This window comes from Ambystoma mexicanum, chromosome 9 (assembly GCF_040938575.1).
Source record: "Ambystoma mexicanum isolate Mex_15411 chromosome 9, UKY_AmexF1_1, whole genome shotgun sequence".
Taxonomy (NCBI): Eukaryota; Metazoa; Chordata; class Amphibia; order Caudata; family Ambystomatidae; genus Ambystoma; species Ambystoma mexicanum.
The window spans coordinates 1,045,310,037-1,045,381,791 of NC_090931.1; positions in this window are offsets into that span (position 1 = coordinate 1,045,310,037).

Genomic DNA, 71,755 nt, shown 5'->3' on the forward strand with positions numbered 1-71,755 from the left:
CTGAGTTAGAGTGCCCCTCTGTGCAGCCAGGTTGTCCCTCTGTTTTTTAAATGCACTATATTTCTGGCGCTCCTCATCAAATTCCTCTTGAGAATGGATGTCTTTAATAATAAATGTATTGTTTTCCTCTTTTAATTTGTCTATCTGGTCCTGTATGATGACCAATTGTTCTGCACAAACTCTATTAAAAGTTAATTGTTGCGCCAGCTTTTGGTGGCACTGTTGTAAAGAGTCCAAACTTTCCTGACACTCTTTTTGCAGTGTCTGTATTTGGGTATTTTGTTCTGCATTCTCTTGCTGTAAGAGAGCCAGATCTTCTTGGAGTTTGGTGATATACTGCTTATCCTCTGTTTCTGATTCTTTGCTATCCTGGAGCCTTTGCTCTGCAGAGTCCAGAGTTCTCTGCATTTTTTGCAGTGCTTCCCCTTGCCTCTTTGTGAAATCTATATGGTCTGCATGCTTTTCTTGTATAACTCTGTCCCGATTCCTGCCCCCAGCCCCCCGGCATATCAGGCTGGAGCCAGGTCACGGCCACCTAGTCGACCCCTAAGGGCCTCTCAATCTCCCCAGACACCTACTTGGACTCAGACTTGGCGCTTTTGGCACCAAGCTCACACACAGTCCTGAGATCCACTGAGATCCACTTAGTATTGGACTTGCAATGTATTATGGGGCAATGGATGCCCCCATGTAATTCAGTTCCTTGAACTGGATGAGCGGTCTAGTCTTTCGGGTGTGGCTCAGCTCAGGGATACCTGGGATACCTACAGACTATTTAAACCACACCCGGCCTGAGAAACATGCTTTGCGTTTCTCTGCACCTGCAGCGTGACACTCACCGTGATCGGATCTCCTGAAGAGGCCCACTTCTTTCTTCAGAGCCAGCGCACCTGCAAGAATAAGAACTTCGTTGCCAATACTCACCTCGAAGAGCATCCGACTACTGTCCAGCTCTTCCCAATCTTGCGGATTCCTATGGCAGAGTCATCTCCATCTCGGCACGCCGCTCCCGACCCAAGGGGAGAAGAATAGAAGAAAAGACGTTAGTAAGCATTCTGCAATACTTCAAAGTGGTCGGAAGTCCAGACCGACTGAGTGGCGTCCCCTTGGATATCAGGGGAGCATTACAAACTCCTATGTGGAGGTACAGGTAGGTCGCTATTTTGGCAATTCTACACTGCTCCTCTTTTATTTTGGGGTCATGTATAGTTCGCTAAGCGCTTGATGTAATGGACCAATTTCCTGCCAGGTATCAAGGTCGATTTCAGTGATTTGTTGTTTTATTCCCCACAGCCATACCTGTTCGTCCTGTTCTGGCCATTCACCCCTGACAAACAATTTGTGCAGGTGGTGTCCCCTAACAATATTAATTTCTACTGGGGTCGCCATTCTGGAAATATTAATTTCCTTCTGACTTATCTCAGGGTTACTTCACTTTTGCAAACAGGCCCAATTCCTTTGAGTATTTCTTTTGAGGGGTGCTTGTACAGTGTAGCACAGTATGCCAACCCAGCAAGGTGTATGTACCCTGTCAGCTAGTATGCTGTGTTAGGCTGTCACGAGTGGTATGTCAAATTCAGTATCCCGAACCCGAGCCCCCAACCTGTAAGTGATTTCAATCTGGCACACACCCAAGTCTCGCCCAGCATGTAGTGCGCAAATGAAACCCGTATTTATTTTTATCTATAAGTTCAATATTCTGAACGATATACCACTCATATCAAACCCTTCTCCTGAGACCCCCCCCGGTCACACTGAATCAGGAATCAGGCTAGTCTGTAAAGGTAAATATTTATTTATGTATTTAGAATTTAAATCACAATATATTTTAATAGGTAACAACAATCACTAATGAGGTGACAGAACACTGAATAATATCTTTAATGCACTAGGAATCAAGTAATGAGCACCAAAAACAATGCAGCAAAGCAAAGAATACTTTTGGACTTGTTTAGAACAGATAGCAATTATGGTTAGGGGTTCCCCCTGCAACACCACTCAACTCACCAATAGGCAATTTAACTAGATGTGAGGAGAGAGCAGGTACTCAGGAATAACACAGATCAAACAGAATATCACTCCCCCCTTCCCCCTTTAGACACAAGAGAAACACGGAATTGACTTTTCACTGTCAGAATGGCTTTGCAATTGGCTGAGCAAAAACTCCAAATGTGGTCAAAAATGCTTAAATTATTAGACATTTCTACGGGAGCCGCTTTGGGCAGATGCGAGCAAACACCAGCAATGATTTAATCAAAAGGAAACAGTTGGAATCTCAAAGTCAAAGCGGGAAATAATTTAAAACTAATTCACACGTGTAAAACTTTTCAAAATGTCAATTTGCGGCAAATCTTTGCTTATGCGATTTTCAATGTAACGGGTCAATCGCACCGTTTCGCACTGCATTTTTGGGTTATTGTGATAGCTAAGGGTTTTAGGTACAAGTGGGAGTTAAAATTTCGTTTCCATCTTTAAAACTGAAGGAGTTATAGAGGTTTTCATGAGAGGCGTCTTTGCAAAATAGGCTCGAAAATGGAAAACAGAAATTCACGGCCGATCATAACTCTATTCATACGTGATACTCTAGTTTCCGTTTGGATTGGGAATTACTTTTCTTAATCAAATCACTAAGGATGTATGGTTTAGTAACATAGATGAGAGAAAAGTCAGCGCAAGGATAGTTCTAACAATGCTATGGTTCTGAGCTAAAGATGGGATGGGTTTGAGATTGGGATCATACAATTCAGATATATTGTGGTCAATGTCCTTCCTATTCATACTTACAGTCCTTTGTAATTAAATTGGACTGTCAGTTCTGGTCATTGGATTGGGCAGGTCTACCGGCAAACAGGCACCTCTGGAGGGATTTGGATCAGCGGCACAGTTCTGGTAAAGTTTGGACTGCACCTCAGACTGGATTTGGAAGGGCCCCTTCTGGTTACTGAACACAGTAGATAGCCGGATGCAAGTTTTCAGCGGGCAAGACTAATGGTAGTCCCTTCAAGTTTGGGATTTTTGCAATGGGGTCAGGCTAGCAATAATTTTGCAATGCTAGAATCTGGATTCTGAAAAGAAATCTGGATCTTTCAAAGAATTCTGGAGTCAGCTACAAAATTAAGAGTAGTACCACTACTAAGCTTACTCTCTCCTATACACCACCATTCAACTAGAACACAGCAGTACTATGACACATTCGGTAAAGCTGGTCTCATACTAACATTACCCATCAAACCACCCATCATCCTAATAAAACACAGCTAGCTAGCACACACCAGCTATCTTAGGGGTCTCCTCAGGCCTAACGCAGCCTTAACTCAGTCTGGTTATCAACCCTCCAGACTGACTACATTCAACTGATCTCCTCAGCACCACACATACTGCTAAGAAGCAGCTAGCATGCAACAACCACACTGGCTGCACACATACCTGGTGCGCCCAGGCACTTTACGACTCTCTCTCTCTCAACTGACTTGAACTGCGGTTCCCGAGGGCGTTCAACTTACCAGCGCCTTGAGATCATACCAATGGTACATAAGGCTCTATTTAAAATGCAAAATAACATAACATAACTTGTCTACTTATTTTGGCTGTCATGTTAAATGTCATAAAGTTCTGAGGAAAAACAAGTAATTTACATTCAAAATCCAGTCCAGGTTTTTTTCTTGTTTCCAAAGTCAGCAGATGGCCAGTCCTTTGAAGTTCACTGAGAAACCTCCCTCACATCCTGCTCCTCCTTGCAGAGGCCAATTCTCACCATGTCCTTTGATCTTTGGTCAGCCCGCAGACGAATGTCTAATGCAGCCCCATTGAGTGGCTTGCTGGGATTATGCGTGAACCATTAACAGCCATTAGCCTTCCTGTTCTCAAGGGAGTGTCAACGGAGATGTCAGTTTTCCCAGGTCAGGCCCTGTCAGATCAGAGTTCACATGTGGATTGGCTTCAGACTGGATTCCTGTACATTAAAATCTTTTCAGTTCACATATAAAATATAAGCCCAGTGTATGAAGGGTTTAAACCTTTTAAAAGAATCAGCCCTTCACCAACATGCTTGAAATAGTGGATTTTGCAATTTTTCAGGACAAAGAAAATACATTTAAGCTAAGTTTTATAGCCAATTTCTTTAGGCAGCTGTCAGGCTGTGATGCCTGGATTCCTCTGACTGCCTGGAGGATCCATGATTCCAGCACACTTTCCTTTAAATAATTCACTGGGGAAAATAACTGAACTTAGTGCCAAAGCAGCACTTTGAAGATTGCCATTGATTAGGAAACTGTTTAGGGGCATTTTTGGATTTAAGCCATTCTGTGGGCTTGTTTCCAGTGACAGATGACGGCAGTGATGACAGATGACAGCAGTGATGACAGATCACAGATGACGGCAGTGAGTCCTGCTTTTACACCACTTTGCCGGTGTATGTGGCATGGCGTGCAGCTCTTTTGATGGGTTATGAACTCTGCGCAATTTTGCAGACTTAGTGCGCAGAGGGGTTATTGCCTCCATTCTTGGCAATTTCCTTTCCCCTTTGGCAAAGGGGTGCAGTGTGGTGCAGTGGTGTGGATAAGAATACTCCACAGGTGATCCAATGCAGAGGCAGGCCGCAGTCCCATAACCATCCCCGGGGCACATCTGGGATGACCTGCTGTTGGAGCAAGACTTGCCTCACTGCCAGCTACATCGGTATCCAGGACCTCACTGGAGGTGAAGAACTCATGTAGGTATTTGCCAGCCTCCCCCTTCTTTGGGAGAACCAGATCAATGACCTATCTTGCATCCGAGCCTCTGTATTGGGACTCACAGCTCCCTGGGAGCCAAGATAGCCATGTCCCCAGTGTTTTCACTGTCAAACCGCTACGAGCTGTGTTTTGAGCACCATTTAACATATTTGAACCACCAGGACCCGCTGGAGCTAGTTTTGGCCCTTCTACCTTTCTCAACGCCGCTGTACTACAATCTCAAACTAGTTTGCCACTGAACTGTGCCAGCTGAGCACATATTTTCCTCGCTCGAACAAGGAGGTCATCGCTGCAACCGCCTTGCTCAAACCGCCTCTCGAACTGCTGGCTTCTTCGTCGCTGATCTACATCAACAGTCGAACCGACCTTGGTGGCTTTATCAAACTGAGGCCTTCAAACGCTGCATCAAATAGCCCATTCAGTCATCAGAGTATGTGCTATTGAACCCTCCGTCGACTCCGAACTCACCCTGGTTTTCCACACAATCTACATTATTCAAGTCCCACTTCAATCCACAGTGAACTCCAGTTTGACCCTAGCTTGACACTGCTTCCTGTCTGGAAACCGTGACTGCCACATTTCAGCCTGGTTCGAGCTGCTAGCATAGTGCAAAGAAGTCTGGGTCGACAGGTTGAATCAGCAGCGAGAAGGAACTATTGACTCCTACCTGCCTCCGGTCCAACCTTGGGCCCTAGAAACTAGTTAGGCCACATTTAATTCATTTTCTTGTACCAGAACATATCCTTTTACAAACAATGTGGTTATTGATTGCCTTTCACCTCTGTTTCAGTGCTGCATCTTTGCATATTCGATGTACTTTCCACCGGGGGGGGGGGTTGTATTGTATTCTATTTAGTTATTTTTGCATATGGTTTGTTTGATTAAAGTATATATATTATTTATAGAACCTTGATTGAACATTCCTTTATTTTGGACTGTTGTACTTTGCTGGTTGGGTTGCTACTGTTTCACATGCAACCCTCTTGAGAGTATAGCCTTCCCCCGGCCCACATTACCACAAAAGGTGCAGGCGGTTCATCTCTTAACTGTGCCTGTTTTACTTTTATGAATGGGATCCCTCTTGTTTTTAGAAACGTGAGGACTGAGCATATTGTTTAGCCGCTACTCATCCTTGTACTCCTGTGGGGCAGAGGTCAGAGCAAACCATTTTACCATGTCAGTCTTTATGTACATGTGTTACACAATGCACACAACTTAACATGTAACTAATCTTGACAGCCGTCAAGACGAGAGAGGCATAGCCTGCATCAGGCATGCAGGCTGAGGGAATGTGCAAATGATGCTTTGTTTGTTTATTTATTTATATACCGTGCCTAACCCAAAGGTATTTAGGCATCTCACAAGGTTACTTAGGATTTTACACAATGGCAGATAAAAAAAACCCAATTATTTACAAGATAGATCACAAACATGTGACTGATTTACCAGTACATTACATGATTAAAGCAGACAGTATAAAAAACATTTTCCAATAATCAATAAAAGTCAGGCAGAATGAAAGGTGGTTGTGGTCATATTTATAGATCAAGGGATAAAAGCCATGTTTTGGTTTCAATCCTAAATTAGTAATGCGAGGGGGCTGCTCTTAAGGTTGCTGTCATAAAGTTCCAGAGTTGGGCTGCCATGACTGGGAAGCTGCTACCCCTTGTACTGATGAATACCTAATATTGTAAGTAAATGATGATTTATTAACGCAAACACCTTGTGCAAAGTGTTAGATTTGAACAAATAATCAATATAAGGATCATTTATGTAATTTTCACTCTCATTATCTGTATGATTTGCTATATTAGTACACTTCTATTAACGGGTTGTTTGACCAATATTTGTGTCTGGGTATTCCGGAATGGTTTCTTTTTTAAATAGAGTAGTAACAGTAACACTTTTTTTGTTATAAGTAGAGGAGCACCGCTCACGCCCACTTCGACCACTGCGAATATGCAATGGTTTGTGAGGGTATTGTGAAGCTGCAGGCAGAAGGAGGTAAACACAAAGAACTGAACTGTGGGAAGTAACATTGCTAAATCAACACCAAGGGTCAGTATTCACAATACAAAGCAATCACGAGGGGGCAGAACAGATCTGCAGAAGGTCAAATGGAAGGGCTTAGGCGGATGCTGGGACATTTATAAAAAAAATAGATCTACTATAGTTTGATTGGAAATGAGGCCAGGCGAGGTACTCATGAAGGAAATTATGAGGGATGCCCAGATTTCCATAGATTGATTAACTTGGAGCTTTGGTAGTCAGCCTGGACAGTGACTGCACAATATTCTAGAAACTGCAGATCAGAATTACTGCAGTCACTGCATAAAGTCATTCAAACAGTGAAAATGTGCTATTGCTTATTTCCGGAATCAGTGGAAAAAGCATGACGTCCTTCTTGACAAATCTCTGGATAAAGAAATGTTGCCAGAAGTCTATCAAGAATATGAACAAACACGTGCTGCCCTCCTAACTAACAGACGAGCAATATATATATATATATGTATCCCCCTAAAAGTAGCAATGGACAGCTGCAGATGGTATTTATATTTTTTGTAAAAATGCATATTATGATATTGATGTTTTGTACCAAGCCTTATTGCTAATCACATTGCCTCAAAGAGATACATGTGGGAAGAGCGTGCAGCTTGATTTAGGGGTGGGGAAGGGAAAGAGTGTCTAATTATGTGATGTTTATTTCTGTTGTAAAACATTCTAGGTGACAACTAGACGTGCACCCCCTTTGGGGGTGCACGTCTAGTTGTCTGATTGTTTCTGGTCGGACTTTCGGCTCCAATCTAGAAAAACTGCTGGTGTAAATTGGTCCCAGTGCTAGTATGCCATTTTGCAATCTTGTGAATATTCAGTTTTTCGGGGGTTTTCTGTGGGTAGGTGAGGGGATAATGGAGGTTAGGCGTCACCCTGGCTGTGGATCAGACAGTTCAGGTTTTGCACAAGAAGAGCTTGGTTTGGAACAACAAATGTCCTCAGGTGGGGGAGCTCTGGCGACTGTTTTGCCGTTGGTCTTGGTCATCATGCACTGAGACCGTGTGATCCTTATGTATCTTGTGGCCCCACGGGGCCGAACTAGTTTGGGCTACATGCTTGGCTCCTAAGGGGCCCTAGAAATAAAGACAGACATCATGGCTGAATAAAATATACTTTATTAAATGTAGTGTGTGTTTCTTTTGCTGTCTGTGTATGTGCTCCTAAAGCGGAATAGTACATCCAGCTGCCATGATGCTGGATGGAATGTTTAAGAAAGAAAAGAAGGAAAACAAATGTACAGAACTCCCCTGACCAAGAATGGGCTGGACAAGGGAGAGAAGAATCCTAAGGGATTCGAAATAAAACAACAGTTAATAAAGGAGAAGCAAAGAAAAGGAGAAGAGAGGGAGGACAGAGCGAAAGGAAAAAGACTTACCTGGCAGCTGCTGTCTCGAGGAGCCCCCCTGGAACCTGCCTGCCAGCAGCATGTGTAGGGAGCCCCCACTGAGTGAACCGTGAGGCCATGCTGCTTGGCAGAGGCAGCTCGGCCACCCGCAGCACCTTGGCAGCTGTCAACCCACCTGGGGCCAGTCCAGATGAGTCCAGGACTATTCCAGGGCCTGGACAGCATGCGTGGGGATGCCCACTCCAAAAAAAGGAACATCTGAGCCTGGGTCATGTGAGCGGGGCAGCCCGAACCAGGCTTCCTGGCTGCACGCCTGTGTGTCAGGCAACCTGGGAGGTGAAGAGCGGGAAGTCCGCGCCTCCCTCGGAGCAGTTAAGAAAAGTTCTGGGCTGGCTTGCTGGCCAACTCCGTGGAAGAGCAGGACACAGGAAGTCCCGAGCTGCTCTGTCAGCCAGCTGAAGAAAATCCCAGGCTGCACAGCAAAGCAGCCTGGGTGAAGATACGGTGGCCCGTCCCCTGCGTCTCCACAATGCATTGCAGAGGGGGCAAGCCTGGACCAGAAGAAGGCCATGGGCGCACGGCAGTGGCTATGGCAACATCCCCATGGCAACAGTGATGCCAAAATGGCACCGAGTGCAGCGCTGAGTGCGGCGGTGTCCCCATGGCACAGGGGACGATTCCTGAAGTCACGATGGCGCCTGGGGGTGAACAGTGATGATGCAGGTGGCACCTATGCCAACAGGGCCCCCCAGAAGATTTTAAAAAGGCTGTGGTGTGGTGGTGAGCATGGCTCACCTATTCTGATGGTGAGCCCCCACTCATGTAGGGAGCCCCTGACAGACAATCTTGAAGGCGCGGCCCACGCACAGTGAGACAGTTGGCCTCATGTGATGGGCGGGTCCACCAAGAAGCAAGAAAACATGGAGCCAGGCCCCATACGTCATCAATGAACTTCCCCCCAATGATAGTGGGTGACTGACTGCAGCAGTCACCCCATTGTGCAATAATGTTTACAGTGTGATATATATGTTTATATATAGTAAGTCTCAGTTTGTCTTTATGTATATTACATAAATGTTAAGTAGGGGATAAAAGTGTGGGGAATTATATAGAGGGAATGTTATGCAGGTTAAAAGTTCGGTATGTGTAGGATTTTAACGAGATATAGGGGTTAGAGGGGGATACCCTGGTGTGAGGAAGTGGGGCGACATGGTGACCTGCCTGAGGCACCCAGGGCGATGGGATGACCTATAGACACCATCTTCTGGCCACACACTCCATGTGGGTGGTAACCGAAGTTAGTGAGGGTGCCTGTTGCATCAGACTCCCCCTATGGGACCCTAGGACTCCTCCAAGGAAGGTTGGCCTGACACAGCAGATTCCTACTCAGAGGGAGCTCACGGCAGGGGAACGTTAGAAAGGGGATTGGAAATGTTTTAAAAGGAATAAGTATTTTTATAAATAAAGAGGGGTTGCTGTTGGGATCCCTATACAATCTCCTCTGGTGCCTGTGTCCATTTAGTAAGTTAGCACCTCAGGGTGTAGCCCTTCTCCTGTTTACAGTGATTTTATTTTCAGGTGCAGCACCCCTCCCTATCTGGCTGGCCTGGGGCGTGGGGGTGGTTGTTCCCATGAGCACTGGCTCTGCTCTGGGGAAGGGAAGAGTACATTCTTCCACAGACCAGAGCTGGAAAACAGGGGCTACACTTACATTTTCCCATTCTAAATATACCAGCACACTGGAATCTTCATTCCTCCTCTCTTCAGAAGCACTGAAATGAAGAAGGGCCCTCCGATCTAAGCTACTCTCCTCCCACCCGCTGTGTTAATTTCTTTTTGGCAACGTTGGTAGGACTAACAATATTGTAGGACAGAATTCACATTTCCAGCTCACCATCTTTCACCACCATGCAAGGGGTCATTGAAATATTTCTTCCTGCACATGGTTCCTCATGGTTGGTCATCTCTTCTGAAATAACCATAAAATGCTGTTTATGCCCTCAAGACAGCAAATAGTTCCTTCCCTTCTAGAAAGTCAGTCTCTTTTTTTTAGTTATGTTATTGCTTAAAGCGCAGACCTAGCTCGAGAGCAGCAAAGCGATATACGGGGTGTGGGTAGCCTGCTTTTGGGCTGGCATCTTTTAACAGTAGCTGAGTACTGTGAGTTGAGGTCTGTGGTTCTGTGCCAGGTGTTGCTGAAAAAGTCACGTTTTGAGAAATGTTATTCAAAGTAGGAGGCATTTTGAGTGGTATGCTCTTTTCGTAAGCTGTAGCTAAAGAAGAAAATGTAACGTGGGTTGTATCTGTGCCTGACCTCAATCCTGTATGCACTGCAATGACAATGGTAAAGGCTTCCCATATGTGCCATTTCTTGTGCACTTAGCTCATCTAAGCGGTAGCTTATTGTGTACTGCCATCTACTGGATAAACTAAATTTTACATTCACTAGGGTCCCAAAGCAGATTCTCAAAGAAACATACAAGTAACAAAAATGCAGGTGGTACGCTTTTTTAGTTGTTCGATTTTAAGAATTGTGTTTTTCCTCTGGGGATGTGCACCAACGCAAATGATGTGCTCGCCAGCCTTTTTCTATACATTATTGTGTTGGCACGCTAAGAAATACATATTTATTGTGCATTGTGCAAGTGAGTCAATTTCTGGGTGTGCCAGCAAAAGGAGGGCATTGTTGGAGGAAGTGGAGTCTTTTCTGAGAAAGGATTCCATCGTGCCAGTGCCAGTGGAGGACAGGCGTTGGGGTTGTTATTCAATCCTCCTTCTGCCTTCCAAGGCCAGAGGAGTATTAACGTTGGCCCTGAGTCTCAAGTGTTGTGTGTTGGTCTAGCACCGGCCATCCTGGTGCCAATGCTCATCGCCTCCACCCCTTCAGGAGGAGTCACCATCTGTGGCGGAGGCCGCCGAACAAAGAACTGCCGGCAGGACCGCGTGTCAGGGCCCCGGCCCAGGACAAAGGAAGGGGGCAGAGCCTATGTAGGTCCGTGCCTGCGAGGAGTCGCTGCGTGAGCCTGGTGAGGCAGCCGCTGTTGTAACCCTGCCACCAGTCCTCGATGCGGCAGCCAAGGAGCCAGCGGCCCATGAACACCTGGGCTGCCGTGGAAAAAATCGAAATTTGCTGTGTGAGCTCCGGGCTCTGACCGCAGTGTGGCCGACAGGGGGCGTGCCCTCCACTTGGGAGGACTGCCAAACCAAGGAAAGGGGGCGGGGCCATCTCTTCGCCTCTCCCGCAGAGGAGGGGAAGCAGATTTCAACACCCGGGCCTCAGCGGTGAATAGCCTGGCCACCAGGAAAGGAAGGCCCATCGACATCCGGGCCCAAGAAGAAAAAAATACACATCATTTTTCAAAAGAGGGGGTCTTGAGGCTCACCAAGCGGCCCAGAAAAGGGGTGTAGCATACCTCACCCAGCAGCAGTCAGAAACAAATAAAAGGAGAAAACTGTCCATTGGGGGGAGGGGCTGGGAAACGGAACATTAACCCCTTCCGCAGGCCACATCTGTGCCATCCGCACTACCATATTACCCCATTCCAAGGGTAGCGGCTCCCCACGGAGTGCTCGTGCACCCTCCAAGACATCCGGAAAGGGATAGGCACCCCAAGACCTACCTCAGGCAGCCACAGAGTGTGCCCGACCAGTGGTCATCATGGCGGAGGACGACAATGAGGGCAGCTTGCGCTGCTGCATCACTTTGACACAATGGACTCGCCTGCCAGTCTGGGACCCCGGTGGACAGCCTGGGTAGAGAACCTGGAGCTGTACTTTGAGGAAATGGATATCAAGGATGCAGCCAAACGTCCAACACTCCTGTACTCTGCCAGATTGGCTGTCCAGAGGCTATTCAAAACACTAAGGCCCAGAGATCAGTCGTACGGTGCAGCCATCGCAGCCCAGAATGAGTACTTTCGACCCATGGTCAACAGGGACGATGAACGGTTTAGGATGAGGTGTGCGAGGCAGGAGGTAGGGGAGAGCCTCGATGCATTCCATGGGAAGCTGCGTAGCATTGTACTGTCCTGCGACCTGGGGAACATCGAGGGGGATGTGATCAGAGCGCAGATCATCTACGGCTGCAGCTCCTCGAAGCTACACAAACAAGTCCTGAGGGACCCGAAGCTTACCCTCGATTGAATGCTAGACCTCGGCCGGGCTCAGGAACTGGCAGAGGTGCGGGCCCCAGTGATGGACTCCTCCAGACACCACCTCAAGTTGGAGGCCCCCATGCAGCGAGTAAAGCTCGAGGAGGTGGCAGCTGTCGGCAAGTGACAAGGAGGAAAACCGATGAGGAGGGGGGACTGGCCAAGGAGAGACCCCAATGCCACAATACGTCATCAGTGCAGGTGGGATCTTCCGGCTAAAGGACACATCTGTGGAAGGTGCGGGAAAGGAGATCACTTTGCACGCGTGTGCCTCGCCCCAACTCCAGCCAGCATGGCGGGGACATCGGGGGGGAACGAGTCGAAGGGGAGAAAGACCCCCAGAGTGGCAGAGGGTCCAGGTGGCGGAGGGTCCCAGAGGAATACAGTATGACATGGGAGAGGCGGAAGATGAAGAAAATGTCTTTTATTTGTCCAGCAGCAGCACCAGTGGCCAATTTGATCCCAGGATCTTCTGAGTTCAAAGAGTCCATTGCCGGGCATCGTAGTGTGCGGACTGGAACACACCTATTTGTCTGCAGTGTTAAATGCTTAAGTTTTCAGTAGTTATTAGGTGGTGCTCGGACTGGAAAGCACCCAAGGTTTGTTGTGATGATGTAGGGGCACAGTGGGTGCGCGGACTAGAATGCACCAAGTGTAACCCAGTAGAAGGTTCCGTTTGCAGTGGGGTGATTTTTGTTTGTTTATAATAAAGGAGGGATGTTGTGTGTTGGTCTAGTTCCTTTTGTCAGAGAGCGTCATGACCTCGTCATGACGCCTCTGTAATAAAAGGGGCTTTGCTGGCATGCACAAGGGAGTGCAGCAGAGCCCCAGGAAGCGGCAACTCGTGTCTCCGTGTTTCTTCGAGCTGCACCGCACTACGTGAACGTGGCCAGTGCCGGAGGTCTTGGCCTGGGTGCTCCCTCGCCGAGGCTGATCCCAGCCAGGTGACCCCAGCTTGAATATACTGGTCCAGTGATCCGGACGGGATAGAGTGTTCCCTATCTGCTATCCGCTGCATGCCCGAAAGCCGTGTCAGGTGCCCCGACACTCTTTGTGGCCCACCCCGGGGACCGGAGGCGAGTCACTAACATCAAGGCACTGCACTTCCTTGTGCAAAAGATTTCCTTCAAGAACAAGACACATCATAGGGTCGAATCACTGATTTCCTATGGAGACTGGATGGCGTATCTGGATTTGTTGGATGTGTGTCGCCGTGTCGTGATCTAAAGAGAGCATCATCGGTTTCTCTGCTTTGCAGTGTGGACGGATCCTTATCAATGTGTGGTACTGTTTGGCCTGCAATGAGCTTCACCGGTAGTTACGAAGGTACCAGCATGTTTGGTCAGTCACCTCCATCAGAGAGGGTGTCAGCATTTCCTTAATTCCTTTATCTTGATGATTGGGTGGGTGACGGATGAGGGGGTGTCTATCAGCAGACAAAGTACGGGATAAAGCTTGTAGCAAAGTTCGGCACTATGATGGCCTCCTGTTGAACCTGATCTGGATCTGACCCAGGAATTCCAGTTTACAGGGGTTTTTTCACACTAAAGAAGAGGCGGTTCAGCTACCAGAGGATTGCCACCAGATCTTGCTGAAGGAGGTATCAGATCTGAGCGAGAGGCCAGCGGCATCCGGTGGGGTCTGGTTAAGGGTACAGGGCTTCATGGCAGCAGCAGTGTTTGTAACTCCTTGGGCCCGGGTGCATCTTCGACCCTTGCTGTTCCACCTACATCGTCACTGGGACCCCACAGGAGTGCAAAAGAAAGGAAAGGATGTTGGTGAAACTCAAGTTGAAGTTCCACTTGTGACAGATGTCACAACATGTTCTAAAAGCTTTTCCAGTGGCTCTGCATCCTCCAGCGATGGACATCACCGTGTATAGCAGCACCCCTTCCTGAGTGCTAAGGTAACCCAGGGCAGCGCTGGTCAATGGGCCGGCTCTTGCCAGGTCCGAGATCTGGCATCAGATGTCTGGCCGGATCTTGGACCCGGCGTGCCTCAGCCCTGGCAAGTCTTTACCGAGCCCCCTCAGGTTTGCCGAGGGAAGCTGTGGGCTCGGTGATTTAATCTACTCTGTACTCCTTTCCAAAGTAATTGGCGTGTTTTTAGGCTTATTTACTTAGGCTGTTTTTTTCTTCCGACCTGAAAGGAACCCCGTGTGAATCAATGGGCCATGACTATCAGTGGGGTGGAGGCCATCACTGTTAAAAGCAAGCAAGTTCCAAAGCACATGGGGGAATTTCTGTCTGTCCCCGCCTCCAGCTCAGGTGGCTCCCAGAGGCAATGCTCCTCCCAGTGTCTTCCAAGAAGAAGCCATTTACGACCCCTGATTTAGCATTTTCCTGGAGCAAGGGGAAGTTCATTGTTCTGTTTCCCTGCTCCCAGGTGCTCCTCCCCTGATTCAATCAGAGAGGTGGAATCTCCTTTTGGTGGGAACAGCAGAAGGCAGGCAGGCCTGTGAATGCAGTTGCTGGGCAAGTTTCAACTCCTGTCGGGGGTAGTTGCCGGGCAGAATTCAATCTCTTCAAGCCAGGCTTCAGCTAAATGTGTAACGCTCACCTGATTCTCGCAGAGGCGCCGGTCTTGACTGGGCGACTACCGTCTCTTCAAAGGTGATGTGTAGCACCCGGTTGGCTCTTTGGGCTGGACCTCTGTGCACTGTATGCCTGACTTCAAGAGTAAGATGTCTGCAGACAGAAAATATGGGATTAATGAACTGGGGTTATTGGGGTGTCCCTATCTCTTCCCTTTTTTGCTCTCCTGTAGACCCCCAAAGGTTAACGCTCTCACCTTAGGTAAGTGAATGCCGAGCTCTCCATCTGCCTCGGGGCAGGGTGCTGTAACCAGTTTCTTCACTGGATCGGTAGCGCAGGCCTCTTGACTTCAGAGGACTGCTGTCCGTCGTTTACTGCACGAACGGTAAGTTTCGAGTAATTCTATTGTCTTTAAAGTCTTTAGCAATGATGTCTCTTGTTTTGCAGGTTCCGGCGATGGCGGATGACGGGCTGAAGTGAGTTGAAGATGGAGTCCGTATGATGAATAGAAGCGCCTGGAAGCACGTAAGTAAGCGCTTGTTGCCTGCTTCACGATGCGCTCTGTCTTTTATTTTGCAGGTACGAGTTCGGAGCGGCTGCAGGGTGCCGGAATACCCACTGGGGTTGATGTGGAAAGGAGTAATGGCACGTGAGTATTAAAGTTCCCCAATGTCTTTAAACGCACCTTGTTTTGTCTTTCAGATGCAGGATGCAGCGCCGAAGGCCTCCGGAGCGTGTGAAGAGTCGGTAAGCTTTTGTCTTTCAGATGCCGGAATGCAGTGTGAAGACCTCCGGAGCGCACGAAAAGTAGGTAAGCCTTTGTCTTTCAGATGCCGGAATGCTAACCTGTTCTTTCTTGTCTTTATAGGTGTTGCTGAAGACTGGATTCAGGATGGTAAGCCTTTTTCCTTAGGCCCAGGATCCGATGCAGAAGACACGATGAGCGTTCTGCTGCAGAGGATGCAGAATAACGCAAAGCAAGATTCATCCACCGGGTGTGGTTTAAATAGCCTCCTGTAGTGCTTAGGTGTCTCCTTCCACAGCCACGCCTAGGTAAGAAAAGAGTTCCTGCTTTCCAGAAGAGTTCCAGTGTTCTGAATCTAGGGAGTGGCTCCTGCCCCACCCAACAGGAAAAGTAGTTCCAAACAGAAGAGGATCAGAGGCTCAGCTGGCAGGCAAGTAAGCAGCATGGTCTGCTACAGGTAAGTCCACCCAAGCATTATGAGCCCGGCGCTTCCAGCGCTGGGACTGGGCACATTTATGAGCCTGGTGCCACTGGCGCCAGGACTGGGTCCAAAAGGTCCCAATTGGGACTGGTTGGCCCTCGGAACCTGGGTTATGGATCTGCTTCCAAGGGAGTTGGGAAAACCCTGACCTTTTGGAAGCAGAGATCATGACAGTACCCCCCCTCAAGGCCCCTCCCAAACCGGGCTTCTCCGGGGGTTTTGGCTTGTCAGGAAATGTTCGGTGAAATCTTTTGATTAGGCGAGGAGCGTGGACATATTCAGCAGGTTCCCAGGATCTCTCTTGGGGGCCGTAGCCTTTCCAGTCAATTAGGTAAAATAGTTTAGATTTGGAGATCTTGGAGTCCAGAATGCTTTTGACTTCAAACTCGAGTTCTCCATCAACTAGGATGGGTTTTGGAGATTTAGTTAGTCGGGTTTGAGGTTGCACGGGTTTTAATAGAGAGACGTGGAAGACCGGATGTATCTTCATGTGAGGGGGCAAGTCCAACTTGACCGCTACTGGGTTTACTATGGTAGTGATGGAATAGGGACCAAGGTATCTTGGGTTGAATGTGCGTGGCCCTTTTAGAGGTAGATATTTGGTGGATAACCAGACTTGGTCCCCTACTTGATATTGAGGGGCTTCCTTCCGATGTTGATCTGCTCCTTTCTTGTATTGTTCTTTAGCCCTTTGAAGGTGAGAAACAGCTTCCTTAAAGGCTTTGGTGATTGTAGAATGCAGGTAGTCTACTGCTGGTGTTTCAAGATCTTGGAGGGGATCCAACTCCGAGGTTCGAGGGTGACTGCCGTACAAAAGAAAAAACGGTGTTTTCCCAGTTCCCGAATGGACAGAGTTATTGTAGGCATATTCGGCTATCCAAAGGATGTCTTTCCAAGCTTTTTCAGTTTGTTGCAGCATGCAGCGTAAATACTGTTCCAGAGTTTGATTGGTCCTCTCGGTTTGTCCGTCGGTCTGAGGGTGGTGACTGGTCGATAGTCTCACATCAATTTGAGCCGACCGACAGCAACTTCGCCAAAAATGAGAAATAAATTGACTACCTCGATCCGAAATTAGAACCGAAGGAAAACCGTGTAGTCGGATGATGTTTTTGAGAAATTCTCGGGCCAGAGTTGCTGCTGTTGGCAAGCCTTTGAGCGGAATGAAATGCGCCATCTTGGAGAATAAGTCCACGATTACTAGAATCGTATTGTATCCGGAGCATGGAGGTAGATCGGTGATGAAGTCCATAGAAAGCGTATGCCAAGGGCGAGGTGGGATGTCAATAGGGCGTAAGAGGCCTGCTGGTCTTTCCTTTTGACTCTTGTTTTGGGCGCATACTCCACAAGACATTATAAAGTCTCTGATATCTTTTTTCCAAGACGGCCACCAGAAGTAGCGCTTGATCTTTTCTGAGGTCTTGGCCATACCGGGATGACCTTCCATTAAAGAATCGTGATAACAGGAGATTACTTTTTTCTGTAAATCTGTGCTGGGTAGGTATAATCGTTCTTGGAAATACAATAAGTTGTCCTTTACTGCAAAGTCCTTTCCCTGCAGATGCCAATTCTGTATGTCTGCTGGAGTTACAAGTTGCCTGGCTTTATCCTTAACTTCCTCTATGGATTCTGTGGCGATTACACCCAGAATTCTTTGTTCGGGAATGATTGGTACAGGTTTAGGGTTGATCAAGTGTTCTTCCACTCCCATCCGAGAAAGGGCATCAGCTTTACCGTTCTTTGTACCAGGTCGATAGGTAATTATGAAGTCAAACTCGGCAAAGAATAATGCCCAACGGAGTTGTCTAGAGGATTGGGCTTTTGCGGTTTTCAAATATTGCAGGTTTCGGTGATCCGTAATCACAGTAACGGTGTGTCGGGCCCCCAGCAGATAATGCCGCCAAGCCTTAAAGGCAGACTTGATAGCCAGAAGTTCCTTGTCAGTAATCGTGTAATTGATTTCAGGAGGCGAGAATTTGCGGGACCAAAATGCCATGGGATGCTACTGATTGGTTACCGGGTCCTTTTGTGATAGAACTGCCCCCATGGCAAGGCTTGAAGCATCAGTTTCCACGATGTAGGGGAGTTCGGGGCGAGGGTGTTTTAAGATTGGTGCAGAGATAAATTTAGTCTTCAAATCCTGGAAAGCTTGTTCCGCCTCGGTAGACCATTCAAAACGTTTGTTTTTCTTTAACAAGGCAGTGATGGGCTGGACTATTCGAGAGAATTCGGGGATAAACCTGCGGTAAAAGTTAGCGAAGCCTAACATGCTTTGCACACCTTTTACGGAGGATGGTGATGGCCATTTGAGAACTGCATCGACCTTCTTTGAATCCATACGTACTCCGCCAGGTGATAATATGAATCCCAAGAATTCAACTTCAGTCACGTTGAAAACACATTTTTCCAACTTAGCGAAAAGTTTGTGTTGACGCAATCTTTCGAGGACCATTTTCACGTGTTTCCGATGTTCAGATTCCGATGAAGAATAAACGAGGATGTCGTCAATGTAAACAACAACACACACATCTATGAGCTCTCTGAGGACATCGTTCATAAAATATTGAAAGGCGGCCGGGGCATTGCAAAGTCCGAAGGGCATGACCTGATATTCAAATAGCCCATACTTGGTGCGGAAGGCAGTCTTCCATTCATCGCCCTCTTTTACTCGTACCAAGTGGTAAGCTCCTCTAAGATCCAGCTTTGTATATATGCATGCTTTTCTGACTTGGTCCAGGAGTTCAGGGATCAAAGGTAACGGATATCTATTCTTAACGGTGATCTGGTTCAGGGAGCGATAATCGATACAAGTTCTAAGGTCTCCTTCCTTTTTTGGAACGAAGAACAAAGCTGAAGAAGCAGGGGACTTGGAAGGACGAATAAACCCATTCGCCAGGTATTGATCCAGGTATTGTCGAAGGTGAAGGTTCTCAGGCTCGGTGAGGGCATAAATTCTACTACAAGGAGGAGTAGATCCAGGTATCAGGTCTATCTGGCAGTCATAAGACCTATGAGGAGGTAGAGTGTTAGCCTGATCCTTCCGGAAAACATCTTGGTATTCACGGTATTCGGGAGGTAACTGGGGAGTCTCTGAAGAAATTGCTGCCAGTGCAACACCAGGTGGAGGGTGACAAGTAGAGACACATTCTGGAAACTGGACCGTTCTTGCTCGCCAATCGATCAGAGGATTGTGTTTCTCTAACCAAGGTATTCCTAGAATAATCTGAAACTGAGGGGCCTTGATCACATCGAACACGATCTTCTCATGGTGTCCATCTTGACTTACTAGCGTCACCTCTTGAGTGGTATGCGTTACTGGCCCGGAGGCTATCTCCGTACCATCCACTGTAGTAATGACGTCCTTTACAGCCTTGGGACAAAGAGTTAGATTCATCCTCAAAACCATTTCATGATCCACATAATTGCCGATGGCACCGCTGTCGACGTAAGCTTCAATTGCATGTAATCGATCCGGATTATCAGGGCTAATGAGGACCATAGGTATCACGAAATGCGAGGTCACGGAACTGGTTTTCACGCTCGGCAAGAGGACCTCTATTCTTGTCGGGCGAGGTTGTTTCCCTGCTCAGAGTTTGTAACTTTGGTAACTGCAGCTCCTACTGCCTTCTTGGCAGGTTTCACCGGACAGTCTCGAAGAAAGTGCCCTGAGTTTCCGCAATATAGGCATAATTGCAACTGTTTTCTCCTTTCCCGCTCCTTTTGTGTTAGAGGACCTTTCAGACCCCCAATTTGCATGGGTTCCCCGGAGTCTACTCCTTTGGAAGGAGTTGGCGGTTTGGAAAATACTCGAGCATCAAACTTGGAACGGTCGGCCTTCCTGTTCTGCAGTCTATGATCTATTTGAACGACCAAGTCTATATAATCCGAACAGTCTTGTGGGGGATTCACTACTTGGGCTAAAACGTCTTTGAGCTCTCCACGTAGACCTCTGTAAAACAGCGTAATCCTTTTGTCCTCAGGCCATTGAGTTTCCACTATTAGTCTATTGAAAGATGCAATATAAGCCAAAAGGTCTTGATTACCCTGTCGCAACGAAAGAAGCTCATTGTCCAAGGCCTGCCCCTGTGAATGTCTTGCGAACAGTTTTTCCATACTAATCTGAAAGGCTTGAAAATCATGGAGAACCGGATCATCTTGATTAACTAGAGGGATCGACCAGTCTGCCGCATTGCCACTAAGGTACGAAAGTACAAAAGCTACTTTAGCTTGATCAGTTGGAAAGGCTGCTGGCCGGCATAAGAAGTGCAACCGGCACTGATTGATAAATACTGCAAACCTCTTTGGGTCACCAGAAAATCGTTCGGGCGGAGCCAGAGGTACATTCCCAGGTAGGTTGATCTGCACTGGATTCATAGAGGATGTTGAAGGAAGATTTGCCCCTGATGCGGGTAACGGGGTTTGTCCGGCTTGTGACTGTAGCAATTGTCTAGCAAGACCGTCTGTTCTCTCCTTGGAAATAATTAGTTCCCTTCTTAGAGCATTCGTTTCCTGACGAGCTGCATGCACTTCTGCCCTTAGTTCCCCAAGTAACCGGGCTAGGTGGTCAGTATCCGAGGTTTCCATAGCGCCTGGGCGAGAGTTTTGCGGTAGGCTTTGCGTTCTGTAACGCTCACCTGATTCTCGCAGAGGCGCCGGTCTTGACTGGGCGACTACCGTATCTTCAAAGGTGATGTGTAGCACCCGGTTGGCTCTTTGGGCTGGACCTCTGTGCACTGTATGCCTGACTTCAAGAGTAAGATGTCTGCAGACAGAAAATATGGGATTAATGAACTGGGGTTATTGGGGTGTCCCTATCTCTTCCCTTTTTTGCTCTCCTGTAGACCCCCAAAGGTTAACGCTCTCACCTTAGGTAAGTGAATGCCGAGCTCTCCATCTGCCTCGGGGCAGGGTGCTATAACCAGTTTCTTCACTGGATCGGTAGCGCAGGCCTCTTGACTTCAGAGGACTGCTGTCCGTCGTTTACTGCACGAACGGTAAGTTTCGAGTAATTCTATTGTCTTTAAAGTCTTTAGCAATGATGTCTCTTGTTTTGCAGGTTCCGGCGATGGCGGATGACGGGCTGAAGTGAGTTGAAGATGGAGTCCGTATGATGAATAGAAGCGCCTGGAAGCACGTAAGTAAGCGCTTGTTGCCTGCTTCACGATGCGCTCTAACTGTCTTTTATTTTGCAGGTACGAGTTCGGAGCGGCTGCAGGGTGCCGGAATACCCACTGGGGTTGATGTGGAAAGGAGTAATGGCACGTGAGTATTAAAGTTCCCCAATGTCTTTAAACGCACCTTGTTTTGTCTTTCAGATGCAGGATGCAGCGCCGAAGGCCTCCGGAGCGTGTGAAGAGTCGGTAAGCTTTTGTCTTTCAGATGCCGGAATGCAGTGTGAAGACCTCCGGAGCGCACGAAGAGTAGGTAAGCCTTTGTCTTTCAGATGCCGGAATGCTAACCTGTTCTTTCTTGTCTTTATAGGTGTTGCTGAAGACTGGATTCAGGATGGTAAGCCTTTTTCCTTAGGCCCAGGATCCGATGCAGAAGACACGATGAGCGTTCTGCTGCAGAGGATGCAGAATAACGCAAAGCAAGATTCATCCACCGGGTGTGGTTTAAATAGCCTCCTGTAGTGCTTAGGTGTCTCCTTCCACAGCCACGCCTAGGTAAGAAAAGAGTTCCTGCTTTCCAGAAGAGTTCCAGTGTTCTGAATCTAGGGAGTGGCTCCTGCCCCACCCAACAGGAAAAGTAGTTCCAAACAGAAGAGGATCAGAGGCTCAGCTGGCAGGCAAGTAAGCAGCATGGTCTGCTACAGGTAAGTCCACCCAAGCATTATGAGCCCGGCGCTTCCAGCGCTGGGACTGGGCACATTTATGAGCCTGGTGCCACTGGCGCCAGGACTGGGTCCAAAAGGTCCCAATTGGGACTGGTTGGCCCTCGGAACCTGGGTTATGGATCTGCTTCCAAGGGAGTTGGGAAAACCCTGACCTTTTGGAAGCAGAGATCATGACAAAATGTCACTTTTGTTCCCATTTTTCTTCATTCAAATCAAACTTACAATTTTGACACATGCAGCTAGAATGCTGATTCTAAGTTCAAAACTATGACATTTAAACAGTTGCAACCTATGTGACACTCAAAAGTAGGTCACTCATTTATTTTAAACATTTCAATTTTAGTGGCTTTAAATCCCATTTCACTTAAGCTGCTGACATCCACAGCTCAGCCAGTTTTGTTATGAACATTATTTTAGGCTCTTCATCTTTCCAGATTTTGTATGTACACAAGACTTCATTCTACCAGACGTCTGCTCGTGTTCAGTAAGATTTTTGTATATATTGCAATGTTTGAAATAGGCATTTTGAGCTTGCATTTCAGAGAAACAAAGGTGATTTCAAAGCGCTTTTTGAGCTAAAAGGCACTGCTGTTTTTCCTTTGGCACCACGTTTCACTCATGGTGCTTTTGGCCCATCACGCTCGCACTGGTGGGTGGCAGGTCAGGCAACCATTTTGGTGTGCGCAAAACTGCATGGTTTTCCTGGATTCTGGTGCAAAATGTGGGCTTTTCGGCCATCTTGGATTTTCTAAACCCACATCACCAAATGTTGCAGCATAATAACTTGAACATGGGTCAAGACACCTGACACTGCTTCCAAGCGTAACACCTGGTACGACTCCAAACTTGCAGCCCTGAAACGCAAGTGCAGAGCTGAGGAATGGCAGTGGAAAACCTCAGGCACACCCTCAGACAAAGTGGCCTGCCGCCTGCTCCAAAGGCAATACAGACTCTCTATCCTTGCCAAGAAAAGGGCCCACATTCAGGCACTGGTATATGGTGCATCCAACAACATGGCTGAATTATTTAAAATCTGCAGGGAACTAGCCAACCCTTCTGCAGTCTCCTCTTCACCTCTTCTGTCCCAGGCACTCTTCAATGCACTAACCACAGACTTCATCACTAAAACTCTGGATATCCTAAGCACCCTCACTACCCTCTCCCCCAACCCCTTGCACACTCCATTGCCTCCTATGGCCTTGCACCCCCCTTCTTCCTCTCGCTCCTCCTTTTCCCGACACACCTCATGAGGTCACCAGAGTTGTCTGCTCTATGAAAGTCTCATCCAAACAGGTTTCCCCTTGCTCCTCCAGAACCATCAAGGACAACATTGGCTCTCTTCCCCCTGCATTTGCTGACTTCTACAACCACTCTTTTGCTACTGGCTCTTTCCCCTCCTCCCTTAAGCACTCCCTGTGCATCCCTTCCTGAAAAAACCTTCTGCAGACCCTACCTGTTTAGTCAACTACCACCCTATTTCTATCACCATCCTTCCTTGGGAAACTCCTGTAGAAGTTGGCCTTCCCCCAACTTACTTCACACACTGAACTTGTTGGAGTTCTCCATAACCATCAATCTGGATTCCAAGCATCCAGAGGCACGGAAACTGCTCGCTTGAACACCCACAAAGAACTGCTTGCATCTTTGGACTCTAACTCTCCAGCTGTCCTCATTCTACTTGATCTATCCTCTGCCTTTCACACAGTCAACCACTCCATCCTCATAAAACAGCTCCATGATAGCCCGGATATCTCAGATCAGGCACTGGACTGGCTGACCTCCTTCCCAACCGATAGTTCATCCTAGGTAATTCTGGGCACCTTCTCCTCTCCTAGCTCTTTCTACACCTGTGGGGTCCTCCAGTGCTCCAACCTCTCCCCCTGACTCTTTAATACTTACCTTGCTCAGCTGGCACTCCTCATTTGCTCCTTCTCCCCCAACTTCCGTGTTACGCAGATGACACACAACTTTTTTTCAAACTTCCTGCTGACGGTGTTGCATCTTCCATCATCCCGGACAGCCTATCTGCAATCCAGTCCTGGTGCACTTCCAATGATCTCTGCCTCAATGTCAGCAAGACTGAGATCCTACCTATGGGGCCCCTGCTCCCACTTTCTTCCCCTCACTCTGGCCATCCTCTATGGGCTCTCCCCCTTCTTCTACATCTGAAGCCAGAAACCTCATCTCCGACTCCTCTCTTTCCTTCCTCCCTCACATTCAGGACATTGCCAAGAAGTCCAACTTTCAACTCTTCCTTCTCAAAGGAATTCTCCCTTTTCTCACTTTCGCCGAGAAGCTCAATGTTGCCAGAGCTCTGGTTCTTTCTAGTCTAGACTACTGCGATAGCGTTCTGTTTAATCTACCCACTTCCTCCCTATGACCCCTCCAGCTAATCCAGAATTGGGCAGAGAGACTTATCCTTGGCCCAAGCCCAGGGACCGCATCTCTCCTGCCCTAAAAACTCTTGATTGGCTCCCAGTTGCTGCAAAGATCAAGTTCAAATCCCTCTGCATCTTCCTCTTCATCTTGAACCAGACCTCCTTAAATTCCAGAGGCTCCTGAAGACTTTCCTTTTCACCTCTTCCTTCCCTTCTTCCCTACTCTGTTAATCTCACAGTTGCTGTGATTGGTGACCAAGGCCCTACTGTGTCCTTCGGATCCTGGCCCACCACACCCAATCGCCTCAGCCTCTGCCTACACATAGCAATTGCCTTGGCACTTACTGGCCTTCGCCACTTTAGGCCTGCATTTACCCATTAATACATACAGATGAGAGTTTCCTAGCAGTTCCTACACTGGGCACTTATACCTGCTGCTCACTCACGAGCATGGCCACTTCAGCACTTACCCCCTCTCTCTTTTCCCATCTCCCTCCCTGCACTTACAGGCTCTGAATGCTCACATGGCCTAGATGTCTATCCCATGTTCCCTCACTGTTGCCCTGTGGGAGTTGTGAAACACAATTTTACTTGTATAAGCGCCAAACAAATGCACAATAAATATATTAAATAAAATAAAAAAATAAATAGATTTAAAGTGGAATTGATGTACATACAGTGTGGAGTTTGGAAAGGAGCAGCATGAAAGAAGTGGCACCATTTTAAAACCATTATTTTGAACATTTTATTTAAGCGGAGTTCAACTGCCAGCTCTTCCCCCTTGGTACTCCGCCCCTTGCTCCAAACTCGGCCCCACCCCGGCCCTTGTGGGATTCCCTTTCCATTTTTTCCATTTCCACCACTGAGCCAGGGGATCTGATTAGAACACGACCAGAGAATGAAATTGAATTGGGAGGAGTTGACTGCCATCTTCAGAGCGTTGGTGGTCCTCCTTTCTTTCGTGCAGGGGAATGCATTTCTTGTGAGAGGAGACAACACCACGGGATTAGTCTATGTGAAGCAGCAGAGGGAGCAAATTGAAGGCCACTGGACAAAGCAGGCTGTGAGCTGGGTCTATGGGATGAAGAGAACCTTTTTCTCCGAGCTTCTCAAGAAAGGACAGTGGAGAACACCAATGCAGATGACCCCAGTCAGAGGCTCTCCTACTACATGGAGTGTATCCTGTCCAAGAAGGCGTTTCAGTTGGCGACTTAGGTTCTGAGTACACCAGACATAGAGATGTTCACTTCGGTGGAGAATGCCTCTTTTCCTTTTTCTTACGCTCAGAATCAGGACGTGAGTGCCTGTAAGATGGGCGCTCTCTCTTTTCCATGGCTGAACTTGCTGTTTAGGGCAGTTTTGGGAGAGCAGGGTGCCAGTGATCTTTGCCACTCCCCATTTGTCCATGAGCGCTGAAACAACTGTTGGGGAAGCAAAACTTTACCCCACCCAAAGTCATCATGGCCACAAGCACAAGAGATTCTGTCCCGGAACAAGTGCACATATTTCAAAAACAAGTGCAAATAAAAAAAACGCAGAGTATGCGCCTTTTTTATTTACACTTCTTAGAGGAATGCCCAAGTCCTCTTATTCTCAGAGGTGATGTGCATTTCTGGAGAGCTGGAGAGCTGTGCAAAAGATGCAAGCCCAGTCCTGCTTGTGCCCCCTCCCCCCCTCTGGTCGTTCGTGATGTTGTGTTCCTCCCTGCCCGCATCTGGTTCCCCGTGATTTCGTTGTGTTCCCCCACCCCTGTGGTCCCCCGTGATGTTGGGTTCCCCACATCCCTCTCTGGTCCCCCGTGATGCTTCTTGTGCCCCCCCCCCGTGATGCTGCTTGTGTCCCCCACCCCCTCTTGCCCCCCGTGATGTGTGTATGCCCCCATCCCCTCTTGTCCCCTGTGATGTGCGTGTGTGCCCTCCACCCCCTTCGTGCCCCGTGATGCATGTGTATGCCTCCTACCCCCCTCTTGCCCCCCCTGTGATGTGTGTGTGCCCCCCACCCCCCTCTTGCCCCCTGTGATATCATTGTGTTCCACCAGCCCCTCATCCCCCATGATGTTGTTGTATTACCCCCACCCCCCTCTTGCCCCATGATGTGTGCGTGTGCCCCCACCCCTCTCTTTCCCCTGTGATGCCTGTGTGTGCCCCTACCCCCCTCTTGCCCCCGTGATGCATGTGTGTGTCCCTCAAGCCCCTCTTGCCCCATGATGTGTGTGTGTACCCCCACCTCCTTTCTTGCCCCCTGTGATGTGTGTGTGTGCCCCCAACCCCCTCTTTCCCCCGTGATGTGTGTGTGTGTGTGTCCCACCCCCTCTTGTGATCGTGATGCGTGTGTGTGCCACGCACCCTCCTATTGCCCCCTGTGATGCGTGTTTGTGCCCCCACCATCCTCTTGCACCCGTGATGTGTGTGGGTGCCCCCCTCGCCTCTCTTGCCCCCCCGTGATGCGTGTGTGTGCCCCCACCCTCCTCTTGCCCCGCGTGATGTTGTTGTGTCTCACCTACCCTCCTCTGGTCCCCCATGTTGCTGTTTTGTTCCCACCTACCCCCCTCTTTGTCCCCCATGAGGCTGCTTGTGCCCCCACCCCCTCTGGCCCCCGTGATGTTGCTGTGTTCTCCCACCCCCCCGGTCCCAAGTGATGTTGTTGAGTTCCCCCACCATCCTCTGGTCCCCAGTGACGCTGCTTGTGCCCCCCTCCCCCCTCTAGTCCACCGGGATTTAGTTGTGTTCCCCCCACCCCCTTCTGCCCCCATGATGTTGTTGTATTCCACCACCCCCCTCTAGTCCCCCTGTGATGCTGCTTGTGCCCTCCACCCCCCTGTTGCCCCCCTGTGATGTGTGTGTACCTCCCACCCCCCTTCTTGCCTTCAGAGATGTGTGTGTATGCCCAACACCCCCTCTTGCCCCCTGTGATGTGTGTGCCCCCCAGCCCCTCTGGTCCCCCATGATGTGTGTGTGCCCCCACCCCCTTCTTGCCCCCTGTGATGTGTGTGTGTGCTCCCCACCCTCCTCTGGTCCCCTATGATGTGTGTGTGTGTGCCCCCTCATGCCCCCGTGATGTGTGTGTGTGGCCCCACCCTCCCTCTTGCCCCTGTGATGTGTGGGTGCCCCCCACCCCCCTCTTGCCCCCAGTGATGTGCCTGTCTGCCCCCACCCCCTCTTGCCCTCTGTGATGTGTATGTACCCCACTCTGGTCCCCCCTGATGTGTGTGTGTGCCCCCACCCATTCTTGCCCCCCATGATGCATTTGTATGATCCCCACCCCCTCTTGCCCCCCATGATGCATGTGTATGCCCCCTACCCCCTCTTGCGCCCTGTGATGCGCATGTGTGCCCCCTCCCCCTCTTGCCCACTGTGATGCGTGTGCATTCCCACCACCCCCCTCTTGCCCCCTGTGATGCATGTGTGTGACCCCACCCCTATCTTGCCCCTGTGATGTGTGTGTGCCCCACCCCCTCTTGCCCCCTGATGTGTGTGTGTGCCCCCAACCCCCTCTTGCCCCGCGATATGTGTGTGCGCCCTCACCCCCTCTTGCCCCCTGTGATGTGTGTGTATGCCTCCTATACCCTCTTGCCCCCCTGTGATGTGTGTGGCCCTCCCACCCCCTCTTGCCCCTGTGATGTTTGTGTGTGCCCCCACCCCCCTCTTGCCTCTCATGATGTCACTGTTTTCCCCACCACTCTCGCCCCCCGTGATTTTGTATTCCCCCACCCCCTCTTGCCCCTGTGATGTGTGTGTGTGCCCCCAACCCCCTCTTGCCCCCATGATGTTTGTGTGCCTGCCACCCTCTCTTGCCCCGTGATGCATTTGTGTGCCACCCACCACCCTCTTTCCCCCTGTGATGTGTGTGTATGCCCCCCACGCCCCTCTTGCCACCATGATTTGTGTTTATGCCTCTACCCCATCTTGCCCCTGTGATGTGTGTGTGTGCCCCCACCTCCTCTTACCCCGTGATGCATGTGTATGCCCCCTACCTCCCTCTTGCCCCCCTGCGATGTGTGTGTGCCCCCCACCCCCCTCTTGCCCCCAGTGATGTGCCTGTGTGCCCCACCCCCTCTTGCCCTCCTTGATGCATGTGTATGCCCCCACCCCCTCTTGCCCACTGTGATGTGTGTGTACCCCACTCTGGTCCCCCCTGATGTGTGTGTGTGCCCCCACCCCTTCTTGCCCCCCCCCGTAATGCATTTGTATGATCCCCACCCCCTCTTGCCCCCCATGATGCGTGTGTATGCCCCCTACCCCCCTCTTGCCCCTGTGATGCATGTGTGTGTCCCTCAAGCCCCTCTTGCCCCATGATGTGTGTGTGTACCCCCACCTCCCTTCTTGCCCCCTGTGATGTGTGTGTGCCCCCAACCCCCTCTTTCCCCCGTAATGTGTGTGTGTGTGTCCATCCCCCTCTTGTGATCGTGATGCGTGTGTGTGCCACGCACCCTCCTCTTGCCCCCTCTGATGCTTGTTTGTGCCCCACCATCCTCTTGCACCCGTGATGTGTGTGTGTGCCCCCCTCGCCTCTCTTGCCCCCCGTGATGCGTGTGTGTGCCCCACTCTCCTCTTGCCCCGCGTGATGTCGTTGTGTCTCACCTACCCTCCTCTGGTCCCCCATGATGCTGTTTTGTTCCCACCTACCCCCCTCTTTGTCCCCCATGAGGCTGCTTGTGCCCCCACCCCCCTCTGGCCCAAGTGATGTAGCTGTGTTCCCCCACCCCCCCGGTCCCAAGTGATGTTGTTGAGTTCCCCCACCCTCCTCTGGTCCCCAGTGACGCTGCTTGTGCCCCCCTCCCCCTTGTGGTCCCCCGGGATATAGTTGTGTTCCCCCACCCCCTTTTGCCCCCATGATGTTGTTGTATTCCACCACCCCCCTCTAGTCCCCCTGTAATGCTGCTTGTGCCCTCCACCTCCCTGTTGCCCCCCTGAGATATGTGTGTACCTCCCACCCCCCTTCATGCCCCCCGAGATGTGTGTGTATGCCCAACACCCCCTCTTGCCCCCTGTGATGTGTGTGCCCCCCAGCCCCTCTGGTCCCCCATGATGTGTGTGCGCCCCCACCCCCTTCTTGCCCCCTGTGATGTGTGTGTGTGTGCCCCCCACCCTCCTCTGGTCCCCTGTGATGTGTGTGTGTGTGCCCCCTCATGCCCCCCGTGATGTGTGTGTGTGGCCCCACCCTCCCTCTTGCCCCTGTGATGTGTGTGTTCCCCCCACCCCCCTCTTGCCCCCAGTGATGTGCCTGTCTGCCCCCACCCCCTCTTGCCCCCCATGATGTGTGTGTACCCCACTCTGGTCCCCCCTGATGTGTGTGTGTGCCCCCACCCCTTCTTGCCCCCCGTGATGCATTTGTATGATCCCCACCCCCTCTTGCCCCCCATGATGCGTGTGTATGCCCCCTACCCCCTCTTGCGCCCTGTGAGGCGTGTGTGTTCCCCCTCCCCCTCTTGCCCACTGTGATGCGTGTGCATTCCCACCACCCCCTCTTGCCCCCTGTGATGCATGTGTGTGCCCCCACCCCCTCTTGCCCCCTGATGTGTGTGTGCCCCCAACCCCCTCTTGCCCCACGATATGTGTGTGTGCCCTCACCCTCTCTTGCCTCCTGTGATGTGTGTGTATGCCTCCTATACCCTCTTGCCCCCCTGTGATGTGTGTGGGCCTCCCACCCCCTCTTGCCTCTCATGATGTCACTGTTTTCCCCACCCCTCTCGCCCCCGTGATGTTGTGTTACCCCACCCCCCTCTTGCCCCTGTGATGTGTGTGTGTGCCCCCAACCCCCTCTTGCCCCCATGATGTTTGTGTGCCTGCCACCCTCTCTTGCCCCGTGATGCATGTGTGTGCCACCCTCTTTCCCCCTGTGATGTGTGTGTATGCCCCCCACCCCCCTCTTGCCATCATGATTTGTGTTTATGCCCCTACCCCATCTTGCCCCTGTGATGTGTGTGTGTGTGTGTCCACTTCTTCTTACCCCAGTGATGCATGTGTATGCCCCCTACCCCCCTCTTGCCCCCTGTGATGTGCCTGTGTGCCCCCACCCCCTCTTGCCCTCCCTGATGCATGTGTATGCCCCCACCCCCTCTTGCCCACTGTGATGTTTGTGTACCCCACTCTGGTCTCCCCTGATGTGTGTGTGTGGCCCCACCCTCCCTCTTGCCCCTGTGATGTGTGTGTGCCCCCCACCCCCCTCTTGCCCCCAGTGATGTGCCTGTGTGCCCCACCCCCTCTTGCCCTCCTTGATGCATGTGTATGCCCCCACACCCTCTTGCCCACTGTGATGTGTGTGTACCCCACTCTGGTCCTCCCTGATGTGTGTGTGTGCCCCCACCCCTTCTTGCCCCCCCGTAATGCATTTGTATGATCCCCACCCCCTCTTGCCCCCCATGATGCGTGTGTATGCCCCCTACCCCCTCTTGCCCCCTGTGATGCGCGTGTGCCCCCTCCCCCTCTTGCCCACTGTGATGCGTGCGCATTCCCACCACCCTCCTCTTGCCCCCTGTGATGCATGTGTGTGACACCACCCCTATCTTGCCCCCGTGATGTGTGTGTGCCCCCACCCCCTCTTGCCCCCTGTGATGTGTGTGTATGCCTCCTATACCCTCTTGCCCCCCTGTGATGTGTGTGGGCCTCCCACCCCCTCTTGCCCCTGTGATGTTTGTGTGTGCCCCCCAACCCCTCTTGATTCTCATGATGTCACTGTTTTCCCCACCCCTCTTGCCCCCCGTGATGTTGTGTTCCCCCACCCCCCTCTTGCCCCTGTGATGTGTGTGTGTGCCCCCAAACCCCTCTTGCCCTCTTGCCCCCATTATGTTTGTGTGCCTGCCACCCTCTCTTGCCCCGTGATGCATGTGTGACCACCCACCACCCTCTTTCCCCCTGTGATGTGTGTGTATGCCACCCACACCCCTCTTGCCACCATGATTTGTGTTTATGCCCCTACCCCATCTTGCCCCTGTGATGTGTGTGTGTGCCCCCACCTCCTCTTACCCCCGTGATGCATGTGTATACCCCCTACCCCTCTCTTGCCCCCCTGTGATGTGTGTGTGCCCACCACCCCCCTCTTGCCCCCTGTGATGTCATTGTGTTCCCCCAGCCCCTCACCCTCCATGATGTTATTGTGTTCCCCCTATCCCCTTTTGCCCCCTCTGATGCATTGGTATGCCCCCAACTCCTCTCTTGCCCTGTGATGCATGTGTATGCCCCCTACCCCCTCTTGCCCCCTGTGATGTAGCTGCCCCTCCCCCTCTTGCCCCCTGTGATGCGTGTGTATTTCCACCACCCTCCTCTTGCCCCTTGTGATGCATGTGTGTGCCCCCACCCCTCTCTTGCCCCTGTGATGTGTGTGTTCCCCCACCCCCTCTTGCCCCTCTGATATGTGTGTGTGTGTGTGCCCCCAACCCCACTCTTGCCCCACGGTGTGTGTGTGTGCCCCCACCCGCTCTTGTCCCCTGTGATGTGTGTGTATGCCTCTTAACTCCCTCTTGCCCCCCTGTGATGTGTGTGTGCCTCCCACCCTCCTCTTGCCCCTGTGATGTTTGTGTGTACCCCCACCCCCCTCTTGCCTACCGTGATGTTGCTGTTTTCCCCCACCCCCTCTCGCCCCCATGATGTTGTTGTGTTCCCCCACCACCCTCTTGCCCCTGTGATGTGTGTGTGTGCCCCTCACCCCCCTCTTGCCCCCCGTGATGCATGTGTATCCCCCCTACCCCCTCTTGACCCCTGTGATGCATGTGTGTGTTCCCTCCCCCTCTTGCCCCCGTGATGCATGTGTATTCCCACCACCCCCCTCTAGCCCCCAGTGATGCATGTGTGTGCCCCCACCCCTCTCTTGCCCCATGATGTGTGTGTGCCCCCACCCCCTCCTGCCCCCCTGATGCGTGTGTGTGCCCCCGACCCCACTCTTGCCATGCAATGTGTGTGTGTGCCCCACACCCCCTCTTGCCCCCTGTGATGTGTGTGTATGCCTCCTACCCCCCTTTTGCCCCCCTGTGATGTGTGTGTGCCTCCCACCCCCTCTTGCCCCGTGATGTGTGTGTGACCCCCACCCCTCTCTTCCCTCCCATGATGCTGCTGTTTTCCTCCCACCCCATCTCACCCCCATGATGTTGTTGTGTTCCCCCACCCTCCTCTTGCCCCTGTGATGTGTGTGTGTGCCCTCAACCCTCTCTTGCCCCCGTGATGCATGTGTGTGCCACCCACCACCCTCTTGCCCCCGGTGATGTGTGTGTTTGCCCCCCACAGCCCTCTTGCCCCTGTGATGCGTGTGTGTGCCTCACACCCTCTCTTGCCCCCAGTGATGTGTGTGTGTGCCCCCACCTCCCTTCTTGCCCCGTGATGTTTGTGTGTGTCCCATACCCCCTCTTACCCCCGTGATGTGTGTGCCACCCACACCCCTCTTGCCCCCGTGGTGCATGTGTCTGCCCTCAGCCACCCCTTGCCCCCTGTGATGTGTGTGTATTCCCCCACCCCATCTTGCCCCTGCGATGTGTGTGTGTGCCCCCACCCCCTCTTGCCCCCTATGATGTGTGTGTGTGGCACCCACCCTCCTCTTACCCCCATGATGCATGTGTATGCCATACCCCCTCATGCCCCCCTGTAATGTGTGTGTGTGTGTGACCACCATGCCCCTCTTGCCCCCTGTTATGTCATTGTGTTCCCCCAGCCCCTCACCCTCCATGATGTTGTTGTGTTCCCCCAACTCCCTCTTGCCCCCTGTGATGCATTTGTATACCCCCACCTCCCTTTTGCCCCCTGTGATGCGTTTGTATGCCCATACCCCCTCTTTCCCTCTGTGAAGTGTTTGCCCCTCTCCCCCTCTTGTCCCCTGTGATGAGTGTGTATTCCCACCACCCCCCTCTTGCCCCCTGTGATGCATGTGTGTGCCCTCACCCCTCTCTTGCCACTGTGATGTGTGTGTGCGCCCACCCCCTCGTATGCCCCTGATGTGTGTGTGCCCCCGACTCCACTCTTGCCCCGCAATGTGTGTGTGCCCCCACCCCCTCTTGCCCCCGTGATGTTTGTGTGTGACCCCACCCCCATCTTGCCTCCCGTGATGTCGCTGTTTTCCCCACCCCCTCTCGCCCCATGATGCTGTTGTGTTCCCCCACCCCCTCTTGCCCCTGTGATGTGTGTCTGTGCCCCCAACCCTCTCTTGCCCCGTAATGCGTGTGTGTGCCACCCACCACCCTCTTGCCCCCTGTGATGTGTTTGGTTGCCCCCACACCCCTCTTGCCCCTGTGATGCGTGTGTGTGCCTCACACCCTCTCTTGCCCCCAGTGATGTGTGTGTGTGCCCAAACTTCCCATCTTGCCCCGTGATGTTTTTGTGTGCCCCACACCCCCTCTTACCCCTGTGATGTGTGTGCCACCCACACCCATCTTGCCCCAGTGATGCATGTGTCTGCCCTCAGCCCCCTCCTGCCTCCTGTGATGTATGTGTATGCCCCCACCCCGTCTTGCCCCTGTGATGTGTGTGTGTGCCCCCACCCCCTCTTGCCCCCTGTGATATGTGTGTGTGGCACCCACCCTCCTCTTACCCCCATGATGCATGTGTATGCCCCCTACCCTCCTCATGCCCCCCCTGTAATGTGTGTGTGTGCCCACCATCCCCCTCTTGCCCCCTGTGATGTCATTGTGTTCCTCCAGCCCCTCACCCCCCATGATGTTGTTGTGTTCCCCCAACCCCCTCTTGCCACCTGTGATGCATTTGTATACCCCCACCCCCCTCTTGCCCCCGTCATCCGTGTGTATGCCCCCTACCCCCTCTTGCACCCTGTGAGGCGTGTGTGTGCCCCCCTCCCCCTCTTGCCCCCTGTGATGCATGTGTATTTCCACCTCCCCCCTCTTGCCCCCTGTGATACATGTGCGTGCCCCCACCCCTCTCTTGCCCCCATGATGTGTGTGTGCCCCCACCCCCTCCTGCCCCCCCCTGATGTGTGTATGTACTCCCAACTCCACTCTTGCCCCGCAATGTGTGTGTGTGCCCCCCACCCCCTTTTGCCCCCTGTGATGTGTGTATGCCTCCTACTCCCCTCTTGCCCCCCTGTGATGTGTGTGTGCCTCCCACCCCCTCTTGCCCCCCCGTGATGTTGTATTCCCCCACCCCCCTCTTGCCCCTGTGATGTGTGTGTGTGCCCCCAACCCCCTCTTGCCCCCATGATGTTTGTGTGCCTGCCACCCTCTCTTGCCCCGTGATGCATGTGTGTGCCACCCACCACCCTCTTTCCCCCTGTGATGTGTGTGTATGCCCCCACACCCCTCTTGCCACCATGATTTGTGTTTATGCCCCCTACCCCATCTTGCCCCTGTGATGTGTGTGTCTGCCCCCACCTCCTCTTACCCCGTGATGCATGTGTATGCCCCCTACTCCCCTCTTGCCCACCTGCGATGTGTGTGTGCCCACCACCCCCCTCTTACCTCCTGTGATGTGCCTGTGTGCCCCCACTCCCTCTTGCACTCTGTGATGCATGTGTATGCCAACACCCCCTCTTGCCCACTGTGATGTGTGTGTACCCCACTCTGGTCCCCCCTGATGTGTGTGTGTGGCCCCACCCTCCCTCTTGCCCCTGTGATGTGTGTGTGCCCCCCACCCCCCTCTTGCCCCCAGTGATGTGCCTGTGTGCCCCCACCCCCTCTTGCCCTCCTTGATGCATGTGTATGCCCCCACTCCCTCTTGCCCACTGTGATGTGTGTGTACCCCACTCTGGTCCCCCCTGATGTGTGTGTGTGCCCCCACCCCTTCTTGCCCCCCCGTAATGCATTTGTATGATCCCCACCCCCTCTTGCCCCCCATGATGCGTGTGTATGCCCCCTACCCCCCTCTTGCCCCCGTGATGCATGTGTGTGTCCCTCAAGCCCCTCTTGCCCCATGATGTGTGTGTGTACCCCCACCTCCCTTCTTGCCCCCTGTGATGTGTGTGTGCCCCCAACCCCCTCTTTCCCCCGTAATGTGTGTGTGTGTGTCCCACCCTCCTCTTGTGATCGTGATGCGTGTGTGTGCCACGCACCCTCCTCTTGCCCCCTCTGATGCTTGTTTGTGCCCCACCATCCTCTTGCACCCGTGATGTGTGTGTGTGCCCCCCTCGCCTCTCTTGCCCCCCGTGATGCGTGTGTGTGCCCCACTCTCCTCTTGCCCCGCGTGATGTCGTTGTGTCTCACCTACCCTCCTCTGGTCCCCCATGATGCTGTTTTGTTCCCACCTACCCCCCTCATTGTCCCCCGTGAGGCTGCTTGTGCCCCCACCCCCCTCTGGCCCCAGTGATGTAGCTGTGTTCCCCCACCCCCCGGTCCCAAGTGATGTTGTTGAGTTCCCCCACCCTCCTCTGGTCCCCAGTGACGCTGCTTGTGCCCCCCTCCCCCCTTGTGGTCCCCCGGGATTTAGTTGTATTCCCCCACCCCCTTTTGCCCCCATGATGTTGTTGTATTCCACCACCCCCCTCTAGTCCCCCTGTAATGCTGCTTGTGCCCTCCACCTCCCTGTTGCCCCCCTGAGATATGTGTGTACCTCCCACCCCCCTTCATGCCTCCCGAGATGTGTGTGTATGCCCAACACCCCCTCTTGCCCCCTGTGATGTGTGTGCCCCCCAGCCCCTCTGGTCCCCCATGATGTGTGTGTGCCCCCACCCCCTTCTTGCCCCCTGTGATGTGTGTGTGTGTGCCCCCCACCCTCCTCTGGTCCCCTGTGATGTGTGTGTGTGTGCCCCCTCATGCCCCCCGTGATGTGTGTGTGTGGCCCCACCCTCCCTCTTGCCCCTGTGATGTGTGTGTTCCCCCCACCCCCCTCTTGCCCCCAGTGATATGCCTGTCTGCCCCCACCCCCTCTTGCCCCCGTGATGTTTGTGTGTGACCCCACCCCCATCTTGCCTCCCGTGATGTCGCTGTTTTCCCCACCCCCTCTCGCCCCATGATGCTGTTGTGTTCCCCCACCCCCTCTTGCCCCTGTGATGTGTGTCTGTGCCCCCAACCCTCTCTTGCCCCGTGATGCGTGTGTGTGCCACCCACCACCCTCTTGCCCCCTGTGATGTGTTTGGTTGCCCCCACACCCCTCTTGCCCCTGTGATGCGTGTGTGTGCCTCACACCCTCTCTTGCCCCCAGTGATGTGTGTGTGTGCCCAAACTTCCCATCTTGCCCCGTGATGTTTTTGTGTGCCCCACACCCCCTCTTACCCCTGTGATGTGTGTGCCACCCACACCCATCTTGCCCCTGTGATGCATGTGTCTGCCCTCAGCCCCTCCTGCCTCCTGTGATGTATGTGTATGCCCCCACCCCGTCTTGCCCCTGTGATGTGTGTGTGTGCCCCCACCCCCTCTTGCCCCCTGTGATATGTGTGTGTGGCACCCACCCTCCTCTTACCCCCATGATGCATGTGTATGCCCCCTACCCTCCTCATGCCCCCCCTGTAATGTGTGTGTGTGCCCACCATCCCCCTCGTGCCCCCTGTGATGTCATTGTGTTCCTCCAGCCCCTCACCCCCCATGATGTTGTTGTGTTCCCCCAACCCCCTCTTGCCACCTGTGATGCATTTGTATACCCCCACCCCCCTCTTGCCCCCGTCATCCGTGTGTATGCCCCCTACCCCCTCTTGCACCCTGTGAGGTGTGTGTGTGTGCCCCCCTCCCGCTCTTGCCCCCTGTGATGCATGTGTATTTCCACCACCCCCCTCTTGCCCCCTGTGATACATGTGCGTGCCCCCACCCCTCTCTTGCCCCCATGATGTGTGTGTGCCCCCACCCCCTCCTGCCCCCCCTGATGTGTGTATGTACCCCCAACTCCACTCTTGCCCCGCAATGTGTGTGTGTGCCCCCCACCCCCTTTTGCCCCCTGTGATGTGTGTATGCCTCCTACTCCCCTCTTGCCCCCCTGTGATGTGTGTGTGCCTCCCACCCCCTCTTGCCCCCCGTGATGTTGTATTCCCCCAACCCCCTCTTGCCCCTGTGATGTGTGTGTGTGCCCCCAACCCCCTCTTGCCCCCATGATGTTTGTGTGCCTGCCACCCTCTCTTGCCCCGTGATGCATGTGTGTGCCACCCACCACCCTCTTTCCCCCTGTGATGTGTGTGTATGCCCCCACACCCCTCTTGCCACCATGATTTGTGTTTATGCCCCTACCCCATCTTGCCCCTGTGATGTGTGTGTCTGCCCCCACCTCCTCTTACCCCGTGATGCATGTGTATGCCCCCTACTCCCCTCTTGCCCACCTGCGATGTGTGTGTGCCCACCACCCCCCTCTTACCTCCTGTGATGTGCCTGTGTGCCCCCACTCCCTCTTGCACTCCGTGATGCATGTGTATGCCCACACCCCCTCTTGCCCACTGTGATGTGTGTGTACCCCACTCTGGTCCCCCCTGATGTGTGTGTGTGGCCCCACCCTCCCTCTTGCCCCTGTGATGTGTGTCTGTGCCCCCAACCCTCTCTTGCCCCGTAATGCGTGTGTGTGCCACCCACCACCCTCTTGCCCCCTGTGATGTGTTTGGTTGCCCCCACACCCCTCTTGCCCCTGTGATGCGTGTGTGTGCCTCACACCCTCTCTTGCCCCCAGTGATGTGTGTGTGTGCCCAAACTTCCCATCTTGCCCCGTGATGTTTTTGTGTGCCCCACACCGCCTCTTACCCCTGTGATGTGTGTGCCACCCACACCCATCTTGCCCCTGTGATGCATGTGTCTGCCCTCAGCCCCCTCCTGCCTCCTGTGATGTATGTGTATGCCCCCACCCCGTCTTGCCCCCTGTGATATGTGTGTGTGGCACCCACCCTCCTCTTACCCCCATGATGCATGTGTATGCCCCCTACCCTCCTCATGCCCCCCCTGTAATGTGTGTGTGTGCCCACCATCCCCCTCTTGCCCCCTGTGATGTCATTGTGTTCCTCCAGCCCCTCACCCCCCATGATGTTGTTGTGTTCCCCCAACCCCCTCTTGCCACCTGTGATGCATTTGTATACCCCCACCCCCCTCTTGCCCCCGTCATCCGTGTGTATGCCCCCTACCCCCTCTTGCACCCTGTGAGGCGTGTGTGTGCCCCCCTCCCCCTCTTGCCCCCTGTGATGCATGTGTATTTCCACCTCCCCCCTCTTGCCCCCTGTGATACATGTGCGTGCCCCCACCCCTCTCTTGCCCCCATGATGTGTGTGTGCCCCCACCCCCTCCTGCCCCCCCTGATGTGTGTATGTACCCCCAACTCCACTCTTGCCCCGCAATGTGTGTGTGTGCCCCCCACCCCCTTTTGCCCCCTGTGATGTGTGTATGCCTCCTACTCCCCTCTTGCCCCCCTGTGATGTGTGTGCGCCTCCCACCCCCTCTTGCCCCCCGTGATGTTGTATTCCCCCACCCCCCTCTTGCCCCTGTGATGTGTGTGTGTGCCCCCAACCCCCTCTTGCCCCCATGATGTTTGTGTGCCTGCCACCCTCTCTTGCCCCGTGATGCATGTGTGTGCCACCCACCACCCTCTTTCCCCCTGTGATGTGTGTGTATGCCCCCACACCCCTCTTGCCACCATGATTTGTGTTTATGCCCCCTACCCCATCTTGCCCCTGTGATGTGTGTGTCTGCCCCCACCTCCTCTTACCCCGTGATGCATGTGTATGCCCCCTACTCCCCTCTTGCCCACCTGCGATGTGTGTGTGCCCACCACCCCCCTCTTACCTCCTGTGATGTGCCTGTGTGCCCCCACTCCCTCTTGCACTCTGTGATGCATGTGTATGCCAACACCCCCTCTTGCCCACTGTGATGTGTGTGTACCCCACTCTGGTCCCCCCTGATGTGTGTGTGTGGCCCCACCCTCCCTCTTGCCCCTGTGATGTGTGTGTGCCCCCACCCCCCTCTTGCCCCCAGTGATGTGCCTGTGTGCCCCCACCCCCTCTTGCCCTCCTTGATGCATGTGTATGCCCCCACTCCCTCTTGCCCACTGTGATGTGTGTGTACCCCACTCTGGTCCCCCCTGATGTGTGTGTGTGCCCCCACCCCTTCTTGCCCCCCCGTAATGCATTTGTATGATCCCCACCCCCTCTTGCCCCCCATGATGCGTGTGTATGCCCCCTACCCCCCTCTTGCCCCCGTGATGCATGTGTGTGTCCCTCAAGCCCCTCTTGCCCCATGATGTGTGTGTGTATCCCCACCTCCCTTCTTGCCCCCTGTGATGTGTGTGTGCCCCCAACCCCCTCTTTCCCCCGTAATGTGTGTGTGTGTGTCCCACCCTCCTCTTGTGATCGTGATGCGTGTGTGTGCCACGCACCCTCCTCTTGCCCCCTCTGATGCTTGTTTGTGCCCCACCATCCTCTTGCACCCGTGATGTGTGTGTGTGCCCCCCTCGCCTCTCTTGCCCCCCATGATGCGTGTGTGTGCCCCACTCTCCTCTTGCCCCGCGTGATGTCGTTGTGTCTCACCTACCCTCCTCTGGTCCCCCATGATGCTGTTTTGTTCCCACCTACCCCCCTCATTGTCCCCCGTGAGGCTGCTTGTGCCCCCACCCCCCTCTGGCCCCAGTGATGTAGCTGTGTTCCCCCACCCCCCCGGTCCCAAGTGATGTTGTTGAGTTCCCCCACCCTCCTCTGGTCCCCAGTGACGCTGCTTGTGCCCCCCTCCCCCCTTGTGGTCCCCCGGGATTTAGTTGTATTCCCCCACCCCCTTTTGCCCCCATGATGTTGTTGTATTCCACCACCCCCCTCTAGTCCCCCTGTAATGCTGCTTGTGCCCTCCACCTCCCTGTTGCCCCCCTGAGATATGTGTGTACCTCCCACCCCCCTTCATGCCTCCCGAGATGTGTGTGTATGCCCAACACCCCCTCTTGCCCCCTGTGATGTGTGTGCCCCCCAGCCCCTCTGGTCCCCCATGATGTGTGTGTGCCCCCACCCCCTTCTTGCCCCCTGTGATGTGTGTGTGTGTGCCCCCCACCCTCCTCTGGTCCCCTGTGATGTGTGTGTGTGTGCCCCCTCATGCCCCCCGTGATGTGTGTGTGTGGCCCCACCCTCCCTCTTGCCCCTGTGATGTGTGTGTTCCCCCCACCCCCCTCTTGCCCCCAGTGATATGCCTGTCTGCCCCCACCCCCTCTTGCCCCCGTGATGTTTGTGTGTGACCCCACCCCCATCTTGCCTCCCGTGATGTCGCTGTTTTCCCCACCCCCTCTCGCCCCATGATGCTGTTGTGTTCCCCCACCCCCTCTTGCCCCTGTGATGTGTGTCTGTGCCCCCAACCCTCTCTTGCCCCGTGATGCGTGTGTGTGCCACCCACCACCCTCTTGCCCCCTGTGATGTGTTTGGTTGCCCCCACACCCCTCTTGCCCCTGTGATGCGTGTGTGTGCCTCACACCCTCTCTTGCCCCCAGTGATGTGTGTGTGTGCACAAACTTCCCATCTTGCCCCGTGATGTTTTTGTGTGCCCCACACCCCCTCTTACCCCTGTGATGTGTGTGCCACCCACACCCATCTTGCCCCTGTGATGCATGTGTCTGCCCTCAGCCCCTCCTGCCTCCTGTGATGTATGTGTATGCCCCCACCCCGTCTTGCCCCTGTGATGTGTGTGTGTGCCCCCACCCCCTCTTGCCCCCTGTGATATGTGTGTGTGGCACCCACCCTCCTCTTACCCCCATGATGCATGTGTATGCCCCCTACCCTCCTCATGCCCCCCCTGTAATGTGTGTGTGTGCCCACCATCCCCCTCGTGCCCCCTGTGATGTCATTGTGTTCCTCCAGCCCCTCACCCCCCATGATGTTGTTGTGTTCCCCCAACCCCCTCTTGCCACCTGTGATGCATTTGTATACCCCCACCCCCCTCTTGCCCCCGTCATCCGTGTGTATGCCCCCTACCCCCTCTTGCACCCTGTGAGGTGTGTGTGTGCCCCCCTCCCGCTCTTGCCCCCTGTGATGCATGTGGATTTCCACCACCCCCCTCTTGCCCCCTGTGATACATGTGCGTGCCCCCACCCCTCTCTTGCCCCCATGATGTGTGTGTGCCCCCACCCCCTCCTGCCCCCCCTGATGTGTGTATGTACCCCCAACTCCACTCTTGCCCCGCAATGTGTGTGTGTGCCCCCCACCCCCTTTTGCCCCCTGTGATGTGTGTATGCCTCCTACTCCCCTCTTGCCCCCCTGTGATGTGTGTGTGCCTCCCACCCCCTCTTGCCCCCCGTGATGTTGTATTCCCCCACCCCCCTCTTGCCCCTGTGATGTGTGTGTGTGCCCCCAACCCCCTCTTGCCCCCATGATGTTTGTGTGCCTGCCACCCTCTCTTGCCCCGTGATGCATGTGTGTGCCACCCACCACCCTCTTTCCCCCTGTGATGTGTGTGTATGCCCCCACACCCCTCTTGCCACCATGATTTGTGTTTATGCCCCTACCCCATCTTGCCCCTGTGATGTGTGTGTCTGCCCCCACCTCCTCTTACCCCGTGATGCATGTGTATGCCCCCTACTCCCCTCTTGCCCACCTGCGATGTGTGTGTGCCCACCACCCCCCTCTTACCTCCTGTGATGTGCCTGTGTGCCCCCACTCCCTCTTGCACTCCGTGATGCATGTGTATGCCCACACCCCCTCTTGCCCACTGTGATGTGTGTGTACCCCACTCTGGTCCCCCCTGATGTGTGTGTGTGGCCCCACCCTCCCTCTTGCCCCTGTGATGTGTGTGTGCCCCCCACCCCCCTCTTGCCCCCAGTGATGTGCCTGTGTGCCCCCACCCCCTCTTGCCCTCCTTGATGCATGTGTATGCCCCCACCCCCTCTTGCCCACTGTGATGTGTGTGTACCCCACTCTGGTCCCCCCTGATGTGTGTGTGTGCCCCCACCCCTTCTTGCCCCCCGTAATGCATTTGTATGATCCCCACCCCCTCTTGCCCCCCATGATGCGTGTGTATGCCCCCTACCCCCCTCTTGCCCCCGTGATGCATGTGTGTGTCCCTCAAGCCCCTCTTGCCCCATGATGTGTGTGTGTACCCCCACCTCCCTTCTTGCCCCCTGTGATGTGTGTGTGCCCCCAACCCCCTCTTTCCCCCGTAATGTGTGTGTGTGTGTGTCCCACCCCCCTCTTGTGATCGTGATGCGTGTGTGTGCCACGCACCCTCCTCTTGCCCCCTCTGATGCTTGTTTGTGCCCCACCATTCTCTTGCACCCGTGATGTGTGTGTGTGCCCCCCTCGCCTCTCTTGCCCCCCGTGATGCGTGTGTGTGCCCCACTCTCCTCTTGCCCCGCGTGATGTTGTTGTGTCTCACCTACCCTCCTCTGGTCCCCCATGATGCTGTTTTGTTCCCACCTACCCCCCTCTTTGTCCCCCGTGAGGCTGCTTGTGCCCCTACCCCCCTCTGGCCCCAGTGATGTAGCTGTGTTCCCCCACCCCCCCGGTCCCAAGTGATGTTGTTGAGTTCCCCCACCCTCCTCTGGTCCCCAGTGACGCTGCTTGTGCCCCGCTCCCCCCTTGTGGTCCCCCGGGATTTAGTTGTGTTCCCCCACCCCCTTTTGCCCCCATGATGTTGTTGTATTCCACCACCCCCCTCTAGTCCCCCTGTAATGCTGCTTGTGCCCTCCACCTCCCTGTTGCCCCCCTGAGATATGTGTGTACCTCCCACCCCCTTCATGCCTCCCGAGATGTGTGTGTATGCCCAACACCCCCTCTTGCCCCCTGTGATGTGTGTGCCCCCCAGCCCCTCTGGTCCCCCATGATGTGTGTGTGCCCCCACCCCCTTCTTGCCCCCTGTGATGTGTGTGTGTGTGCCCCCCACCCTCCTCTGGTCCCCTGTGATGTGTGTGTGTGTGCCCCCTCATGCCCCCCGTGATGTGTGTGTGTGGCCCCACCCTCCCTCTTGCCCCTGTGATGTGTGTGTTCCCCCCACCCCCCTCTTGTCCCCAGTGATGTGCCTGTCTGCCCCCACCCCCTCTTGCCCTCCATGATGTGTGTGTACCCCACTCTGGTCCCCCCTGATGTGTGTGTGTGCCGCCACCCCTTCTTGCCCCCCGTGATGCATTTGTATGATCCCCACCCCCTCTTGCCCCCATGATGCGTGTGTATGCCCCCTACCCCCTCTTGCGCCCTGTGAGGTGTGTGTGTTCCCCCTCCCCCTCTTGCCCACTGTAATGCGTGTGCATTCCCACCACCCCCCTCTTGCCCCCTGTGATGCATGTGTGTGACCCCACACCTATCTTGCCCCCGTGATGTGTGTGTGCCCCCACCCCCTCTTGCCCCCTGATGTGTGTGTGCCCCCAACCCCCTCTTGCCCCGCGATATGTGTGTGTGCCCTCACCCCCTCTTGCCCCCTGTGATGTGTGTGTATGCCTCCTATACCCTCTTGCCCCCCTGTGATGTGCGTGGGCCTCCCATCCCCTCTTGCACTTGTGATGTTTGTGTGTGCCCCCACCCCCTCTTGCCTCTCATGATGTCACTGTTTTCCCCACCCCTCTCGCCCCCCGTGATGTTGTGTTCCCCCACCCCCCTCTTGCCCCTGTGATGTGTGTGTGTGCCCCCAACCCCCTCTTGCCCCCATGATGATTGTGTGCCTGCCACCCTCTCTTGCCCCGTGATGCATGTGTGTGCCACCCACCACCCTCTTTCCCCCTGTGATGTGTGTGTATGCCCCCCACACCCCTCTTGCCATCATGATTTGTGTTTATGCCCCTACCCCATCTTGCCCCTGTGATGTGTGTGTGTGTCCCCACTTCTTCTTACCCCAATGATGCATGTGTATGCCCCCTACCCCCCTCTTGCCCCCCTGTGATTTGTGTGTGCCCACCACCCCCCTCTTGCCCCCTGTGATGTGCCTGTGTGCCCCCACCCCCTCTTGCCCACCGTGATGCATTGTATGCCCCCACCCCCTCTTGCCCACTGTGATGTTTGTGTACCCCACTCTGGTCCCCCCTGATGTGTGTGTGTGGCCCCACCCTCCCTCTTGCCCCTGTGATGTGTGTGTGCCCCCCACCCCCCTCTTGCCCCCAGTGATGTGCCTGTGTGCCCCCACCCCCTCTTGCCCTCCTTGATGCATGTGTATGCCCCCACACCCTCTTGCCCACTGTGATGTGTGTGTACCCCACTCTGGTCCCCCCTGATGTGTGTGTGTGCCCCCACCCCTTCTTGCCCCCCCGTAATGCATTTGTATGATCCCCACCCCCTCTTGCCCCCCATGATGCGTGTGTATGCCCCCTACCCCCTCTTGCCCCCTGTGATGCGCGTGTGCCCCCTCCCCCTCTTGCCCACTGTGATGCGTGCGCATTCCCAACACCCTCCTCTTGCCCCCTGTGATGCATGTGTGTGACGCCACCCCTATCTTGCCCCCGTGATGTGTGTGTGCCCCCACCCCCTCTTGCCCGCTGTGATGTGTGTGTATGCCTCCTATAACCTCTTGCCCCCCTGTGATGTGTGTGGGCCTCCCACCCCCTCTTGCCCCTGTGATGTTTGTGTGTGCTCCCCAACCCCTCTTGCCTTTCATGATATCACTGTTTTCCCCACCCCTCTTACCCCCCTGTGATGTGTGTGTGCCCACCACCCCCCTCTTGCCCCCTGTGATGTGCCTGTGTGCCCCCACCCCTCTTGCCCTCTGTGATGCATGTGTATGCCCCCACCCCCTCTTGCCAACTGTGATGTTTGTGTACCCCACACTGGTCTGTCGGGGGGAAATTCTGCCGGGGTCGGCCGGGCCGTCCGCAGACCTCCGGGCAGGGAGGCCCCAACTCCTCCCGTATATCCCAGATGAGATAGAGTATGAGACACACACAAGGAGCAAGGCGACTCTGCTGTTTATTTACACAAAACGGCAGGGATGGGTCAAGGAGCGTACGCGTCCGTCCTGACACACACACAATCGTGGGGCTCGCAGGCCCTTTTTACTGCATTATGACGCGCTACTTGCGTCACTTCAGAAAGTTAACAAAAAACCTATCGCCACTCTTAATTGGTTGCTCGAGTGGTAGGGTTAGTATAGTACACATATAGAGAATGATATTAGTGGACAAGGTGTAGTCAGGTGGTATATCTGGGTTGTCCCTATAATTGGATACATAAGAATTGTTACATGAAGGCTCCTGAGGATTGGCTAATGTTACTGACGTCTGAGATAAGAGCCCCATGTTCTGATTGGTGCATCCGTGAGCTCCCCAGCCTGGGACCACCGTTGTTCCCAGCTCTCGGTGTACCTGTGTTTGCAACAATGTTTCAATATGGGTACGTGCAGACAATGTGAGGATTTATTCATAGGTGGAAGGCTGACCGCTCCCACTGTAGCAGGTGTCCATTGAGCCTTTCAAGTGTCTCGGCCTGTGTCTCGTAGTGAGGGACCCAGACGCCTTTTCTCTCCTGGGTTTTGGCATCTCGTCAGATTCGGCTTGGTCACGTGAGGCGGGACCGTGTTTGAGGCAGAATTCTGCACAATTAATATTGCTTTTCCACTGTGTGTCTGGTTTAATTTGTAGATATGACTTTAACGTTGGTACGCGGAGTGCGAGGTTGCAACATCGTGCCTTTGATGATTTGTTCTTGGATGTGGGCTTGCAACATTGCGACCTTGGCTGGTTGCTCCATCGGGTTCTTTCTGCAGGATCAGCAACCTGACTCTTGCTTTGTTAATGTCCACGGGAGCTCTTGTTTGCTGCCTACTCGGGCCTGGTGCTTAAGTAGTCTGTTTGGTTCATAGGTGCTTTAGATTATAGTAGCATACATTTCCATGACCAGTATCGTGTTTCCATTATACCTCTCATGGTGGTAACGGGTTTCAAGGGAAGCGTGAGCAAGCGTTATAGATGAGTTCATGATGCATCTTGCGTTTCTGCATTCTGAAAGCCTATGTAAAAATAATAAAGATGCACGTCCGTGAATATGCCTGTCGCCTACGTCAGAGCACTGAGTATGTTCTTCGTGTAGATTGGTGTGGAAATGTTAAGTGTGTATACTTGTACAGATGTGCTTCCCGTTGTCTAGGTCGTCATGGCATCTCTAACGACGTGTGGTTTTTAGTCTAGCTGATCCGAGCCGCAGGGGTCGGCATGGCCAGTGCGGGCTGTTGGGCAGGCAGGTGGACACATCCGTATGTTCCTGTACCAGGGTACCTGGTCGTCTGGTAAATGGACAAACTCTTCTCGCGGCGGGTGTCTGGGCCGTGACCCTCTAGGCCAAGCGCGAGAGGTGAAGGACGGTATCCTCTTCTTCCATTCTCCCACTTCAGTCCCCCCTCTGGTCGACCTGTCGACCACAAACATATCCTTCTCGTTATCTCCTCTTACCCTCCATATCTTAGTTATCCCTCCGAGATGTCCATAATGGTTTACATGATCTTCAAATGACCAATACATGTATTCACATGTTCCTCCAGGAGTACAGTATACCCATCTTCCTATGTAGCTCCTGGGGTTCCTTGGGTTCTCAATCTTCACTGATGGTGGGTCTAGATGATTGGTGATGATTTGGGTGCGCAACTTCTCCCTTTCTTGTATTATCACACCTGTATGCTGGCCGTCATCTGCTGGCATTAAGGGGTGCATTCCCACCATTTCCAGCAACTCGTCAGTCGTGCGTGCTTTCCGGGCCTTCCAAAATCTAATTATGATCAGGGTAGCTCCAGCCAAAATAGCACATCCCACTATTATTTTCAGTCCATCTGACAGCCAAGATGGCATCCATGACCATAATAGTGAAAACCAGCTCTTATCCTTGTTTACACCGTTACTTTCGTCCATCATTTTGGAGTGCATCTGGGCCAATTGTGAAACTGCTTCTGTCAGTGTACCATTGTCAGCATCGTTGGCAGGTATGAACGTGCAGCAAGATTGTCCTATTTTTGCACAAACTCCTCCTTCCATTGCTGTGAGAAGGTCCAATACATATCTGTTCTGGAGTGCTACCATCCTTACAGCTCGCAGCTCCTCTTTAATTGCGTTGAACCCATTTACTGTTGAATTGATGGTCATCATTAGTTCCCACCTTGTTATTTGGAGCCATTTTGCGTTTGCGTATGCCTGCAGTCCCGGATGTATTATTGAGGAGAAGAACATTGCTGCTCTGCTGAATAGTCTGTGTTCTGGCGGTATTGATGTTAGTTCCGTTTCCGACCTTCCCCACAGGTAATTTCCTGTCAATGGCTCTCCTTGTCTTTTTCTCCTGTTTAGGACAGTATCATTGCTGTTGGTCCTGTTTCCTTGCTCCTTCTGAAGTGGTGCAGATCTCTTTCTTCTCTTATCCCCTTCATCCATTTTAGGAAATTTCGCCACATCGACATGCTTCTTAGGTACCACTAGTGATGGTACATTGACGTGTACCATTGTGCACACACCATTCCACAGGGGAGGCAGTGTATGATATGCCTTTTCTCCACAGGCCCAATAATGGTCCATTATTACTGCTGTTCCCGCTCCCCCCTCAGGCAACTCCATCACGCTTGCACAATTGGTGTTATATCCTACGTCCACCTCTCCTTTATGCTGGTAGCATACTTTAGGCGCAGTCAATGGTAGTATAGTTATCGGGTCTTCATCTTCTTCTACCCACGTGAGCATTGGTACATACTTGATCCACGTCGTCCAACATCGATGATTGTCTGTCTCGATAGTTGAGATAGTTTCTTTTGTTACCATGTTGCTGCCAATCACTCCTATCTCCCAGCTGTTGCCCAGGAACACCTTTCCTGTTATCGTCAGTAGCGGCCTCTCCCAGCATCCTTGTTTACCCGGAACTTCAGTTGCGTACCAATCACATGGTAGATACTGCAGTGTTACCTTCTTTGTTTCTCCTTTTGCAGGGCCACTCGTTATGTACCTGAATGCTTCAGCATGTAAACTGGTCTTGTGATAACTCAGATAGGTCTTGAGGAAGTTGTTTTCATATGGGTATGAGTCTCGTGTTTTCCATGTCATGTGCACTACTGTTCCTTGAAATCTTCCTTTCGTTTGGAACAGGGCCAAATATATTATGCACTGTGCTGTTTTTTCATCTATTTCTGTGGCAACAAATGTTCGTGAAGCGCTCATGGCGTATGGTATTAATGAGCAAACGTAACAGCTATCCTCAGTTGTCTGCTTACCAATGCGGGTCATGTGTTGGTACCATATGTTGTTTGTGACGTGTGCTGAATCTTGTACATAATTATCAATACCTTTATTGTCTGAGTACGTGCTGCGTTTAACTCTATTTTGCTTGGGTGCAAAATTACGATTACCACCTGACGTAACACCTGTTGCAGCAGGGGACGGGGGTATATTAAGTTTGGGTGCAGCAATAAAATCAATAGCATAGCTGTACTGCCAGACAGAGGCAGCCAAGAATCCGGTGATCATAAAAATCCCTATTATTTTTATTACATATGCTAATTTCACCGGCATTTTGCTCTTACCTTGCTGCGGTCCTGGCAGCTTATTCTTGCGACGTTACAGTTGCCCGCCTAAAAATTCTCAAAAGTGCTCGTTATTAAATGTTAGTTTTGTTTCCTTTAAGCTCTCCCTATCAAGTGGTCATTCAGTGCCCAGGCGAAGAGCTGCTCCCACGCTACTCTAAGTGATGGGTCTCTTAGGACCGGCAAGTATGGGCGGAGGTGGGGCATGTAATATTCTATGGCCAGGAGGAAGGCTGTGTAGTATACACGTACCCTTCTCCTTTTTAAGTATGTTGGCCTCTTTATTTCGTATACAAATTGGTGTGACAATTCTTCTGGGTAGTTATCGTCTGGCAGCACCATCTACACCTGCACACTGAACTTGTTAATTAGCTTTTCTTAACAATACAATATTACGCAGTTCCTGTATGTGCGAGAGAAAAAGAGAACATTCACGTGTTTACATGTGTATTGGTGCAAGCAATGTCCTTCAATTTTAGTTACAACTGTACTTAGCAGTCAATGGGGGGGGGGTTTGCGCTCAGATGGCGGAAGTATTTTTACTCTTTGAGCGAGTGATCATGGGGTGGGCAGTATGGGGGTCACCCCCTTCTTCGTCAGTTATTGTCTCCGAGGGAACAATTGGGTCGTTGTCTGTGGTGGAACTTTCTTCCGCTGTCGGCGATGTTGTTGCTGTTCTTCCAATGGACCTGTCGTTGGCGCTGGGGCGGGTCTGCAGTTTGTAGATCTTTACGTCATGTAGGTGGTTCCAGGCACGCTTATCCTTTAGTTTTACTGCTCTTGTTGATACGTCCTCTACCAGATGGGGGCCAGTGAACCTCTTCTCGTGCCACCTTCTATTGAAATTGCGAAGTAGTACGTGGTCACCTTTGGCAAGTTTGCACGAGTTCTCCTTTCCCAATTCCGTACTTTCGTCTTTTTCTTGATTGCTGGTAGACCCGCCCCGTGTGCGCTCGAGCTGTTGAGACACAAACACGACACTAGTAATCAAAGAAGACACATATTGATACATTTCATCTCCTAACACATTCGCTGAACTTTCGTTATCGGTGAATGCCCTTGACGTTGGTGTTAGGGGAAGGCGCATTTGACGTCCAGTAACCACTTCGTGAGGGGTGAGGTGGTGGTCGGACCCTGGCCTGTTTCTAAGTTCAAACAATGCTAACGGAAGGCAATACAACCAACTTTTCTTTGTTGTTTGTTGTATTTTAGCAATTGCCTCCTTCAATAGGCCATTCAGGCGTTCACATACACCATTAGCCTGTGGGTGGTATGCACATGCAAATTTGTGTTTAATGTTCAGCAGGGATGTAATATGCTGGAACATTTCATTTGCGAAATGGGGGCCGTTGTCTGATCTTAACACCTCGCACACTCCCCACCTGGGGAAGACCTCCCTTACTATGAATTTGGCTGCTCTAAACGCATCAGGGTGTGAACAGGGCCCTGCTTCAATCCACCTAGAAAATGGACATACTACTACAATCATATACCTATTGCCTTGACAGATGTTGATCATATCAACATAGTCAATGTGAAGGTGCCGAAAAGGTCCTTCTGGCCGGGGTATTGTACCTCTTATCACTTTTAGAGTATGACCGGCCGTAAACTGTTGACATGTGAGGCAATTGCTGATAAAATTTGACACATGGGAGGTTAACTCGGGACAAAACCAATCTTCTCTAATTCGTGCTGCAATTATTTCCTTGCCTGTATGGGCAGGGTGATGTAATTGGCTTAAGGCGGTATTTAACAGTGCCAACGGTATTACAACTTTCCCAGTGCCACCCTGGCGCCATAGTGCGTCGGTTGGTGACATTGTGCATCCTCTTTTCACCCATACTTCTTTTTCGGCCATTGGTGCAGCCGCTTGTAGCTCCATAATCTGTGTGGCTGGGAGATGGGTGTACCCTTCTCTTATTAACATCTCCCTCGCTATTCCCCTCCCTCTCCCTCTCTGTGAGTCTGTGGGGTTCCATATCTCACCAAAATATGCAGCATATTTCGCATGTGCGTCTGCTGCTGCATTTCCTTTTGAAACGTAGTCTTCTCCATTGGTGTGTGCGGTGCATTTTACTAGGGCTAGTTCTTGGGGGTCGTTTATTACTTCAATTAGTTCAGCCAACAAGAGGGCATGTTGTACTGGAGTGCCATCAGCTCTCCTAAACCCTCTCCTTCTCCATTTTGATAGCCCTGAGTGGACAGTGGATGTAACATATGCACTGTCGGAATATATAGTTACTCTTTTATTAAAACTTTCCTTTAATGCCAATATTAGTGCAACGAGTTCCGCCGCTTGAGCAGAGTAATGCTGTGGTAATTGTACACACTTCATAGCCACACACACCGGCGCCTCCATCATTTTTACTACTGCTGCCCCAGTCCTTCGTATCCCATCTCCTTGATCAATAGTTGATGACCCATCAATAAACAAAAGCTCACCTCCCTCTAGTGCGTTTTCTTCAACTTTCCTAGTACATGAGTATATTTCAGTTACTTGGGTGCAGTCGTGGGCGTAATCTCCCTCTTCAATTACTTCTGCTAGGAACCTTGCAGGGTTAACCGTGCTACATCTAACAATTGCCAGTTCAGCTTTAGACAAAATAATCTCATAACCTGATGCCCTCTGTGTCGTTAATGTGGACTTAGGTTTATTCAATATCGCAAATAGTGCATGTTCCACAAATAGTGTAGTTGGACACCCCATAGTTATTGCTGATGCTTTTTCTACTGCAAAAGCAGCTGCAGCAAGACCTTGTTCACAAGAGAAGTGGCCTAACATTATAGGGTCTAAGTGACCGCTGTAAAATGCTACTGGTTTATAGCCCATGCTAGTTTTTTGGGCCAATACTGCTTTCATCACTGCTGAGTCGCAATGTGAAAATGTAAAGAAGCGCCGCTCATAGTCTGGGGATGCAAGTACTGGAGCAGTTGATATCGCGTCTTTTAATTCGTCAAATGCCTCCCTCATTTCCATAGTCCATCCCAACTTTTTCTCCCCTTTATTTGCTTCCTTCAAACCCTCAAGCAGGGGTCCTATGTATGAGCTGTAATCAAATACCCATGCTCTACAGTAGTTGCACAGCCCCAGAAATTGCTGCAGTTCTCTCACAGTCTGTGGCACGGGAGTGCTTGAGATGGCCTGTGCTCTTTGTGGTGCAATCCTTCTTCCATGTTGGGATATCAGTTGACCAATGTAAAGTACCTGTTCCTGACAGTATTGTATCTTTTTCATGTCTACCTTGTACCCCTTTTCTGCCAGTATCGTCAACATTTTTAAGGAGTCCTCTCTACATTTACTTTCGTTTGCACTGCAAATTATTATGTCATCCACTTACTGTAACACTGTGCTTTCCACCTCAACGTTACCCAAATCCATCTGTATTACTCTATTGAAAATTGAGGGTGATTCACAATACCCCTGTGGTAATCTGGTATGTTTCCACTTTGTATTTCGGTAAGTGAAGCTTGTCAAATCTTGTGAGTCTGGGTGTAATGGTATTGAGAAGAAAGCATTTTTAAGGTCAATCACTGTAAATCGTGATGCTTCTGCTGGAATGCCACACAATATTGTGGCCGGGTTTGCTGTTACTGGATACTCTGCTTCTACTATGTTGTTCAAGGGTCTGAGGTCCTGTATGAAGCGCCAAGACCCCCCTTTAGCCTTGCGCACCGGGTACACAGCTGTGTTACATGGTGATTCTGAGGGGACCAATATGCCATTGTTTATAAGGGCCGTTATGGTTTCATATATGCCCTCATCTGCCTCTTTTGACAATGGGTACTGTTTAACTCTTGGTAGTATGGCACCTTTTTTCAATTTTATCCTTACACCCCCTATGCTTTTTATGCATCCCACGTCATAAGGGCTAATAGTCCATAATGATTTGGGCACCTTTGACATATCCTCCTTAAAAAATGGGACTGGGGTGCCTGCGGGTGCCTCAAGTGCCATTGCAATTTTCTGTGCTACTTGTTTGTGAGCCACTCTTAGCCACATTTCTACACTCATCATGAACACCATTTCATTTTCTTCCTTTTCTTCTGAGAACAGCTCTTCATCTGACACCTGGGTCAGCCTACATCCTTCTGCTAGTGCTATCACCGCCCTCCATGCTCTCCCTTCTTTATCTTGGGCGTGCACAGCAACATAATCAGCTGTTGCAATAATGCTCTCAATGTCCACTACAAACACCTTCCCTTCTAGTTCATTAACTGGTGTTTCTGGTCGGAATAGATAGGCTGCTGGTCTCCTCCATATTTTCCCTTCTATCCCTGGCATCCATGCAAATGCCATGTCAGTGCCATATTGGAATATCTCGCCATCTACTGGCTCCGCCCTAATCGCTGTCTGTCCACAGTATGCTTGCAAAATCTGTCGTGCTGCGAGCATGTTAATCCCTGGAGTAGAGCAAATTATGCCATCCTCTGTAAAGGAGATCGTCATGTTCAACCTGTTCATTATGTCCCTCCCCAGTATATTTACTGGTGAGGCACTATAATACAAGAGTGGAACTGACAGATCATAATCTCCAATAGATAAGGGAACATTATCAGTAAATGGAACCAACCCTTTAGCCCCAGAAAATCCTTGGGTGTTCATGGCTTCGCCTGACATCTTAAATTTACCTTCCGTTATGCAAGACCGGGTTGCCCCGGTGTCAACAAGAAATGATAATTTTTTGTCACCTATCGTTACCTCTATGCGTGGTTCCTCCGCACTATTAGGTGTTACTGACAGGATGGGACACACCAAGGCCGTCTGTGGGCTGGCCTATTGGGGGTACAATGATTGGCCATTCCCTGTGTAAGGGTTGTGTCCCAACACCGTCACCCCACCCAATTGTGTTCGTTCATTTTGGGGTGGTGGTTGTATTAACGCTACTTGTTGTTGTGGCGGTGGCAGGTACTGTGTTATTTGTTGTTGTGGCAGTGAATAGGTTTGTGGCTGTTGTGTTGTTTGTTGTTGTGGGTCACTCCCTTTTTGTGACGTCTGCTGTTGTTGTATGCCCTGCTGTTCTTGTAATGTCCTAGGTTGTGCTTGTTCATTCCATGCTGGTGTTCCTGGCCTGACCCTACATGTACGTGACATGTGTCCTAATAGTCCGCAGCTCCAACACACGGGTGGTTCCCTGTTTTGCCATGGGAAGCTCCCTGTGTTGTCCTGGTATACGGGTTGCCCTGTGGGGTAGTTATTTCTTAGTCCCCCAGCCTGTTGTTGGGTATTATATCCATATCCTCTCCCCCTCATAAACCCTCCTCTCCCTCTGTTATAACTATAATACCCAGTTCCTTGCATTGGGTACCCTCCTCCCATGTTTGGTGCGTGTAATTGCAGAGGCGGCACTTGCTGTATTACACCTTGTGGAGGCGTTATTTGTGCGGGATCTTGTGCAGCCACTACTTGCGTTGGGCTTTGGGCCATTGGTGTGGGCGTAGTTATTAGTGCCCCTTCCATTGTGTATTTAGTAAGTTTTTTCTGTACTAATTTGGCCTCTTCTGTTTTCCTATCCTCTTCCTTTTGTTTCATTTTTCCTTGCCATGTTCTGCAGTGATGTACTATAGTCAGTTGTATTTCTGGCCATGGTTTTGCTTCCATCCCCACTACTTTCTTTAGTTGTTTTTGAACTCCTTCTGGGAGCCCTTGTACTAGTATATGATAAAATATGGCTGGTGTTTTGTCCCATTGTTCTCTAGTTTCCATGCGCCACTTCTCTTGAACATCCTGGATATAATCAACAGGATCCTCATTTTCACCCATCTTACGGGAAGTAATGGCTCCTATGTCTGATGTGTCTGGGTACTGCACTCTCAGTGCCTGCCATAGCGCATGTCTGCAATTTGCAAATGGTGCCCCATCATGCGATGTGTTCGTTATTGTTACCCCATGGAATCCCGCTCTTTTCCAAATGTCATCCGCTCTATCCCCTAATATTGATATTAACAGGCCCTTCACATCTCCTACTGCTAGTTTCTGTCCTGCGGTGTGTTTTTCCATTTCATATATCCACTTACCCGCACCTCCACTTAGTGATGGGAGCCTACATTTTATATTTTCCTTATCCGTATGTTTCCAAGGTACATACTGTGGTCTAACCCCTCCTCTCTCCAGCAGTGGCATTAAATTCTGTCTTGTGTCACCCTTTACGCTCCATAATGTTGAGTCTTCACACCCCTCCTCTTCCCCCATTTCTTTTACTACTTCAAATTCTTCCTTACTACCTCTGCTCCTACCTCCCTCTTCTTCCTTTCCCCTTTTTTCATCATTTCCTGTGTTCAATATGGGTATGTTTATTTGTCTGTCTTGCCTGCGACTAGGGAGGTCCCTAAGCCGACATGCATAAGGTGTAAATTCATTCATGAAGGGCGCGAGCTTTATTCTGTGCAGAGAGTTCGCGGTAGTTGAACATGTAGGGCGTGACGTGGGAGGGTGCGATGGTGATGTGGGTGGCGTGGTTTCATTGGTTTGTGTTTCCCCTATTCTTTTCACTTCCTCCTTACTTCTCTCCAGCTCCTCCCATCTTCTACTCATCCAGGGCGAATCTATGTTTGTTCTAGTAAGGTATAGTTTATCTAAGCTTTCCCTTTCACTCTTCCTTCCATCCTTCTCCACTCCTCCTTCCTCCTCACTGCAAAAATCATTCATAAATGGCACCCCCCACTCTGCCTTTTTTCCTTTTATTGTTACTGTTTTTAAGTCTATTAGGTCTCTTTCTCCCTTTCCGTTGTTACCAACTGTTCCCCTTTGTGCTGATGTTGTTGCTACCTCTCTACTTTTATATACATCTCCCCATCTTTCACTCTCCCAACCCCTCTCTTCTCTTCCTCCTTCACTCCTCTCCTCCATTTCCCTACTATTTTCCTCCCTTTTCCTTTTCAACTCCTCCATTACTTCGTTGCTCATCTGTTCCAATATCCTTTCATCCTCTTTCTTCCTTTCCCATTTCACCCTTTCTCTTTCTACTATACTCTCTATTACCTTCCCCTCTTCATATTTCTTAGTTGCCTCTGATATTATCCTCCTCCTCCATATTTCCATTTCTTTTTCCTTTTCTTCTTCTTCCTTCTTCTTCTCTCTCAGCACTACTCTTGATACCCTATCTGCTGCTCCTTTTACCCTTTCAGCTTCTCTCTTTTGTTCCTCACTTCGTTCCCTTAATTTTTCCAATTCGTCCTTACCTTCTTTCCTTTTCCTCACTCTCTCTCTTTCCTCCCGCTCAAGTTGTTTGATCAGTTCATTCTGCTCATCCCTTAGTTCTGCTAATCTTTCCTCCAAAATCTCTTCCTTCTGCCGTAGTAGCTCCTCTCCCCTCATTTCACTCTCTCTGGCACTATCCTCGTTTGTTCTCCTTACCGCCTCCCTTTCTTCTCCAGTTAGTGAGCCTCGTAATTTCAACAATATCTGTGCAGCTATCCACTCATCGTTTCCTATCTCTACAGTCTGCTCTTCTCTAATCCTCCTGTCCCCCATTGGTATCTTCCCATGAGCCACATATGGTGGAGGGCTGTATGCCGGGTTTGAGTATCCTTCAGTCGCCCTTAACTGTCCTGCTATTTCTCCTAATTCTCTTAAAGGGTACAACCCTCCTCCCTCTGTTTTCACTCCCGGTGTTATGGGTATCCCATTGCTCGGTTCCTTTTTTATGTCGTCTGATTTATCAATCTTTTCTCCTCCCTGTCTTTCGTTCCCCGTATTCTTTGTGCTTTCGCACTCCTTTTCCCCACCCGTTCCTTCTTTCTTAATCTCCTTTTCTTCCGGTGTTTCCCCCATAGTGAACATTCCATTTGGTCCTGGTCGAGACCCCTGGAACATCCTCCATAAGTTAAACACCTCCACATGGTTTGCCAACTTCTTCCCCTTGTATGTATTGTGCAGATGGTTCAGTAGTGAATGTTGGGCATATGGATCGAAACTACCATTAGGCGGCCATGGTGTTAACATTTTGTTATCTGTCCCCTGGGTCCACTCTATGCTGTACTTAATTAACTTCTCCCTATGTGGTGGCAGTGTGGTGCATATGTGCTGTAGTGGGGTAGTGAGGGTGTTCCCCCACCCTCCCGACCCTCTCCCGTATGACATAAATTCACTCCCCTTGTTACCCTTCCCCTTACTAGCAGTTTACGATATACAACCTTGTATTGCTTACCTCGCCCCGCAAGTGTGGGGACTTTCGACACTCCTTTTGACAAATTATGCAATAATAATAAATATGATGTTATATTATATTCCTTCCCCTACGGCCCCCTGCGGCCGAAGCGCACGCAGCCCCCTGCGGCTGCGTACCCCTTACGATGATCTTATACAGTCGTCCTGTTTCTCCGTTCTCCTCCCCCGTTTACACTTGCCGTGGCCGGCGTTCTCCGTGCGCAGCCACGCCCCTTTCCCCTTTTTTTTTTTTTTCGATCCACTGGTTTATAGTTTATCTCCGTACCAGCTCCTTTATCATGCTTCTCTTCCCCACCACTCTCAAACCCAAAATTCCTTGTGCTCGCGATATCCTATTAAATCCCTACTGGTGACGTCACCGATTTCTTCGAGCTACTGGTATATTCTTGTTATGTTTTTTAAGTTCAAAATACACTTGCAATCTACCCCGCTAACCCTACAGCTGTCTTCCTGTCTCTCCTGGAACAAGGTAATCTCATCAATAATATAACCGGACTGCGCACGCTGCGTCGCCTCGCGTGTGATACGCCCCTTAACAGGAGGGCTTAACCAGCCAATTATCTTCCGTTTTGGGCAACTATGTAACTAGCTACCGCCCACAGGGAAACGTCATCTACCTATCGAGTTTCTTGCTCGAACAATAGGGAACCTCATCTACTCATTGATCAATAAATGTCAAGTCGTAGGAAACCACACACACCCACCCTCACACTTAGTCGCAATTTAGACCATCAGGGTCTTACGAGCGGCTGCACGTGATGTTTTCGTGCCCCGCCCCCCTCTTTCGCGTAACGTTAGCTGACTGTTACGAGCGGCTGCACGTGATGTTTTCGTGCCCCGCCCCCCTCTTTCGCGTAACGTTAGCCGACTGTTCTCGCACTCGTTTTCCTACCATTCATTCCATTAGCAACACTCAGTTAAACCTTCGCCGCACATCTCTACAATACCTCCCTTATTTACTTCCTCCCCCTCCCTCACAATTTCGCATTGCTTGTTGTGCGTGTCATGCTCACCAAGTTCTCTCGATGCAGGGCCACTCGACTGCGTGCACCCTCCAAGCGGCTCGCCACCTCCCCTCGTCTGGACCACGTCTGGACACTCGCCGACCGCGGGCGGGATACTTCTCAACCGGCTCCCGAGGGCCAATATCCGGATTGCGCTGTCCGGTCTTCTCGCGGCTCCGCGATGGTCCTGTAGTCCTCAGAAGGGGGCAACGGCAGAGGGGGCCGCGCCGCCGGGCCTCCTCGCAACGGGAGTGCCTGGAAAAACTAAAAATAAAAGTTGATCTTAAACAGATCTCAGCAGTGCCTCCAACTTGTCGGGGGGAAATTCTGCCGGGGTCGGCCGGGCCGTCCGCAGACCTCCGGGCAGGGAGGCCCCAACTCCTCCCGTATATCCCAGATGAGATAGAGTATGAGACACACACAAGGAGCAAGGCGACTCTGCTGTTTATTTACACAAAACGGCAGGGATGGGTCAAGGAGCGTACGCGTCCGTCCTGACACACACACAATCGTGGGGCTCGCAGGCCCTTTTTACTGCATTATGACGCGCTACTTGCGTCACTTCAGAAAGTTAACAAAAAACCTATCGCCACTCTTAATTGGTTGCTCGAGTGGTAGGGTTAGTATAGTACACATATAGAGAATGATATTAGTGGACAAGGTGTAGTCAGGTGGTATATCTGGGTTGTCCCTATAATTGGATACATAAGAATTGTTACATGAAGGCTCCTGAGGATTGGCTAATGTTACTGACGTCTGAGATAAGAGCCCCATGTTCTGATTGGTGCATCCGTGAGCTCCCCAGCCTTCTTCCATTCTCCCACTTCAGGTCCCTCCTGTGGTGTGTGTGGGGCCCCACCCTCCCTCTTGCCCCTGTGATGTGTGTGTGCCCCCCACCCCCCCTCCTGCCCCCAGTGATGTGCCTGTGTGCCCCACCCCCTCTTGCCCTCCTTGATGCATGTGTATGCCCCCACACCCTCTTGCCCACTGTGATGTGTGTGTACCCCACTCTGGTCCCCCCTGATGTGTGTGTGTGCCCCCACCCCTTCTTGCCCCCCCGTAATGCATTTGTATGATCCCCACCCCCTCTTGCCCCCCATGATGCGTGTGTATGCCCCCTACCCCCTCTTGCCCCTGTGATGCGCGTGTGCCCCCTCCCCCTCTTGCCCACTGTGATGCGTGCGCATTCCCACCACCCTCCTCTTGCCCCCTGTGATGCATGTGTGTGACGCCACCCCTACCTTGCCCCCGTGATGTGTGTGTGCCCCCACCCCCTCTTGCCCCCTGTGATGTGTGTGTATGCCTCCTATACCCTCTTGCCCCCCTGTGATGTGTGTGGGCCTCCCACCCCCTCTTGCCCCTGTGATGTTTGTGTGTGCCCCCCAACCCCTCTTGCCTCTCATGATGTCACTGTTTTCCCCACCCCTCTTGCCCCCCTGTGATGTGTGTGTGCCCACCACCCCCCTCTTGCCCCCTGTGATGTGCCTGTGTGCCCCCACCCCCTCTTGCCCTCCGTTATGCATGTGTTTGCCCCCACCCCCTCTTGCCCACTGTGATGTTTGTGTACCCCACTCTGCCCCCCCTGATGTGTGTGTGTGGCCCCACCCTCCCTCTTGCCCCTGTGATGTGTGTGTGCCCCCCACCCCCCTCTTGCCCCCAGTGATGTGCCTGTGTGCCCCACCCCCTCTTGCCCTCCTTGATGCATGTGTATGCCCCCACACCCTCTTGCCCACTGTGATGTGTGTGTACCCCACTCTGGTCCCCCCTGATGTGTGTGTGTGCCCCCACCCCTTCTTGCCCCCCGTAATGCATTTGTATGATCCCCACCCCCTCGTGCCCCCCATGATGCGTGTGTATGCCCCCTACCCCCTCTTGCCCCCTGTGATGCGCGTGTGCCCCCTCCCCCTCTTGCCCACTGTGATGCGTGCGCATTCCCACCACCCTCCTTTTGCCCCCTGTGATGCATGTGTGTGACGCCACCCCTATCTTGCCCCCGTGATGTGTGTGTGCCCCCACCCCCTCTTGCCCCCTGTGATGTGTGTGTATGCCTCCTATACCCTCTTGCCCCCCTGTGATGTGTGTGGGCCTCCCACCCCCTCTTGCCCCTGTGATGTTTGTGTGTGCCCCCCAACCCCTCTTGCCTCTCATGATGTCACTGTTTTCCCCACCCCTCTCGCCCCCCGTGATTTTGTGTTCCCCCACCCCCCTCTTGTCCCTGTGATGTGTGTATGTGCCCCCAACCCCCTCTTGCCCCCATTATGTTTGTGTGCCTGCCACCCTCTCTTGCCCCGTGATGCATGTGTGTGCCACCCACCACCCTCTTTCCCCCTGTGATGTGTGTGTATGCCCCCCACACCCCTCTTGCCACCATGATTTGTGTTTATGCCCCTACCCCATCTTGCCCCTGTGATGTGTGTGTGTGCCCCCACCTCCTCTTACCCCCGTGATGCATGTGTATACCCCCTACCCCTCTCTTGCCCCCCTGTGATGTGTGTGTGCCCACCACCCCCCTCTTGCCCCCTGTGATGTCATTGTGTTCCCCCAGCCCCTCACCCTCCATGATGTTATTGTGTTTCCCCTATCCCCTCTTGCCCCCTGTGATGCATTGGTATGCCCCCAACTCCTCTCTTGCCCTGTGATGCATGTGTATGCCCCCTACCCCCTCTTGCCCCCTGTGATGTATCTGCCCCTCCCCCTCTTGCCCCCTGTGATATGTTTGTGTGGCACCCACCCTCCTCTTACCCCCATGATGCATGTGTATGCCCCCTACCCTCCTCATGCCCCCCCTGTAATGTGTGTGTGTGCCCACCATCCCCCTCTTGCCCCCTGTGATGTCATTGTGTTCCTCCAGCCCCTCACCCCCCATGATGTTGTTGTGTTCCCCCAACCCCCTCTTGCCACGTGTGATGCATTTGTATACCCCCACCCCCCTCTTGCCCCCATCATCCGTGTGTATGCCCCCTACCCCCTCTTGCACCCTGTGAGGCGTGTGCATGCCCCCTCCCCCTCTTGCCCCCTGTAATGCATGTGTATTTCCACCACCCCCCTCTTGCCCCCTGTGATACATGTGCGTGCCCCCACCCCTCTCTTGCCCCCATGATGTGTGTGTGCCCCCACCCCCTCCTGCCCCTCTGATGTGTGTATGTACCCCCAACTCCACTCTTGCCCCGAAATGTGTGTGTGTGCCCCCCACCCCCTCTTGCCCCCTGTGATGTGTGTATGCCTCCTACTCCCCTCTTGCCCCCCTGTGATGTGTGTGTGCCTCCCACCCGTCTTGCCCCTATGATGTGTGTGTGTGGCACCCACCCTCCCTTTACCCTCATGATGCATGTGTATGCCATACCCCCCTCATGCCCCCCTGTAATGTGTGTGTGTGCCCACAATCCCCCTCTTGCCCCCTGTGATGTCATTGTGTTCCCCCAGCCCCTTACCTTCCATGATGTTGTTGTGTTCCCCCAACCCCCTCTTGCCCCCTGTGATGCATTTGTATACCCCCACCCCTCCTTGCCCCCCGTGATGCGTGTGTATGCCCCCTACCCCCCTTGCCCTCTGTGATGTGTGTGTGTGCCCCCCTCCCCCTCTTGTCCCCTGTGATGAGTGTGTATTCCCACCACTCCCCTCTTGCCCTCTGTGAGTGCCCTCACCCCCCTCTTGCCCCGATGATGTGTGTGTGCTCACCCCCTCTTACCCCCCTCATGCATGTGTGCCCCCGACTCCACTCTTGCCCCGCAATGTGTGTGTGTGCCCCCACCCCCTCTTGCCCCCTGTGATGTGTGTGTATGCCTCCTAACCCCCTAAATCCCCCCTGTGATATGTGTGTGCCTCCCACCCCCTCTTGCCCCCATGATGTTTGTGTGCTCCCCACCCGCCTCTTGCCTCCCGTGATGTCGCTATTTTCCCCCCACCCCCTCTCACCCCCATGATGCTGTTGTGTTCCCCACCCCCTCTTGCCCCTGTGATGTGTTTCTGTGCCCCAACCCTCTCTTGCCCTGTGATGTGTGTGTGTGCCATCCACCACCCTTTTGCCCCTTGTGATATGTGTGTTTGCCCCCACACCCCTCTTGCCCTGTGATGCGTGTGTGTGCCTCACACCCTATCTTGCCCCCAGTGATGTGTGTGTGCCCAAACTTCCCGTCTTGCCCATGATGTTTGTGTGTGCCCCACACCCCCTCGTACCCCCGTCATGTGTGTGCCACCCACACCTCTCTGCCCCTGTGATGCATGTGTCTGCCTTCAGCCCCCTCTTGCCCCCTGTGACGTGTGTGTATGCCCCCACCCCATCTTGCCCCTGAAATGTGTGTGTGTGTGCCCCCACCCCCTCTTGCCCCCTGTGATGTGTGTGTGTGGCACCCTCCCTCCTCTAACCCCCATGATGCATGTGTATGCCCCCTACCCCCTTCATGCTCCCCCTGTAATGTGTGTGCGTGTGCCCACCATCCCCCTCTTGCCCCCTGTGATGTCATTGTGTTCCCCCAGCCCCTCACCCCCCATGATGTTGTTGTGTTCCCCCAACCCCCTCTTTCCTCCTGTGATGCATTTATATGCCCCCACCCCCTCTTGCTCCTGTGATGCGTGTGTATGCCCCCTACCCCCCAATGCCCCTGTGATGCGTGCGTGTGATCCCCTCCCCCTCTTGCCCCCTGTGATGCGTGTGTATTTCCACCACACCCCTCTTGCCCCCTGTGATACATGTGCGTGCCCCCACCCCTCTCTTGCCCCCATGATGTGTGTATGTACCCCCAACTCCACTCTTGCCCCATGATGTGTGTGTGTGTGCCCCCCACCCCCTCTTGCCCCCTGTGATGTGTGTATGCCTCCTACCCCCCTCTTTCCCCCATGTGATGTGTGTCTGCTCTCAGCCCCTCTTGCCACCTATGATATGTGTGTATTCCCCACCCTGTCTTGCCCCTGTGATGTGCGTGTGTGCCTCATCCCCTCTTGCCCCCATGATGCTTGTGTATGCCCCATACCCCCCTCTTGCCCCCCTGTGATGTGTGTGTGTGTGTGCACACCACCCCCTCTTACCCCCTCTGATGTCATTGTGTTCCCCCAGCCCCTCACTCCCATGATGTTGTTTTCCCCCAAACCCCTCTTGCCCCCTGTGATGCATTTGTATGCCCCCACCCCCCTCTTGCCCCCCGTGATGTGTGTGTATGCCCTCTACCCCTCTTGCCCCCTGTGATGCGTGTGTGTGCCCTCCTACCCCTCTTGCACCCTGTGATGCATGTGTTTTCCCACCTCCCCCCTCTTGCCCCCTGTGATGCAAGTGTGTGCCCCCACCCCTCTCTTGCCCCCGTGATGTGTGTGTGACCCCAACCCCTCTTGCCCCCTGATGTGTGTGTGTGCCCCCGACCCCACTCTTGCCCCCCTGTGATGTGTGTGTGCCTCCCACCCCCTCTTGCCCCCGTGATGTTTGTGTGTGCCCCCATTCCCCCCTTGCCTCCTGTGATGTTGCTGCTTCCTCCCACCCTCTCTCACCCCCATGATGTTGTTGTGTTCCCACACCTCCCTCTTGCCCCCGTGATGCGTGTGTGTGCCACCCAACCCTCTCTTGCCCCCGTGATGCGTGTGTGTGCCACCCACCACCCTCTTTGCCCCTGTGATGCGTGTGTGTGCCCCACACGCTCTCTTGTCCCCTGTGATGTGTGTGTGTGCCCCCACCTCCCTTCTTGCCCCGTGATGTTTGTGTGTGCCCCCACCTCCTCTTACCCCCGTGATGTGTGTTCCACCCACAACCCTCTTGCTCCCATGATGCATGTGTCTGCTCTCAGCCCCCTCTTGCCCCCTATGATGTGTGTGTATGCCCCACCCCGTCTTGCCCCTGTGATGTGCGTGTGTGCCCCATCCCCTCTTGCCCCCTGTGATGTGTGTGTGGCACCCACCCCCTCTTACCCCTGTGATGCATGTGTATGCCCCATACCCCCTTCTTTCCCCCCTGTGATGTGTCTGTGTGCCCACCACCCCCCTCTTATCCCCTCTGATGTCATTGTGTTCCCCCAGCCCCTCAATCCCAAGATGTTGTTTTCCCCCAACCCCCTCTTGCCCCCTGTGATACATTTGTATGCCCCCACCCCTCTCTTGCCCCCGTGATGCATGTGTATGCCCCTTACCCCCTCTTGCCCCCTGTGATGCATGTGTGTGCCTCCCTACCTCTCTTGCACCCTGTGATGCATGTGTTTTCCCACCACCCCCTCTTGCCCCCGTGATGCATTTGTATGCCCCCCCACCCCTCTGTTGCCCCCTGTGATGCGTGTGTATGCCCCCTACCCCCTCTTGCCCCTGTGATGCGTGTGTGTACCCCTAGCCCTCTTGCACCCTGTGATGCATATGTGTGCCCCCACCCCTCTCTTGCCCCCGTGATGTGTTTGTGACTCCAACCCCTCTTGCCCCCCTGATGTGCGTGTGTGCCCCCGACCCCACTCTTGCCCCAAGATGTTTGTGTGTGCCCCCCACCCCCTCTTGCTCCCTGTGATGTCACTGTTTTCCCCACAACCTCTCGCCCCCCGTGATGTTGTTGTGTTCCCCCACCTCCCCCTTGCCCCCGTGATGCGTGTGTGTGCCACCCAACCATCTCTTGCCCCTGTGATATGTGTGTGTGCCACCCACCACCCTCTTTCCCCCTGTGATGCGTGTGTGTGCCCCACACGCTCTTTTGTCCCCTGTGATATGTGTGTGTGTGCCCCCACCTCCCTTCTTGCCCCGTGATGTTTGTGCGTGCCCCCACCTCCTCTTACCCCCATGATATGTGCTCCACCCACAACCCTCTTGCCCCATGATGCATGTGTCTGCTCTCAGCCCCCTCTTGCCCCCTATGATGTGTGTGTATGCCCCACCCCGTCTTGCCCCTGTGATGTGCATGTGTGCCCCATCCCCTCTTTCCCCCTGTGATGTGTGTGTGGCACCCACCCCCTCTTACCCCTGTGATGCATGTGTATGCCCCATACCCCCCTCTTGCCCCCTGAGATGTGTGCGTGTGCCCACCACCCCCCCTCTTATCCCCTCTGATGTCATTGTGTTCCCCCAGGCACTCCAAGATGTTGTTTTCCCCCAACCCCCTCTTGCCCCCTGTGATGCATTTGTATGCCCCCCACCCCTCTCTTGCCCCCGTGATGCGTGTGTATGCCTCCTACGCCCTCTTGCACCCTGTGATGCATGTGTTTTCCCACCACCCCCCTCTTGCCCCGTGATGCATTTGTATGCCCCCCACCCCTCTCTTGCCCCCCGTGATGCGTGTGTATGCCCCCTACCCCCTCTTGCCCCTGTGAGGCGTGTGTGTACCCCCCTAGCCCTCTTGCACCCTGTGATGCATGTATGTGCCCCCACCCCTCTCTTGCCCCCGTGATGTGTGTGTGACTCCAACCCCTCTTGCCCCCCTGATGTGCGTGTGTGCCCCCGACCCCACTCTTGTCCCAAGATGTTTGTGTGTGCTCCCCACCCCCTCTTGCCTCCCGTGATGTCACTGTTTTCCCCACAACCTCTCGCCCCCCATGATGTTGTTGTGTTCCCCACCCCCTTCTTGCCCTGTGATGTGTGTGTGTGCCCCAACCCCCTCTCGCCCCCATGATGTTTGTGCATCCACCACCCTCTCTTGCCCCTGTTATGCGTGTGTGTGCCCCACAACCTCTCTTGCCCCATGTGATGTGTGTGTGCCCCCCACCTCCTTTCTTGCCCCCATGATGTTTGTGTGTGCCCCCACACCCATTTTACCCCCTCTAATGTGTGTGCCACCCATCCCCCTCTTGCCCCTGTGATGCATGTGTCTGCCCCCAGCCCCCTCTTGCCCCCTGTGATGTTTGTGTGCCCCCCACCTCCTCTTGCCCCCTGTGATGTGTGTGTGTGTGTGCCACCCACTCCCCTCTTACACTATGATGCATGTGTATGCCCATTACCCCCTTTTTCACCCCTGTGATGTGTGTGTGTGTGCCCACCACCCCCTCTTGCCCCCTGCGATGTCATTGTATTCCCCCAACCCCTCACCCCCATGATGTTGTTGTGTTCCCCCAACCCCCTCTTGCCCCGCGATATGTGTGTGTGCCCTCACCCACTCTTACCCCCGTGAGGTGTGTGTGTGTGCTCCTGACCAACCTCTTGCCCCTGTAATGTGTGTGTGCCCCCAACCCCCCTCTTGCCCACTGGGATGTTTGTCTGTGCCCTCCACCCCCTCCTCATGCCCCCCGTGATGTGCCTGTGTGCCCCCATCCCCTCTTGCCCTCCGTGATGCATGTGTATGCCCCCACCCCCTCTTGCCCACTGTGATGTTTGTGTACCCCACTCTGGTCCCCCCTGATGTGTGTGTGTGGCCCCACCCTCCCTCTTGCCCCTGTGATGTGTGTGTGCCCCTCACCCCCCTCTTGCCCCCAGTGATGTGCCTGTGTGCCCCACCCCCTCTTGCCCTCCTTGATGCATGTGTATGCCCCCACACCCTCTTGCCCACTGTGATGTGTGTGTACCCCACTCTGGTCCCCCCTGATGTGTGTGTGTGCCCCCACCCCTTCTTGCCCCCCCGTAATGCATTTGTATGATCCCCACCCCCTCTTGCCCCCCATGATGCGTGTGTATGCCCCCTACCCCCTCTTGCCCCCTGTGATGCGTGCGCATTCCCACCACCCTCCTCTTGCCCCCTGTGTTGCATGTGTGTGACGCCACCCCTATCTTGCCCCCATGATGTGTGTGTGCCCCCACCCCCTCTTGCCCCCTGTGATGTGTGTGTATGCCTCCTATACCCTCTTGCCCCCCTGTGATGTGTGTGGGCCTCCCACCCCCTCTTGCCCCTGTGATGTTTGTGTGTGCCCCCCAACCCCTCTTGCCTTTCATGATATCACTGTTTTCCCCACCCCTCTTGCCCCCCTGTGATGTGTGTGTGCCCACCACCCCCCTCTTGCCCCCTGTGATGTGCCTGTGTGCCCCCACCCCCTCTTGCCCTCCGTGATGCATGTGTATGCCCCCACCCCCTCTTGCCCACTGTGATGTTTGTGTACCCCACTCTGGTCCCCCCTGATGTGTGTGTGTGGCCCCACCCTCCCTCTTGCCCCTGTGATGTGTTTGTGCCCCCCACCCCCCTCTTGCCCCCAGTGATGTGCCTGTGTGCCCCCACCCCCTCTTGCCCTCCTTGATGCATGTGTATGCCCCCACACCCTCTTGCCCACTGTGATGTGTGTGTACCCCACTCTGGTCCCCCCTGATGTGTGTGTGTGCCCCCCCCCTTCTTGCCCCCCGTAATGCATTTGTATGATCCCCACCCCCTCTTGCCCCCCATGATGCGTGTGTATGCCCCCTACCCCCTCTTGCCCCTGTGATGCGCGTGTGCCCCCTCCCCCTCTTGCCCACTGTGATGCGTGCGCATTCCCATTACCCTCCTCTTGCCCCCTGTGATGCATGTGTGTGACGCCACCCCTATCTTGCCCCCGTGATGTGTGTGTGCCCCCACCCCCTCTTGCCCCCTGTGATGTGTGTGTATGCCTCCTATACCCTCTTGCCCCCCTGTGATGTGAGTGGGCCTCCCACCCCCTCTTGCCCCTGTGATGTTTGTGTGTGCCCCCCAACCCCTCTTGCCTCTCATGATGTCACTGTTTTCCCCACCCCTCTTGCCCCCCTGTGATGTGTGTGTGCCCACCACACCCCTCTTGCCCCCTGTTATGTGCCTGTGTGCCCCCACCCCCTCTTGCCCTCCGTGATGCATGTGTATGCCCCCACCCCCTCTTGCCCACTGTGATGTTTGTGTACCCCACTCTGCCCCCCCTGATGTGTGTGTGTGGCCCCACCCTCCCTCTTGCCCCTGTGATATGTGTGTGCCCCCCACCCCCCTCTTGCCTCCAGTGATGTGCCTGTCTGCCCCACCCCCTCTTGCCCTCCTTGATGCATGTGTATGCCCCCACACCCTCTTGCCCACTGTGATGTGTGTGTACCCCACTCTGGTCCCCCCTGATGTGTGTGTGTGCCCCCACCCCTTCCTGCCCCCCGTAATGCATTTGTATGATCCCCACCCCCTCTTGCCCCCCATGATGCGTGTGTATGCCCCCTACCCCCTCTTGCCCCCTGTGATGCGCGTGTGCCCCCTCCCCCTCTTGCCCACTGTGATGCGTGCGCATTCCCACCACCCTCCTCTTGCCCCCTGTGATGCATGTGTGTGACGCCACCCCTATCTTGCCCCCGTGATGTGTGTGTGCCCCCACCCCCTCTTGCCCCCTGTGATGTGTGTGTATGCCTCCTATACCCTCTTGCCCCCCTGTGATGTGTGTGGGCCTCCCACCCCCTCTTGCCCCTGTGATGTGTGTGTGTGCCCCCAACCCCCTCTTGCCCCCATTATGTTTGTGTGCCTGCCACCCTATCTTGCCCCGTGATGCATGTGTGTGCCACCCACCACCCTCTTTCCCCCTGTGATGTGTGTGTATGCCCCCCACACCCCTCTTGCCACCATGATTTGTGTTTATGCCCCTACCCCATCTTGCCCCTGTGATGTGTGTGTGTGCCCCCACCTCCTCTTACCCCAGTGATGCATGTGTATACCCCCTACCCCTCTCTTGCCCCCCTGTGATGTGTGTGTGCCCACCACCCCCCTCTTGCCCCCTGTGATGTCATTGTGTTCCCCCAGCCCCTCACCCTCCATGATGTTATTGTGTTCCCCCTATCCCCTCTTGCCCCCTGTGATGCATTGGTATGCCCCCAACTCCTCTCTTGCCCTGTGATGCATGTGTATGCCCCCTACCCCCTCTTGCCCCCTGTGATGTATCTGCCCCTCCCCCTCTTGCCCCCTGTGATGCGTGTGTATTTCCACCACCCTCCTCTTGCCCCTTGTGATGCATGTGTGTGCCCCCACCCCTCTCTTGCCCCTGTGATGTGTGTGTGCCGCCACCCCCTCTTGCCCCTCTGATATGTGTGTGTGTGTGTGCCCCCAACCCCACTCTTGCCCCACGGTGTGTGTGTGTGCCCCCACCCCCTCTTGTCCCCTGTGATGTGTGTGTATGCCTCTTAACTCCCTCTTGCCCCCCTGTGATGTGTGTGTGCCTCCCACCCTCCTCTTCCCCCTGTGATGTTTGTGTGTACCCCCCAACCCCCTCTTGCCTCCCGTGATGTTGCTGTTTTCCCCCACCCCCTCTCGCCCCATGATGTTGTTGTGTTCCCCCACCACCCTCTTGCCCCTGTGATGTGTGTGTGTGCCCCTCACCCCCCTCTTGCCCCCGTGATGCATGTGTATCCCCCCTACCCCCTCTTGACCCCTGTGATGCATGTGTGTGTTCCCTCCCCCTCTTGCCACCGTGATGCATGTGTATTCCCACCACCCCCTCTAGCCCCCAGTGATGCATGTGTGTGCCCCCACCCCTCTCTTGCCCCCATGATGTGTGTGTGCCCCCACCCCCTCCTGCCCCCCTGATTTGTGTGTGTGCCCCCGACCCCACTCTTGCCCTGCAATGTGTGTGTGTGCCCCACACCCCCTCTTGCCCCCTGTGATGTGTGTGTATGCCTCCTACCCCCCTTTTGCCCCCCTGTGATGTGTGTGTGCCTCCCACCCCCCTCTTGCCCCGTGATGTGTGTATGACCCCCACCCCTCTCTTCCCTCCCATGATGCTGCTGTTTTCCTCCCACCCCATCTCACCCCCATGATGTTGTTGTGTTCCCCCACCCTCCTCTTGCCCCTGTGATGTGTGTGTGTGCCCTCAACCCTCTCTTGCCCCCGTGATGCATGTGTGTGCCACCCACCACCCTCTTGCCCCCTGTGATGTGTGTGTTTGCCCCCCACAGCCCTCTTGCCCCTGTGATGCGTCTGTGTGCCTCACACCCTCTCTTGCCCCCAGTGATGTGTGTGTGTGCCCCCACCTCCCTTCTTGCCCTGTGATGTTTGTGTGTGTCCCATATCCCCTCTTACCCCCGTGATGTGTGTGCCACCCACTCCCCTCTTGCCCCCGTGGTGCATGTGTCTGCCCTCAGCCACCCCTTGCCCCCTGTGATGTGTGTGTATTCCCCCACCGCATCTGGCCCCTGCGATGTGTGTGTGTGCCCCCACCCCCTCTTGCCCCCTATGATGTGTGTGTGTGGCACCCACCCTCCTCTTACCCCCATGATGCATGTGTATGCCATACCCCCTCATGCCCCCCTGTAATGTGTGTGTGTGTGTGTGTGACCACCATGCCCCTCTTGCCCCCTGTGATGTCATTGTGTTCCACCAGCCCCTCACCCTCCATGATGTTGTTGTGTTCCCCCAACTCCCTCTTGCCCCCTGTGATGCATTTGTATACCCCCACCTCCCTTTTGCCCCCTGTGATGCGTGTGTATGCCCCTACCCCCTCTTGCCCTCTGTGAAGTGTTTGCCCCCCTCCCCCTCTTGTCCCCTGTGATGAGTGTGTATTCCCACCACCCCCCTCTTGACCCCTGTGATGCATGTGTGTGCCCTCACGCCTCTCTTGCCACTGTGATGTGTGTGTGTGCCCACCCCCTCTTATGCCCCTGATGTGTGTGCGCCCCCGACTCCACTCTTGCCCCGCAATGTGTGTGTGCCCCCACCCCCTCTTGCCCCCGTGATGTGTGTGTGACTCCAACCCCTCTTGCCCCCCTGATGTGCGTGTGTGCCCCCGACCCCACTCTTGTCCCAAGATGTTTGTGTGTGCTCCCCACCCCCTCTTGCCTCCCGTGATGTCACTGTTTTCCCCACAACCTCTCGCCCCCCATGATGTTGTTGTGTTCCCCACCCCCTTCTTGCCCTGTGATGTGTGTGTGTGCCCCAACCCCCTCTCGCCCCCATGATGTTTGTGCATCCACCACCCTCTCTTGCCCCTGTTATGCGTGTGTGTGCCCCACAACCTCTCTTGCCCCATGTGATGTGTGTGTGCCCCCCACCTCCTTTCTTGCCCCCATGATGTTTGTGTGTGCCCCCACACCCATTTTACCCCCTCTAATGTGTGTGCCACCCATCCCCCTCTTGCCCCTGTGATGCATGTGTCTGCCCCCAGCCCCCTCTTGCCCCCTGTGATGTTTGTGTGCCCCCCACCTCCTCTTGCCCCCTGTGATGTGTGTGTGTGTGTGCCACCCACTCCCCTCTTACACTATGATGCATGTGTATGCCCATTACCCCCTTTTTCACCCCTGTGATGTGTGTGTGTGTGCCCACCACCCCCTCTTGCCCCCTGCGATGTCATTGTATTCCCCCAACCCCTCACCCCCATGATGTTGTTGTGTTCCCCCAACCCCCTCTTGCCCCGCGATATGTGTGTGTGCCCTCACCCACTCTTACCCCCGTGAGGTGTGTGTGTGTGCTCCTGACCAACCTCTTGCCCCTGTAATGTGTGTGTGCCCCCAACCCCCCTCTTGCCCACTGGGATGTTTGTCTGTGCCCTCCACCCCCTCCTCATGCCCCCCGTGATGTGCCTGTGTGCCCCCATCCCCTCTTGCCCTCCGTGATGCATGTGTATGCCCCCACCCCCTCTTGCCCACTGTGATGTTTGTGTACCCCACTCTGGTCCCCCCTGATGTGTGTGTGTGGCCCCACCCTCCCTCTTGCCCCTGTGATGTGTGTGTGCCCCTCACCCCCCTCTTGCCCCCAGTGATGTGCCTGTGTGCCCCACCCCCTCTTGCCCTCCTTGATGCATGTGTATGCCCCCACACCCTCTTGCCCACTGTGATGTGTGTGTACCCCACTCTGGTCCCCCCTGATGTGTGTGTGTGCCCCCACCCCTTCTTGCCCCCCCGTAATGCATTTGTATGATCCCCACCCCCTCTTGCCCCCCATGATGCGTGTGTATGCCCCCTACCCCCTCTTGCCCCCTGTGATGCGTGCGCATTCCCACCACCCTCCTCTTGCCCCCTGTGTTGCATGTGTGTGACGCCACCCCTATCTTGCCCCCATGATGTGTGTGTGCCCCCACCCCCTCTTGCCCCCTGTGATGTGTGTGTATGCCTCCTATACCCTCTTGCCCCCCTGTGATGTGTGTGGGCCTCCCACCCCCTCTTGCCCCTGTGATGTTTGTGTGTGCCCCCCAACCCCTCTTGCCTTTCATGATATCACTGTTTTCCCCACCCCTCTTGCCCCCCTGTGATGTGTGTGTGCCCACCACCCCCCTCTTGCCCCCTGTGATG